The sequence below is a fragment of the Felis catus genome, chromosome B1 (assembly GCF_018350175.1).
Source record: "Felis catus isolate Fca126 chromosome B1, F.catus_Fca126_mat1.0, whole genome shotgun sequence".
NCBI lineage: Eukaryota > Metazoa > Chordata > Mammalia > Carnivora > Felidae > Felis > Felis catus.
In genome coordinates, this window is record NC_058371.1 from 48,395,942 (window position 1) to 48,467,251 (window position 71,310).

At 45.6% G+C, this 71,310-nt stretch overlaps 2 protein-coding genes across 5 annotated transcripts; both read left to right on the top strand.

Annotated features, from left to right (window-relative positions):
• The first annotated feature begins 738 nt into the window (after positions 1-738).
• DUSP26 (dual specificity phosphatase 26) lies at positions 739-11,369 on the top strand. Of its 3 annotated transcripts, XM_045055594.1 has the most exons (5): positions 739-744; positions 5,750-6,014; positions 8,042-8,339; positions 9,799-10,013; positions 10,515-11,369. In XM_045055594.1, exons 3-5 carry the CDS (start codon positions 8,119-8,121, stop codon positions 10,712-10,714), a joined length of 636 nt encoding a protein of 211 aa, XP_044911529.1. In that variant the 5' UTR covers positions 739-744; positions 5,750-6,014; positions 8,042-8,118; the 3' UTR covers positions 10,715-11,369. The 3 variants fall into 3 exon arrangements, with proteins under 3 accessions (XP_044911529.1, XP_006930789.1, XP_003984838.1); XM_006930727.5 differs by lacking the exon at positions 739-744 and having other exon boundaries at positions 5,699-6,014; positions 8,045-8,339; XM_003984789.6 differs by lacking the exon at positions 739-744 and having other exon boundaries at positions 5,700-6,014.
• Positions 11,370-23,811: 12,442 nt separating this feature from the next.
• Positions 23,812-37,655, top strand: RNF122 (ring finger protein 122). Of its 2 annotated transcripts, XM_019828585.3 has the most exons (7): positions 23,812-24,267; positions 25,090-25,163; positions 28,982-29,138; positions 34,349-34,394; positions 34,912-34,953; positions 36,161-36,243; positions 36,519-37,655. In XM_019828585.3, the coding sequence occupies exons 3-7, from the start codon at positions 29,029-29,031 to the stop codon at positions 36,631-36,633; spliced, it is 396 nt and encodes a 131-aa protein (XP_019684144.1). In that variant the 5' UTR covers positions 23,812-24,267; positions 25,090-25,163; positions 28,982-29,028; the 3' UTR covers positions 36,634-37,655. The 2 variants fall into 2 exon arrangements, with proteins under 2 accessions (XP_019684144.1, XP_003984839.1); XM_003984790.6 differs by lacking the exon at positions 25,090-25,163.
• Positions 37,656-71,310: the final 33,655 nt, after the last annotated feature.

Consider the following 71,310-nt stretch of genomic DNA (forward strand, 5'->3'; position numbering starts at 1 on the left):
CGAGGCTCAAACTCCCAAAACTGTGAGATCGATCCGGACCTGAGCCAAAACCCAGAGTAGGACGCTTAACTGACTGAGCCACCCAGGTGCCCTGAATCTGACTCTTGTTTTCAGCTCACAGTTTGTGCATTCAAGCCCTGCACTGGGCTCCTGCTGATAGCGCAGACCCTGCTGGGGTTTCTCTCCCTCTCCCTCTGCCCCTCCCTCCCCCAAAATAAATAAATTAATTAAAAAAAAAAAAAAAGACAAATGCAAAGAGAGGGATGTTTGTCTCTATTTTGGTGGGGGACGGAAGAAAGAGAAAAAAATCCTCAGTGTTCATAGTGAGAAATCAGTAGGGAATGTCTAAAACTGAAAACTCAAAAAACAGCAATATAAACATATTATTGAGAGAGATAAGATTAAAGAAATACCTGGCGTTTTTCAATATGTTTGCTTCCAGGCAGTAGGGAACCAGGATGAGAAGCAAGGGCGAAGGGGGAAGACCCAGATGGAGAGCTGTAAGCAGAGGGTTGCTATTGTTTTACAAGTATTGCAGAAAACATAGATTTTTTTTTTCTTTTAATTTTTTTAACGTTTATTTTATTTTTGAGAGACAGAGACAGAGCATGAGTGGGGGAGAGGCAGAGAAAGAGGGAGACACAGAATCTGAAGGAGGCTCCAGGCTCTGAGCTGGCAGCACAGAGCCCGAGGCAGGGCTTGAACCCACAAACCGTGAGATCATGACCTGAGCCAAAGTCCGATGTTCAACCGACTGAGCCCCCCAGGCGCCCCTGCAGAGAACATCAATCTTTATGCGTGTTATGGGACTGATGACCATGAAAACAGAATTTTTTTTTGAGAGAGAGAGCATGAACGGGGGAGAGGGTAAGTGGGGGAGAGAGAGAGAATCTTAAGCAGGTCTCCCAGGACCCCTAGGATCATGACCTGAGCCAAAATCAAAAGTCGGGTGTTCAACCAACCAAGCTACTGCCAAAGAAATGTTTCTAAGGCTGGACTCAAAGTACTGGATAATAATGACAAAAAAGATGGGAGAAAAAGTATTTCTGAAGGAAATTAAAATAAAAATCTTCACATAGAGAGTGAAAGTACCAATTAGACATAGACTTTGTTTAACTTAAAAATTGACAGAGAACAAAAAACCTAGGTAAACCCAACCAAAGAAAGGAGGGAAAAAAGTGAGAGAGAGAGAGAGAAAGCATGATAAATTGAAAAAGACACAAAATAAGATGGCAGAAATTACTTTCAATACATCAGTAATCACTATTAAAATAGCGATTTTTTAAACCTAGTTATAGTTTATACGAGTTACACTTAAAATAAAATGAAGTGTATATACATGTATTCCAAAGATTTTTTTTTTTAAAGTTTTAGACGACTCACCAACTAAAAAAAGTTATAGGGGAGCCTGGGTGGTTCAGTCGGTTAAGTGGACTGAGCAGACCTCGATTTCCACTCAGGTCATGATCTCACAGTTCATGAGATAGAGCCCCGAGTTGGGCTCTGCACGGACAGCACAGAGCCTTCTTGGGGATATCTCTCTCTCTCTCTCTCTCTCTCTGCCCCTCCCTGGCATGCTCTCTCTCTTTCTCTCTCAAAATAAACATTTTTTTTAAGTTATAAATAATCATTTTTTTGTAAACTTGTGAATGTTATGTATCTAGGACCACAAAAAAGGGCAGAATTAGACCAAGGGATTAACAAGTCCATAAACCTGGGAAAATTTTTTTTTTTAAATATTTACTTGTTTTTGAGAGACAGAGACAGAGCATGAGAGGGGCAGAGAGAGAGGGAGACAACAGAATCTGAAGCAGGCTCCAGACTCTGAGCTGTCAGCACCAAGTCCTACACAGGGCTTGAACCCACCACCAAGAGATCATGACCTGAGCCGAAGTCGGACGCTCAACCAACCGAGCCACCCAGGCGCCCCAAACCTGGGAGATTTTAATCCATCTCTCAAAAGCTGATAAATCAAGATTAAAGAAATAAGGATATAGACTATTTTAAAACGTTATATAGAATGAAAATAAAAATAGAAATTTCCATTCCAAAACAGAGATTAACTATTCTCTGCAAGCATGTGCAGGACATTTGCTAAAATTGGCCACACAGGAAGCCACTAAAAAGAAAATCTCAACCAATTTCATAGAACGGACATTGAAAATTAATTCATATGGACTGCTGAAAAATTGAGAAATGTAGATGTTTTTAAAGCACAAGATAAAAATTATCTGTCATTCCCCTCTGGCTAGAGATTACCTCTTTTAATATTCGGCGTATTTCCTCTCAGTCTTCTTCAAAATGTGTATTTATAGCTGCTCTTCTTTTTATTTTCTTCTTTTTTAAATAGGGACATTTGCTGCATTTTCCCTTTTGATTCTTGCTTTATTTGCGAATAATGTCCTGGTTCATTTCTGCTAGAAGAGCTCTAGCCTCTCTAGAGTTTATTTTCATTCCAAAGTCAGGCTAATTGCTGTAACGTGTGTCTCTTAGAAGAGAGTGAATATTCACAGTGGTCACATGTGCTCACCTTGAGGTAAACCAGAAGGAAAGGGGCTACCGAATGCATTGGATGGAGAGGTGGAGAAGGATGGCATTAGAGTTGAAGCAAAAACCAGACTGTCACTCTACCAAAAGGACTGCGTACCTCCCAGTACCTCCCAGACTGTTACCCCCAATTCAGACCCAGCAGGAGCCCAGCAGAGGAAATCCGGACACCCGGCTGGCTGACGCCGGAGAGGACAGGCCCACCTATCCCACGTGGGGGCCTGGGGGGAGAGAAAGTGCTAACTAGGGGCCCAGGAAGAAGCCAAAGGACGGGCACTGGGAGAATTGGGAGAATGGAGAACTAGAAGAGTAAGTCAGAATCAACACGGGGCGCCTCGAGTCTTCTGCCCCGCCTCCCCTCACCACACCACACGCCCACCGCTAAATAAAGTCGCCACTGTCTGTCCTCTGCTTGCTACCGCAGCCTTCGGGTGAAAAGGCCATCTAAACTGGCAGCACAGCCCGGTGGACGAGCCCAGGAGCGGTGGGCGTGGCGGCACTTTGGGCGTGGTTGGCGGGAAGCCAAGTGCCGCTTCTGCTTTGTCTTGTGTAGCCGAAAGCCATGCGGTGCAGCAGCCGGCGTCCCCAACCGCTCCAGCCTCAACGCGCACCTGGCGGATTCTGCGGGGGGGTGGGGGGGAGGAGCCACGCCCCCTAAGGGCCCAGGGCTCAAGGCTTGAGAATGCCTTCCTTCATGTAACTTACACTACGTGCCTGACACGCAGTAGGGCTTGGTACGTTTTAGCCATTGCTATTCTTTTTCTTTAGGTATGCGTTCTTGCTACAGTGATTTGAGGCACAGGCTTTGGTTTAAAACAGTCATGGGTTTAAATCCATGCTCAAATCCCACGTATTAGCTACTTGGCTGCTGCAGGGTAGATTTACCACAACTCTAAGCCCATTTCCTCAACCGTAAAATGGAATTAATAACATCCACTTCATGGGATTAAATTAGCTAATCTATGTAGAGCACTTAGCGTAGTGCCCAGCTCACAGTTAATGGTAGCAGTTGGAATTACCATTTAACACATGGTTGTTGGTCTTCCTTCCTTCCCCACCCCCCACTCTCCTTCTTCTCCCTCTCTCTTATTTAAATATTTTTGGGCGAGGGAGGCATTTCTTTTGAGACCGTTTGGAGACCTATTCCTATTTTTTAGTAGCCTCATTTTTCCATCTTAGTTCATCCCCATATAGTGTGTCCATTCATGACTTCTAGTACTGAGAGCAGAGATTTAAAGAAATATAGAAGTAAAATATAGTTCATAGGTCCTTTGATAGATGTCTGTATCAACACAAAGAAGGAAACAGACAAAAAGAGAGTGAATCTAGAAGGCTTTTTAAAGGAAGTGATTCGTCAGCTTCATCTTGAAATATACACGTTTGGAATCAGATAGCCTTGGGTTTCCACCTGTGCTCTGCCATTTACTAGCTGTGGATGAGTAAACTCATCTAGACAAGCGTCAGTCTCCTCATGTATTCAGTGAAGGTAATAACACCCACCTAAAAATTGGGTGGGATTAAATGAGCTGATAAATGTGAAAGCCCAAGGAATTGACAGATAATAAATTATCAATACATGCTGCGTCTATTAGTTTCGTCCCCTCTCCTGTCCTACCTTCTCCATTACCTTCTCCCCATTAACTCTTTCTTCCAGCCTCCCTCCCCCTCTTGTCCTTAGTTTGGTGTCACCTGGAAACATAATAAACCTCCTAGTTACAAAGAAAAACATAAAGCCCCTTGAGTTGTGGGTTGATTCCTAGTAATTTAATGGTTTTCATGAAGATGTTGATCCATGGACAATCTCTATAATAGCCCATAAACATCTGCCCATGAGGTCTATAGCATGCTTTAAAACATATTTTTCCAGCTTTTTGAGAAAAGTGAAATGCAGGGTTGAAATGAAGGCCTTGCCAAAGGTTGAGATCAAGTTCATCTACGACATCTTCTCAACCTACCAACCCTAAAGACTCTGTCATTTAAAATGAGATTTGTCCAGTAATATGTGGTCTTTCACAATTTGACTTATGGCAATTTTTTACTGATTTTTTCCTGGAACAACAGAGTACATTTTCAACGCTCCCAGGCCAAGCCTTTGTTTTAAATGATGAAGATTTCATTTCTTCATGTAAACTCCAGAGCCAAGAAGGCATGGAAAGGAGTTGAGTTTGCTTCTCCAGAAGGAAAAGGCCAAGAAGACTGAAATTGGTCTGCGCTGGAACTTCCCTTTTAGCACAGAACTGACCTCACCCAGAGATCAAAGCCTCATCTCCCACCCCCACAGGGAACACAGTCAATCTTGATTTCAGCTACAGTTGCTAATGTCTTCTCATCTGAAACCAGGTCCAGAGGAATCTTATCTACTTCCTGCCTCCCTCCTGCAGACAGCTCTCCTGGAGTCTGCCATCTACCTGGTTTTCAACAGCATCATCTGATGCCATTCATTACCTCCCCCACCTCCACCATCACACAGTGAACTAGAGACTGGGGACCCCAACACCGTCCTTGCCTTCCACGTGTTGACAATCTTGTAACTGATGAGGTGATTAGAGTAGAAAAGCAAGTCGAGGTAAACCTCACTAAAAGCACAAATGAAGCGGTTTGGGTGTCAATTTCTTCCAGAGTCAGGGGGAAAGTGGCGCCGGCCAGGAGCTGAGCTGGTGGGAGTGGCTAGCTGATAGAAATCCACCGTGCCCTTCTCCATGGTGTGGGGTCACTATCTAGAACAGTTAAGGACATGACCTTTGAGTGCCACTGCCAGGATTTGAAGCTCAGCTCAGCCCATAACTAGCATGTGGCCTGGGCAAATTACTTGGCCTCCCGGAGCCTCAGTCTCCTCTTCTCTAGCATGGGGACCCTGATAATACTCTGTATCTCACAGACCGGTGGTGAGGACAAACGGAGTTACGTGAAACACGAGGTCTATAGTAAATGCTAATAAGGGCTACGGATCGGTGTCATTTATGACATGGTGCTCTTGATACGAAATGGACGAGCGAGGTGCACCATCATGTCTGTGTAATTAGTTAATGCTGCCAGGGGAGGAGCGGGTGTGTTTCAGGCGCTGTCTGGGACGACTTGTATAATGTCATCTTCAAGCAAAATGCCTTGTAATTGGCGCAGCTCCGAAAATACACGTCTGCTGGGGCGTGCACACCGGGCGGGGCTGTGGTCCGTGTCTGGTCTGCAAACACCCGCGGGCGAGCCCACGCTGCGCGTCCACTCGGACCGCTGGGTGTGAGGCTGTGTCTCTGCGTGTCACCGACACACACACACACACGCTGATATGAGCCCTGCTTCGACGTGCGTGTCATGGCTTAAAAATAGAGGCTAATCCGTCAGCCGGTCTCGCAGCGGCGGCGGGGGCGGCGGCGGCGGCGGCGGCGGCGGCGGGAGAGTCATGGCCGTGGGGCTGGCTGCGCCTGCGATCTGCCTCCGGGACTGAGACCCCGCGCCGCGCTCGCACCGAGGTACCGGACTGCGGGGGGTGGTCGCCTCCCCGGCGCCCAGAGGCTAAAGGCTCGAGGCTGGGGGCGGGGTGCGGGGCAGGGAGCGCCCAGGCAGGGGACGCGGGAGCCGAGCTGGCTAAGCCCCCCCCCCCTCCCCCCCGAGCTGCCTCCCTGCTCCCTCAGCGCCTGGCTGTCTGGGCTGGCCGGGACTCGGGCGACAGCCATGAACCTGTTACAACCGCCACGGCGGACGTGGGGGGAGGGGTGCCGCGGGCGAGGGCCCCTGGAAGCGGCTGATGGGATTGGAGAAGGCCGAGGGGCGTCCCCCCCTCCCCGGGACTGAACGGGGCTTCTCCAGCCCCGGGGAGAATTCGAGTCCCACCGAGCTCTTGCCTACACCTGGTCTCCTTCCCGCTTCCTTTTTGCCATTCAGCATCACACAGGCAGCAGAACCTGTTTGGAGAAACCGAGAAACCGTGGTTTGGGAATAAATTGATGGGGTCTTTAGGCCTAAGGAGACAAGGCAGATGATGATGATGATGGTGGTGGCGGTGGTTGTGGCTATAGTCCCGTATTTCTGTGCTTCTTCAGCCCCAGCCATTGCAAAATTCTCTCTCCCTGAACACCCTAAGATCCAGGCTCCCCTCAGCGGTCGTGATCCTAATGCCCCTGCTTCCTAAGGCCTGTAGGTACATGGTCTCCCCTGGCCTGGGGGAAAGGAGAGCTGGGGGGTGGGGGGGGGGGGGGTGGGCCCTGGCTGGCCATGAAGGATGGGTTCCCAGAGTGTGTGCAGGTCAAAGATGGCCTCTCCCTACCAGACTTTTGGTTGAGGTGTAGGGGGCAGAAGATCAGGAAGGGGGACCCTTGGGACCAGCCCACCATCACAGTGGGAGAGAAGGAGGAGGAAGAGGAGACAGGGGGTTTTGCCAAGTGGTCTCTCTGCCTGAAGGGCCCAGGAAGAGTCTCCAAGGCTGGCTCTCTCCCCCACGCTGCGCAGGCTTCCCCTTTCAGAAGGGCCAGCTGGCCAGAAGGACCCTTTCAGAAGGGACAGAGCCCGAGGCACACATGCTAAGCCCCTCACTGCCAATCCCATGCCCTTCCTAGGGGTCACTTGACTCCAACAGCAACACAGATGGTCACTGCAGCCTCTGAGCTCCTGGGCCTGGCAGGATCCCTCACCCTTTCCCTGCCTCCCCCTTCTTCAACCCCCCAGCCTCCACCTCTCCCCAACACACCCAGACACACTACTCCAGCCTCGCTTGACTCAGAAATCCTCACATTAGAGATGAGGTTTAATCAATAATTTCTGTACGCCGATCGAAGGAGGGTGGTTTGTCTGTCGTGCACATAGATCGGCGCCTTCTTCCATTAGCGCATGCATCCAGCAAGTGTTTTTCAAAAATGTACACTTCCTCTTCTTTGCTAATCCCCACTCACCCCGTCCCCCAACAGACACTTCCCATAGCACGCTTACTTAGCTCTGAGGCAGTGATAGGGCAGCAGTGGGTTAAAGCAGCCCATCTCTCTGGCGCTGAGGAGACAGGCTTGGCATATGTCATGGCCCCAGCTGCTGCTGTCTTCCTGCTAATTCTCTCTGGGTGGGTCCAAAGCCACCCCTCATTCCCATCCCAGCTCCCTAAGCTCTCTGCCTGTGGCCCCAGGCAGATGAGACCCAGATTCAGGCTGGCAGGAGCTCCAGCAGTGGGCACGGCCACCCAAATATCAAATGTGTGTGTGTGTGTGTGTGTTTGTGTACGTGTGTCAGGCGTGGGGGTGGAGTGGCGGAGCAGAAAGCCAGCAGCTGGGCATCTCCCTTTCCCCGTAAACAAGGACATGTGACTCTCCCACCTCCTTGCGCGGCTGAGCCAAAGAGCAAAAAGGAGCTGCGGCAGCTTGAAGGAGAGAATAATTGTGGAGGTCCCCCTGCTAGGGCCGGGCTTCCCTTCCCTCCCTGAGGGTCCTCTCCCCGGGGCCCAGCCCAGTTGGCAAGAAGGGGAGCCTCTGCCCTAGGCTCACTCAGGTGTGCCTCCCATCCGTTCCTCCTCCAGCAGCAGCCACCTGGAGACGGACGCATCCTCACGGCAGCCGCCCCTGCAGCTGCCGCACGGTTTCCGCCACCTCTAAGATGTGCCCCGGTAACTGGCTCTGGGCGTCTATGACTTTTATGGCCCGCTTCTCCCGGAGTAGCTCAAGGTCTCCTGTTCGCACTAGAGGGGTCCTGGAAGAGATGCCGGCTGTTCAACATCCCTTCCTCAATGTCTTTGAGTTGGAGAGGCTCCTCTACACAGGCAAGACAGCCTGTAACCATGCCGATGAGGTCTGGCCAGGCCTCTACCTCGGAGACCAGTATGTACCTGGCAGCCCCGGGGTCACTGCCGAGCGTGTGTGTGTGTGTGTGTGTGTGTGTGTGTGTGTGCACGCGCGCACGCGCATATGCATGCAAGAAGGAAGGAGAAGGGTGGAGGGGAGGCGTTGACTCGTGTTGTGGGTTCCAGGTTGAGGACTGAGGGGTAGGGGTGCATGGACAGAGAGTGGAGGATTATGAAGATACCCAACTCTGGACAGAAAGTCTCTGTTCACGTAATAATGTCATTGATTTAGCAAAATTAATTATTGAGTGCCAGTGCTACAAACCGGACATAATAGATGACTTCTCTGACCTTCCATCTATTGTGCTGTGATTCTGGGGGAAAAAAAAAAAAAGGCAGGCAGTGGGAGCCAGGAAGTGGGTAGTAAGCTGAAGGGTTGACCAGGCAAAGCCACGATGTGTGCAGAGGTTCTGGAAGATGGGGGCCATGGAGAGAAGAGCATCACGGGAAGAGTAGTCCTCCCCTCTCTCTCTCAAGGGCGTTACAGTGTACAAGGAGTTTTTCACATGCATTTTCTCTCTTGATCTTCACAACAGCCTTGTGAGGTAGGTACCACTATCCCCAGGTTACAGATGAGGAAACTGAAGCTCAGAGAAGTGGTGACTGGCCCAAGGTCACACGGGGCGTAAGTAGCAGAGCCAGGACTTGCAGGTTCAAGTTCAGTGCTCTTTCTACTTGAGGAGTTTGCACTGGACAGGGCATTTGCCCTGAGATATGGCCATGGTGCCTGAGAGGTGTCTACCACTGAGCTGAGGGGTGTGGGCCAGACGGACACCTGAAGGTGACATCATAAAACGGTAAATGTGGGCGTGGAGTAACTGGTGAAACATGAGAAGGTTCTGGGTGTCAAAGAGAGCGTAAGGTAACAGGGGAGCTAGGTGTGGGAGCAAGGGCCAGAATCACAGCACCTCAAGGTTACCAGGGAGGTTAAATGTGAGCTGGCCCAACAGCCCACCTGATGTCCAAATTCCCTCTGCCACATCCATGCCTCCACACTGACCTCCTCCCTCTGCTTGAATACCCCAGTGGCAGGAAAATCATTCTCTGCCAATGACTGAAAACCATTCAATCTTTCTTCAGCGTGATTCCATGGCTGGGACAGACTTCCTTACACAAAGTACAGATCCGGTGAATTCTTCCCATAGATCAAGTCAAACCCCGCTGCCTCAGAGCGCTCAATATTTTATCATGTTTGTTGTTCACCCACCCCGTAGTCTTCTCTTCCCCAGGCAGAACCTCCCCAGTGCTCTCAACCCTTGCTCAAGGACGAGACTCCGGGTCATTGCCCATCTTGGGTCCCCGCTCTGGGTCATCAGTAAGTAAGGCAGACGCATGGAGCCAATGACATTAGCTAGGCAGCAGCCAGGGGGGAGACGAGGGCTCCTCGCCCCAGAGCCTCGCTTCTCCACCCTCCCTTTAACCTCTACCCAATGCAGGGACATAGCTAACAACCGCCGGGAGCTCCGCCGCCTGGGCATCACCCACGTCCTCAATGCCTCGCACAGCAGGTGGCGAGGGACGCCGGAGGCCTACGAGGGGCTGGGCATCCGCTACCTGGGTGTCGAGGCCCACGACTCGCCAGCCTTTGACATGAGCATCCACTTCCAGACGGCTGCCGATTTCATCCACCGGGCACTGAACCAGCCGGGAGGTAGGAGGGAAGAGAAGGGAGGAAAGAAACAATGGACATTAAGTTAGGGGAAAGCCCGAGGGTTCAAGTATGGAAGAGATTTTAATGATATGACCAAATGCTCTGCATGTAGTATCAAAGAAAGAAAAATGCCCTCAACTGTTCGCAAAAGGCAATGCATGAAAAGGAAGGAAGGAGATAATCCAAAATGTTAACAGAGTGGCGATGATAACGCACTCGGGAAATATCCCCTGGGTCCCCATTCTGGGCTAGACCCAGGCTTCTGTCAGTGATGAGTGTCTCCCTGTGAGTTGCTGAGCTGAGCTGCTGTGTTGTTCATCTTATTCTGTCTGGGCCTCCCGGGGGGTCTTCGTTCTTCCCACCGCTAGTCTGCACCCCATCCCGTCTCCCCGCACCCCTCCTTTCCTGTCTTCCTCCTCACCTGTCCCTACAGCTCTCTCCCTAGCCTTCTCCACCCCCCACCAACAGCCCCACAGCTGCCTCGTGTGTCTGTCCTCGCAGGGAGGATCCTGGTGCACTGTGCCGTGGGCGTGAGCCGGTCCGCCACACTGGTCCTGGCCTACCTCATGCTGTACCACCACCTGACCCTCGTGGAGGCCATCAAGAAAGTCAAGGACCACCGAGGCATCATCCCCAACCGGGGCTTCTTGAGGCAGCTCCTGGCCCTGGACCGCAGGCTGCGGCAGGGTCTGGAGGCATGAGGGGAGAGGAAAGGAAGTCAGGCCAGGTGCAAGGGTCCCTGGCTTCCGGCTGGAGGGAGGAGGCCCAGATGTCCCACCGTCTCCCGTAGGCGGGAGAGCGACAGGGCTGAGGCTGCCACCACTGCTGCTATTTGCTGGGAGGGGATGGGGAGTGAGGTCGGGTGATGTGCTGGGTGCCCAGGAGGGAGCTGACCAGAGAAGGAAGCAGCTATGGTGTAGGTAGACGGCAGTCCTGGGATTCAGACACCCTGGATTCCAGCCAGGCTGCTCGCAGTGACCCAGAGCCCCTTCCCCCCATTGTGCCCAAGTGTCCCCCCTCACTCCCTTATCGAAACGAAAGTGCCATCTCTGCCCCATGCCTGCGCAGGGAATCAGGGATGCCGCAGGCACGAACGTGATGGTGTCCCCTTGTGTGTAGATGGTGGTGTAGAGACAGACGGTGCAGAGAGGGTGTGAAAAGCTGTGAGACCAGAGGGAGAAACCCACAGACGTGTTACTCCAAGCACAGGAAGAGGAAGTGTGGGAGGATTGGCGCTGTGCCTGTGGGCGCTGGCTGCGGCCAGAAGCTGCAGAAGGGCATGGCTGGGAGTCTTTAGAGGGTCGCTCACTTGCTGGCTGCAGGTGTCTCCAGGAGAAATAAAGACGGTGGACAAGAGAAGAGCCTTGTGAAGTCATTGACAGCTCGTAGGTGTTCCCCACCTCCCTTCTGGGAACCCCCGTCTTGCTGGAGATAGCCACAGTTCCTGACTCCCTCACAGTGGTCATAAACCCCCAGTAGTTCTTAGGGATGGTTTCTTTTCTCTCAAGTCCCATTTTACTTGGGCCACAAGCGAAATCTTGAATTGTTATTTCCCTCCATGTCCACACAGGGGCAGCAGAGGACCAAAAACTTCAGGCTTGCAACCAGTTGGTGTAGCTGCTGGCCGGGCATGCCCTCCTCCGTCTGCCAAGCTTAACATAGGTCTCTATTCCCAAACTCAGGAGTGTAGGAAATAATACCTTCGTTTTCAAACATTTCTCATTTCTCTATCAAGTCCCCATCGTGATGGAATCGAATATCCATGTTAAATCAACCCCAGCCTTAAATCCTACATTCAGGGGTTCGGGTTTTGCCTGGTTACCAAGGAGTTGGAGGAGAGGGAAGGAGGCTTGATGTGATTGCTTCTTCTTGTAATCTTTCCAGGTTTGCCTCATTAGAGTGTAACAACGTCTCCTTAGTAAACTGATAAAAATTTAGACTCACCCACCAGAGAGAATAGTATGGTCTTTCTGTTCTCCCAGCTGCCAAACTGCCAGCTCCCACGTCCCTCCTTTTAAAAAAGACAAGGTCCCAGAGCAGAATATCTGCATGAGTAGAAGGAGACAGAAGAGAAAGTGAAAAATACAGGGAAGAGAAATCGCTCAATATGCCTGAAGAGCGTATCTTACCCCAAAGTATAGAAACAGAATCTCAGAGCTGGAAGGTACCTTCCTAAATACTCCATTTCCAGCCTCCAACAAGGCATAAATAAATCGCCTGTTTAAAGTCTTTCGTGATCATTATCAGGCACCTGCTTAGACACCTTGGACACCTTTGATAGCTTCCACCCCATTTTACTAGCTCTCGACATGAAAAGGCTCTGATACTGTGCCTGCATCACACAGTCCTGCTACAGTGGTAGTGAGATGAAGCCAAAAGATCTGGCAGCCTGGGCTCCGTGGCTCGTAGGGCTTTGGGCAAGTCGCTTTGTCTCTTCCCCACCTACTCACATGCCATAGTGCTGTCTGCTTCCACGGAGTTGCTCCGGGCATTTGATTAGATATGCAATACAAAGCTTGGAGCCCAGTCAGCATTTAATAAGTGTTCTTTCTCTTGCTCCGTCCCTCCCCGCGATTTGAAGCCAGCTCTCTGGCTCTCCTGTGTCCTCTTCCTTTCCGCCTAGCAGCTCTGATTGTTTCCAAGAGTGCATTTGTCATGAGTTTCCTCCCCAGCCTTGCCACCAGAGGCATCTGATTGTGGCAACCAGCACTGGTCTCTGTGCGTGAAGCTACACCTAGACGACAGGAGACCAGCAGGACCTAGTAGCTGGGACCTCAAATTTCTATTACCATTGAGGGTCAAATTATTCTAAGGGGCAGAGTGAGGTCTTCCTTAGGAATGTGGATTCTAATCCAAATGCATCGATTCCCTGTCAGAACTAGGGGCAGGAGGACTCAAGAGTAAGTACAAATAACCCAGAAGTAACGCAGGCTCTCAGAAGGACTGTCAGTGTGACCTGACCAGTACAAAGTATGGTAGAGCTGGGACCCCCCCCCCCGTTTTAGTCTAGTAGATAGATTACTCTTGAGGTAACCGCAGCCTCGGCTGTATTCCTGCAGGCTGAATCTGCCTCCCGTAAATCCCCTGGAATTTTTTCAAGCTGAACAACTTGAGAATTTATTTCTAACTTCTGGTAGAAAAGGATAGTTACTAAAGTGTATTTGACCAAAGATGATCCTCACAGAGGAGGTTGCATATTTTTATCATTTAACAAAGCCATGCTTTGCTTTGCTTAGGGAGTCTTCTGCCCTTGCAGATAATAAGACACCAGCTCATTTAATCCCCATAAAACCCCTGCGAAAGGTGTCATTGGCATTGCTGAAGAACAGGGAAATTGAGGTGAAATACTGTTCCCAAGGGCACACAAGTAGTAAATGTAAGCGTTAGGATTCAAACCTGGCACTCTGGCCCCAGAAGCTGTGTGTGTGATCATCCTGCTTCTACGCCTTTGGTCCCTAACTCCACCATTTAAGGTTGTGTGTGTGTGTGTGTGTGTGTGTGTGTGTGTGTGTGTGTGTGTTGTGGGCTTATATGGTTGCAGGGAGAGAAGAGGCTGGCTACAGCCTGGCTGTTACACAGATAGAATCAGTGCTGTCTTCCCAAGGGGCTGGCGATGTCTGCTGTCACAGCTGGGTCTTGTGCCACCTGCCGGAACCGACGTTGAACGTCCAGTCTCCCTAATCCTCTTCTTGGAAGAAGTTGACCATTTGAACCCAAGCAAAGGGGAAATGCACAGGAATAAGTGAGCCCTTGTTAGATTCAGCCTGTGCTTCCAGCCGGCTGGGCCTCGCCCCTCGGGAGCTGCGGCCCCAGTCAATCGTGTAATCCTGCTGCGCTCCTGCCCTTGCCGCCTCCAGCCTTGGCCTGTGTGATATTGACTCAAGCCCTTGTGGCGAGCCCCAGAGCCTGGGCTGCCTCTGGAGAGAAGGAGGAATGTTTGCCCAGTCCGTCACCCCTGTAACTAATCCCAGCTGAGAAGCTCCACAGGGAGAGGAGCTAAGAGAGAACGGCTGCTCTGAGCCCCGACGTAGCAGATGGATCTGCAACCAGACAGGCGGCTGAGAACTGTGTCTGCCGCATGGAGAGGGCTGGGCCCGGCTGGCTGCGCAGAAAGGCCTCCACCAGAACAGTGTCTTACATAGAAGGAAGCCTGGCCGGGGAGAACGAATCTGGTTGAGAAGAAAGACAAACCCAAGGCACCTGGGTGGCTCAGTCCCTTAGGCATCTGACTTCGGCTCAGGTCATGATCTCACAGCTTGTGCGTTCGAGCCCCGTGTTGGGCTCTGTGCTGACAGCTCAAAGCCTGGAGCCTGCATTGGATTCTGTGTTGTCCCTCTCTCTCTCTGCCCCTCTCCTGCTCATGCTCTGTCTCTCTCTCTCTCTCAAAACTGAATAAACGATAAAAAATAAATAAATAAATACATAAATAAATAAATAAATAAGCAAACATTAAAAAAAAAAGAAGAAGAAGAAAGATAAACCCTAACTGGTGGTTACCAGGGGGGAGGCAGGCGGGGGGGGGGGGGTCGGTGAGGGGGATTGGTGAAACAGGTGAAGGAGATTCAGAGTTAAGAGTACACTTGTGATGAGCACCGGGTGATGTTTGGAATTGCTGAATCACTATACTGCATACCTGAAACTAATACAACACTGTAAACTATACTGGAATTAAAAAAGATTGTTTTAGAAAAAAATAAATAAATAAACAAACAAATAAATAAATAAATAAAACAAAAGGGAAGGAAGGGAGAAAGAGAGAGGAAAGGAAGGAAGGAAGGAAGGAAGGAAGGAAGGAAGGAAGGAAGGATCCAGTTCATCATAGATTCCTCTCCCTAGAGCTTTTTTTGAAGATGGAGCAAAGATCCAAACGTTTAGGGAAGAGCCATGTTCATACCCTAATCCCTGGATCCTATGAAAATGTTACCTCATGTGGCAAAAGGGATTTTGCAGAGGTGATTAAAATACAACTTCGGGGGCGCCTGGCTCAGTTGATGGAGGACGCAACTCTTGCTCTTGGGGTGGTGAGTTTGATCCCCATGTCGGGTGTAGAAATTACTTAAATAAATTAAAAAAAAAAAACCCAAAACTTTAAACTATAACCTTGTATGGGGAAATAACACTGGACTGTCTGGTGGGCCCCATGAACCCTGAAAATCAGAGAACCTCTTCACACTGTGGTGAGAGATTTGACATGGGGGCTGAACCTTCATTGCTGGCTTAGAAGACAAGGAAGGAGGCTGTGAACAAAGGAAGGCAGCTGGCTTCTAGAAGTGGGAAAAGGCAAGAAAACAGATTCTCCCCTGATCCTCCAGAACACCGCCCTGCTGACAGGGCTTGATTTTAGCCCAGCGAGACCCATGTCAGACTTCTGATCTACAAAACTGTAAGATAATAAATTCGCATTGGTTAAGCCATTCACTTTGTGGTGATTTGTTACAACAGCAATGAGAAACGAATATCAGCCCCTCGATTCTCCATGAAGACCTTTCCACGTGAGCATCTAACCACTGGTTCCAAATGCTAAGACTAATCTCCAGCATGTTTTTTTGTTGTTGTTTTGTTTTGTTTCAACTGAGAGCTGGTGACACACTGTAGGGGGAGAAAGATTCATTTGGGAAGGGCTTTACATCAGGGGTAGCAAACTGGCTGCCTGACACCTAAATTTACCAGCAGAGGGTATCTCATGATCTGTGCAATGGTTCCACGCCTGGGAAATGTCCCACAAGATGTGGATTTCTAGTTCCTCCTAAACTTTTGAAAGGAACAGTGAGCCTACATTTTCACATGACAATGGTGAGTAGGGGCTGTCCCGTTGGGATGAAGTAATACCTGCTCTCCAGGTCCTCACTCCTCATCACTATGTTCTTACACTGAGCCTGCTTCATTCAAGATCATTTGCCTACACACATGCGCCCCCAATATTTAGAGCAGCGCTTTCAACAATAACCAAATTATGGAAAGAGCCCAAAGGTCCATCAACTGAGGAATGGATAAAGAAGAAGTGGTATATTACTCGGCAATCAAAAAGAATGAAATCTTGGCCATTTGCAACAACGTGGATGGAACTGGAGGATATTATGCCAAGCGAAATAAGTCAGAGAAACACAGATATCATATGTTTTCACTCATATGTGGAATTTGAGAAACTTAACAGAAGACCATGGGGGAAGGGAAGGGGAAAAAATAGTTTCAAACAGAGAGGGAGGCAAACCATAAGGGACTGTTATACAGAGAACAAACTGAGCGTTGATGGGGGCAGGTGGGGGAGAGACGAAAATGGGTGATGGGCATTGAGGAGGGCACTTGTTGGGATGGGCACCGGCTGTTGTGTGTAAGCGATGAATCATGGGAATCTACTCCTAAAGCCAAGAACACATATTAGCTAACTTGATAATAAATCATATTTTTTTTTTTAAAAAGATCATTTGCCTACAGTCCCTGTGGTAAATCAACCCTATCATGGTGTCTTAACATCTTACTAAGAAATGTGAGATATTCCTTATCCTAAGAAGCCCAGAGAAGTCCATTTTGCCTCATTTTTTCCCAATCTCGACCTCGACCCCTGCCATTCTTGGACTGTTCTGCTCGTGGGCAGTGGTCACTAGCCTGCGAAATGGCCTAAGATTGTTCCCTTGATTTGGCAGACATTTAAGTCCTCTGCCAAACTCTCATTTAAGCGTCTGGAAGCAGCCTGGGAGAACGTGGCTAGTACAGCCCATCCCTCAGGAAGATCCCTTGGAAGCCAGTGGGGAGAACTGGAAAGTGACCTCGGGAAGCAAGGAGAGGAATGTTTATCAGCCACGTTCTGATGGTCTGCAGACTAAAAGAAAAGGACTCTCGTCCTCCTAGGCAACTTTCCTGGAGGCGGTTTGTACAGTTGAGAATTGAGGGGAGAGGCCTCTCCCTGCTAGTCTCTGGAGTTCCCTCACAAACTCGGTCAGGGCTGGGCAAGTCCACATTCACCACCTATGACCTTGGCAGAGCCTGAGTTCTTAATCCCAGTTGAAGCCAAAAATAGCCCAAAAAAGGCCGAGGCCAGAAGGGTGGTAGAAATATTAACCTGGGAGGAAGACAGGGTCAGCTTCAAGAATTTCCACATCCCCACCTGTGGGACTGAACACAAGGGTAAGGTGTACTGGCAACTTAGAGCACTCCTTCCCAGCTGCACAGCACCTTGGCCCCCGGCCCAGGGATGGGAGGACGCTCACTCGCGTTAGGAGAAAGGAGAGATGCGCCACGAGATCAGGAAAGGGTTAAAAGGAAGTGAGGAGAGGCCAGACACCTGGAGCAAAGGCTCAGGTAACCTCTGCCAAAAACACATGCGTGTACAGCAAACTCCCAGCTGCCAAACAAGACAAGGCTGTGCGATCGGCCCAGCTCAGGACACACGGGTGAATGGTCACAACCTCAAAAATACCAGAAGTGGCGGGAATCCAGGAGAATCTCTCATTCAGTGACTTTTCTGACCCTGCCTCACAGAGCCCTGGCATTTCAAATAGCTTTCCATGGGGCCACCGATGGGGAGCAGGTACAGGAAGAGAAACCCTATGGTGATTCAAACAGAGCAGATCTGTCTTTATTTCCTTATGTATGCAGTTTCCATTTTTAAATATTATTTAATAGGGCTGTCTGGGTGGCTCGATCAGTTGAATGTCCGCCTCTTGATTTCTGCTTGGGTCATGATCCCAAGAAGACGGGATCTAGCCCTGCATGGGGCTCCATGCTGAGCATGAAGCCTGCTTAAGATTCTCTCTCTGCTCCTCTTCCCTGCTTTCATGATCTCTCTCTCTCTCTCTCTTGAAAAAAAAAAAAAAATATATATATATATATACACACACACATATATATGTAATAAAAAGATTCTGCTCAAAAAAAAGGTTTGTAATCCACCAATCACTTTATTTTGTGTTTTTATTTTTTGATGTCTAGTTATTTTTGAGAGACAGAGTGCAAGCAGGGGAGGGGCAGAGGGAGAGGGAGACACAGAATCCAAAGCAGGCTCCAGGCTCCAGGCTCCAGGCTCTGAGCTGTCAGCACAGAGCCTGACCCCAGGCTCAGATTCACAAACCAGGAGATCATGATCTGAGTCGAAGTCAGATGCTTAACCAACTGATTCTTCATTTTATAAAGGAGAAAGCAGCCCTGGAGAGGTAACTAACCGAAGTCTCAGAGAGGACACAAACACCAGGACTTGGGTAGGGAGAGACTATTCACAGACCATTCTCCACCTCTTCCTGTTATTAACAGAACCATCCTGAGCTTCAGCAGGACTCATGACTGTCCATCTAGAGACTCCATTTCCCAACATCCTTTGCAGATAGCTGGAACCATGTGACTAAGTTCTCACCAATGGAATGGGAACAAGAGTAATGCTCCATTTCTTACAGAGAAGACGCCGTCCCCCCACTCTTTCATACCTTCCCTTGGGGTTGAAACATAAGACACGTAGCTGGCAAGCCAGCCTCTAATGTATGAACAAGGAACACATCTCAGGATGAGCCAAGTAGCAAGAGAAAAGAGCCTGAGTCTCTGGATGGCTTTGTGAAGCAGAACTACCTACTTGCCTTGTACCTCCTTTTCTTGGAATATTTACAAGACAGAAATAAACTAGAGTCTTTTGAGGCTCTGCATTTTTATGTCTCATTGTTACAATAGCTGCCTGATTTATCTTTTGTTAAATAGCACGTTACCTCCCCCAAACTCAGTGGCTTCAAACAACAAACGTTTGTTGTCTCATCATTTCTGCGGGTCAGGAATTCAGGAGCAGTTTAACTGTGTGGTTTTGTCCCAGGGTCTCTCCTGCGGTTTGCAGCCAGGGTGCTGGCAAGCCCTGCAGTCACTTGACGTTTGACTAAAGCAAAAATATCTCCTTCCAAGTTCATTCCCATGGCTGTTATCAGAGACCTCCATTCCTTACCACACCGCTTTTGCATAGGTGACTGTCTTTTTGTTTGTTTTAGTTTATTTATTTTGAGAGAGAGTGTGGGGTGGGGGGAAAAGAGAGAGAATCCCAAGCAGACTCTGCGCTGTCAGACGCGGGGCTCAAACTCACAAACCGTGAGATCATGACCTGAGCCCAAGTGGGACACTTAACCGACCGGGCCACCCAGGCGCCCTGAGTGTCTTTGAAGGAAACTGCAGTACACTTTTACGACCCAATCTCCAAAGTCAAGGGTGGTCACTTGTGCTTCATTCTACTTGTTAGAAGCCCAGCGCCGTCTCAAGAGAGTGGTAACCAGGCCCCACCTCTTCCGGGGAGGAGCATGCAAGAATTTGGGGACATACTTTCGAAACCACCACAAAGACCCAGCGTGCGTCCTAATTAATACACGAGACGTACTGGCTGTTTGGTCCAATGCTGCTCCTCAGCCATGATACTTCATGATGTAGTTTGGTGGTGATAAGAATGAGCATTTACCCGGGGCTTGAGAATTGAGGGGAGAGGCCTCTCCCTGCTAGTCTCTGGAGTTATTTTGTTCTGTCATATGCCAAGCATTTATCGAATGTTGTTCCTCATGTGACCCTCTATGGTAGATTCTGCTACAAGGTGAGGAACTGAGGTGAGGAACTGAGGTGAGAGCTAAACCTGCTCTCTCTGTCTCTCTCTCCCTCTCTCTCTCTCAACAATAAATAAACATTAAATTTTTTTTTAATTTTTTTTAACGTTTATTATTGAGAGACAGAGAGAGACAGAGCATGAGCATGGGAAGGGCAGAGAGAGAGGGGGACACAGAATCCAAAGCAGGCTCCAGGCTCTGAGCTGTCAGCACAGAGCCCGACGTGGGGCTCGAACTCACAAACCTCGAGATCATGACCTGAGCTGAAGTTGGGCGCTTAACCAACTGAGCCACCCAGGCGCCCCAACATTAAACAACATTTTTTAAAAGAAATAAAAGTTTGGGGAAATGTGGGGTGCCTGGGTGGCTCAATCGGTTGAGCAACAAACTCTTAATTTTCACTCAGGTCATAATCTCACAGTTGTGGGATGGAGCCCTGCCTGGGGCCCTGAGTCAGGCTCTGAGCTAGGCATGGAGGCTGCTTAGGATTCTCTCTCTCCCTCTCCCTCTCTCTCGCACTCTCTCTCAAGAAAAGAAAAATTGGGGGAAATGTCTAAATTTGTCTAATTTTGAAGTATGTTATGTTCATTTGGGCTGAATTATCACTTTTTAAATTTTTATTTATGTATTTTGAGAGAGAGAGAGAGAGAGAGTGAGTGAGGGCACAGGGGAGGGGCAGAGAGAGACGGAGAGAGAAAATCTCAAGCAGGCTTTGCATCGTCAGTGCAGAGCCTGACACAGGGCTCAATCTCATGAACTGAGAGATCACGACCTGAGCCGAAATCAAGAGTCAGGTGCCCAACCCACCGAGCCACACAGGTGACCCAATGATCACTTTTTAATTATCAGCATGGTTAGTGTTCTCTTCCAGACCTCAGGGCTGGATCAGGAGGACCACAGAAGAGAGACTCCCTTACTGAAGGCGAAATGGGACGGTCAAGTTTTCTGGCCCCATGTTCCTCCACAGAATGAGCTGTCTCTCCCCGAAGTGGTTCTCTAATGCTTGCAAGGCCTTAAAATAGGGGCACATGGGGTGTCTAAGAGGATGCTGGGGTAGGGAGGTAGGGATGAAGAGAATCTCCGGCTCCTTAAACGTTTTCCTGGAGGCTTAGTACTACCTTTCCCTCTTTCCACGGGAGATTTAGAAACATAATTCTACTTCAGCTTTCTCAAGTAACTTTGAATATATAATCCATCATCTTCTTTACTGTTTCAGTGTCTTCCTCCATAAAGTAACCAGATATATCTTCCTGACTCACAAGAGGCTAGGGGTCTGAACGCTCTGGATGGGGAAGCGGGGGTAAGTTACCTAAATTGTATTCACATGATGTGGGAAATCAGCTTGTCTTTGGTAAGACCTTCAGTCTAGAAAATGCTGGGAGACTGAACTAATCTTTTCAAGGATGTGTAAGACCAAAGCCTTTCAACCTGTATCTCTCAATCTAAGCCATCATCCGAGGCACAGCCCTCCTGGCCATCCTCAGGAGGGGTGAGGGTGAGAGGAGACTGGGAAGGGATGCATTGGGCCTCCCAAATTAGAGTCCTTTAGTGCCTCGGGAGATCTTACTGAATGCTTAAAATATCAGGCTTAAAACATAAGTTGTTATAGAACATTCTGATGACTGTAATCATGGCCCTTATAGGTGTGACCTCAGATGGTCACTGTCCTGATAGACCAGGTCTTTCCCCATGAGAACTTGTGCTGTTCCTACCTTCAAGGTGTCTTCCCACTTTGGGGCTCTTTAAGAAGGGTGGGGAGAGGAGACATTCCTCACTTCTTGTCAATTTTTCCGTCAAAGTTGGAAAATCTATGCCCTACAGGGACCAACACATAGCAGGAACTTAATGCAATCAGGCTCACCTATTGACGCCTTCCCCTTGAGCCAATGTATAGAAAGAATTCTTGCATAATAATTATACACATTTTTAAATCATCAACACTGTCTGGAACATAGCTTAAATTGTATGGTAATTGATACACATGCTCGCACATACATCTATTCCAAAAGTACTTAGTGAACCAGACACTGGTCCTACAAAAGTGGTTCCTGCCCTTGAAAAATCTCTTTCGGGGCGCCTGGGTGGCTCAGTCGGTTAAGTGTCCGACTTCGGCTCAGGTCACGATCTCACAGTCCGTGAGTTTGAGCCCCGCGTCGGGCTCTGGGCTGATGGCTCAGAGCCTGGAGCCTGCTTCCGATTCTGTGTCTCCCTCTCTCTCTGCCCCTCCCCCGTTCATGCTCTGTCTCTCTCTGTCTCAAAAATAAATAAACGTTAAAAAAAAAATTAAAAAAAAAGAGAAAAATCTCTTTCAAGGAGGGCTCCTGTGAAGGGCTCAAATTTAGGAAATCACTGGAATTATCCCGATAATCCCACAGTAGACCACATTTTACATGAGGTGAAAGAAATGCAGAGAGGGACAATGACAGTGGTGAGCCACCGAAGAGATGTATTTTCAGCTGAATCTTACAAAATGTCAGGCACAGAAAGAAAAAGGGCATTCAAACATAAGTGATGCCGTGTACGAAATCACAGTCAAGAAAGAATGTCCTATGTTTAGGGGACAACAGCAATAGCTTTGTGGCTGATGAATAGCATGTGAGCAAGAGAGTATTTGGCATTAGGAAGACAGGCAAAGGCCGGACTGAAACCATCTGAATGCCATACTCTACAATTTGACTTTACCCAGCAAGTAATGGGAACCAATAAAGGTTATCAAGCAAGAGAAGTAAAGGAGCAGATTTACATTTTAGGAAGATAACTCTGGGCCCAGCAGAGAGGACAGATTCGAGAGTGAGATCAGAGCATTATTTCTTTCAGCATAATTGCTTGAGAATTTGGCTGAGGAGGGGTGGGGGAAGGTGGAGACAAAGCATTCTGGAGCCCACCCTTTAACTACTGAATCAGAATCTCTGGGCTCCAGGCCTGGGAGTCTGTATATGTAACATCTCTAACATAAGTGATTCCTGTGGGCTCTAAAGTCTGGGGTAGAGACTGGAGTCAAAGAGGTCAGTTAGGAAGCTTTTGCAATTGCCCAATTAAGAGATGAAATGAGTTGGATCGGTACATGATTCCAATCCCCCAGACCAGCTCTTAAAGAAAAAACAATTGTTATAAGACAATTACGTAATTAAGCGCTAAACTGTTTGTTGCATACTGCTGTGTGATCTCAGCCAAGTTATTTAATACCTTAACCATCATGCTTTTAAATGACAAAGCACTCATATGCATAATCTTATTTGAGTGTCACAAATTCCCAAGCGTTAGGGAAAGTGTTTATCACCTTCAATTAACAGATTAAGCTTAATTGGAAGATGAGATTGAGTCATTCTTATTTGTTTGCTTGCGTGTTTACTGTCTGTCTCCTCAGGCACTAAGAATCTCAGGAAGAGTAGAATCCTTCCGTCGCCAGGGACCTAGATGGGTCTCCAGTGTAAACAGCGCTGGGCACGAAGTAGGTTCACGGTGAACACATTCTGTATAAATGAAAGAATGACAGACGGAAAAAAACAAGCGATGCAATGTCAGATAAAAAGAAATTATTTTGGACGGGGAATTAAAACAGTCTCTCTTCCAAGTGCTATTCAACACCTAGGTGGTTCTAAATGCTGAAGATACTGCCCTTAAGGTATTGCCCACGTGGATTTCTGGATTTGATTCTGCTACTCTGGAGCATGGAGGCCTTGACAGATCTACCTTAAGCTTACTCTTTGGCTCCTTGTTTGTAAAATGAGGGGCTGACCAAACATGAGAGGACAACCTGACCTCTTTCCAGATCTCATTTTTGCAATTCATCTGCTTTACCCTCTTGCTTCAGTTCCCCCTTTAGCAGTGAGCGAAGGAACGTGCTGCTAGCCACCACCCAGGACCGAGTCCTGGACCTCGGAGCAGAAATGTAACCCCTCCCTAGAACTGGCTTCTCAAAGAGCTATAGAAATACTAAACAGTAACAGCTCTGGAGGCGGAAAACAATGCGGTACTAATCCTTCGGTTTCCTCCAGGTCCCGGCGGAGGAGGCTGGCCCCCGCCTGTGCCAAGCTTCGCACCGCGCAGCTTGCTTGTCTTTAGAGTTAAGTTTCCCGAGGACCGGGAAGGCGAAAGGGGAGGCGCCCACTGTGCGAAGATGCTCTCCCCTTGGAGGGGGGGCGGGCCTGCAAATAATACCCGGGGCCAGCAGGAAGACTCTCATTGGCCCGAGGGCGGGTGACGGGCGAGGGGCGGAGTTTGCGGGGTGGGGGGAGTAAAAGGGAGGGGGGTGTGCGCAGCCCGTGTCAGTTTCGGAGTCCTGGCGGCTCACCTTCGCGCCAAGGATCCTGAGCCGAGGCTCCCGGTGAAGCTTTTCCCTCCTCTGCGAACCGGGCCCCCCACCCTGTTCTGTAGCGCCCTGCATCTCCCCCAGCTCGGGGGCCCTTCCTGCATTTCCTCGGCGGTGCGTTGATCCTGGGGACTTTCTGTTTGTTTGTTTTCCCCTTTTCCCTCTTTGTTGCTCCGAAACCATTCAAGCCGAACCCCCCCACCACCACCCCGGAGGGCGTTCGACTTGTGAAGAAAGGCGGCTGCTGCGGACAGCACCGGCCCCTCCTGCGGACCCGAAAGCCGGTGCGCCCACCCCGTCTGCCCTACCCGCCGGCCGCCTGCGTTCGTTCGCCGGAGGAAGCCAGCCGAGAATTCATTGATGCACCCATTCCAGTGGTGTAACGGTGAGTTCCCGGGGCGGGAGGGCGAGCGGACGCCCGGCCGGCCGCAGACGCGGAGGGGCGCAAGGCTTAAGATCAGACGGAGGGCTCGTTCTTCCTCTTCAGCTAAGTTTGTCATGAAATGGGACGGGCGAGCAGGCGTCCTGGCGCCCAACGAGGCTCTGCACAGCGCGGAATTTGAAACAAAAAAATCAGGTTTAATTCCGGGGCCGGAACGTCTCTGAACGTGCGGGGGGCGTGGGAGCCGAGGGGTTCGCGGCCTTTGTGTGGCGCCTTCGCTCTTCTACCCCCTTCCCTTGCCTTTGTGCGCTCAAACTCTGGTCTTTGTTGTGGTTGTCGGAGGAGAATTAAATCCGCGCTCGGGCTGGGATCTCCTAGAGGGAGCTCAAGTTCCCGGCCTGGAACTTTGCAGGCTATTTTAAATATGTATACAATGCAGCGTGCGGGACGGGGCGCGGAGGCGGCTTCCTCTGTGCCTTTGTTGGCTTCTCACTGGCTGCTAGGGGGCTTTGTGCTTGAGGAAGATGCCGGATTAAAGAGCGTGCCTTTATTGGATTGATAAAGCCTTGCAGATGTCTCAGCGCCCGGGTACCTTTGGGTGCAGAGTTAGGCCAGCAGGAGTCCTGCTCTGTCCCCAAGGCCCCACTGTGGTACTAGCTTCTGAGCTGTGGTGGTGGCTGCACCCCCTTACCTAAATCACCCCTCCACCCCATTCCCTACCCACCCGCCCTGGAATGATGCTAAATTCATCTCACCTGAGGCTTTTTTTTCTTCTTCTTCTTTTTTTTTTTTTTTTTTTTTTTTTTTTTTTTTTTGGTATTTCAGGTGATACAGGTTGGTTCTGACTCCTCACCCAAGCTATCTTAAAGGAGGGTCTTTCTGAGCGACTCAGTTAAAAGGTATTGGTGTTAGATACTAACGTTCCAATGGTTTTGGTGTTTTGACTGCGAAGTCCCAAGGCTTGGAGTTTCTGGAGGAGGTGTGTGGGGGCCGGGGGCCTTATCTCTGAGTATGGTAGGCTGGGTAGTTACAAAAAGAAAAAAGAAAAATCCATTCTTGAGGGCAGACCCCAGCCAGATCTTGGATTAATTATTTCAAGCGGCTTTTGTTTTAAGGCAGGGTTTGGACAGCATGTGTATGAGCGTCCCCCAACCCCCTCTTCCTCTTGCTGGTAGGATCTAATTTCCTGAAAATGAACCAAGCTGTGTGTGATAGGCAGGCATTGAGGGACAGGGGGGTGGGGAAGGACGGTGCATCCCGGCATCTGGGAAAGATTCCCGGCGGCTGGGAGGGGGAAGCATTTCCCAGACCCACCGATCTTCCTTGGCCAGCCTTCTCTTGACGTCATTCCAACTCCCAGCCTGCACACCACCGAGATGAGACATTCTGATGTCAGGGCTTTCATAGGTCAGCTGAGACAATGGAACAGAGACTTCGCAAGAACCAAGGTGGCTGGCACTTTATTCTGGCGCTCCTATTTTCATATCGGGTTTTTAGACCAGCAGAAGACTTGCTCTTTTTCTTTTCACTTCTTAAAGTGGCTGATAGATCCTCTGTTTTGACTCCAGTGAGGAAGCAATCCCTTCCCCCAGCCCCTTTGTGGAAAAATATCTGGAGGCTCTCTTTTCTGGGGTTGGTATTCTGCCCTTACAAGTGTTTCTCACCTACAACTCTTTCTCACATAAAGTTCCAAGCTCACTGACTCCATCCTGGAAGCCCAGGGAAAGTCTGTTAGGAGAGGTAAGATGGTCAAGGTAAACTGATCAGAGGACCACTTGAGACCAGAGTGCAGATACGTATCTTCTATAATAGCCAGTGCTCTACAATTTCCCAGGACAGGAAACCAAATGGGGTTCTCTGGGACCCTAAAGGTAACCAGGATTCATCTCCTAAAAGGTGCATGGAGAGCCAAGACAGATCGGAGGTTAGACCTTCTTAGTGCATCAGTTGTTAGTGAGGTAGGGAGCCCAGAAGCAAGGGCTTCTTGTTGAGAATAATAAGGGTAGGAGCTAATTATTTAATCTTTTCAACAAAGTCTTTCAGGACAAGAACTACTTCTCCTTTTTGTTTTCCCACAATGTCTAGGTCAGTGCATAAATCAGCCCTCGATTAATACTTGTTGGTTGGCTGGCCATTCATTAGCTGAGGGCAGTTTCTGGGCAACTTTCCCAAATATCACTCTCCTTACTTTGGGATGGGAGCTTTTGCCAAGGGTACCAGGTTGTCTTGAAGAATCAGGAGTTACTTATCTGCTAACTAATTAAGTGAAAGCAAGCCAAACACCAGGCTAGGCACTGGAGGAGCTACAAAAGTCCAAGTTGCTGTCCTGAGACTTGGGAGTATTCGAGCTTATTAGGACTTTTTCATTTCTGATTCCAGTATTCTAGTTCTATCTCTATTGCCGTGCCTCCCTTTGTATGGCAGAAGCCTTTGTGTTCTCTTCATCCCTACACTGTAAAATCACCCCGTGATTCCTTTTTTAATTTTTTTTATCTTACGTGTCTATCATGGTACTTGTCATATAATCGATGTTCCAGTTAAATTAAGTTGATGCTTGGAATATTTGGGCAACATAACACAATACTAAGTATTCAAGAGCCAGAATGTGTGGTAGAGGCTGTGAGTACTGTAGAATTCAGGGAAGAGAGGGGTCACTGGAATATCATGAGGACCAGGCTTGGTGGGCGTCCAGAAGGGAGGGGGAGTTTCAGGCAGGGAAAGTTGCATGAACAAAGGTATGGAGGCAGGTGAGGACAGGTTGGACAAGAAATAGGAGACTGCTCTATGTTGGGGGATGCTGGAAAACTATGAGCAGTGGAGGTTGAGGCGACCCAGTGCGTGCATGTTTAGCAGGACTTAAAACCAGCCGTGAGCCTGGGAAATACATAATGGAAACTGAGTGGGAGGATATGTCACACACATGGGCTAAAGTAGAGGAAGGACTTGACATCAGTGAGGGTCTGGGGTGGGGACTTGGAATAGAACTGGTCCCGACATCTGAAAGAGGTTTGAAGGGAGGCTCATTATATGGTCACTAGATTGATCTAGGGGATGACTGAGGCATGAGATGTAGGATGTCAAAATCGACTTCCGGTCCTTTCAGCCGGTCTTCTGCTGAATTGTAGCACTGGTAATTTTAATCTAGAATTCTCAAGTATATTAATGGGTCCTGGCTTCTAACCAAGCTGTCAGGCAGGTACTTAAAACCCATGTTGAAGACTTGGGTACAGAGGTCTTTGGAAACAAGCCTTCTTAGCTGTTTGACGTTAGACAATTTATTTAATGATTGAGTCTTTTTTTTTTTTTTTTCCTGTAGAAAGGGTAAGTAAATTTCTCAGTGGCATTACAAAGATTAAATTGGTAGCGTGAGAATGTGCTTGGGGTATTGCAAGATTCTAGTTTTCTCGTCTCCTCACTTTCTGAAATCTAAGAATTTTATTCTTGCCTTTTGGATCACGATAATATTTTGTCTTGGTTGCAGGACTAAACACTCCACCAGCTTATTGTTTCTATCCTATATTTTTTTCTTACTGTTAAACAGTACAGAACATTTACTAATTCTCAGAACGAGTACTTCCAAAATAGAGAGTGGCCCCAGGACTGGTTAATCCAGCAATTTCACGGACATAAATCATTTCTTTCCCTCTCCCTTCCGCCACCCTCGGCCATTGGCTTTATATTGAACTGCTTTCTTTCCAGCTCTAACTTGGCTGCCACCATTCCAATCTTTCCTGCTCCGGCAGAACTTGTCTTTGTTTCCTTGGCCAGAACCCTGTCACATACTTACCTCAACACCAAACTCTGGCAAGAGGCAGGTGACAACGATGATTGATAAGCCAATCAGGATTTACCCTCTGAGGATGCTTGGTCAGCCAATCAGGATTTACCCTCTGAGTCACGTGCGAAGGGGAAGCATCTGGTGGCTGGTCAGTGCTTCCCCCGCTGCAGGTATGGGAATCTGATGAGGACCTTGTTAAAATGTAGATTCTGATTCATTCTGTCCAGGGTGGGCCGGAGATTTTGCATTTCTAACAAGCTCCAGGGGTTGCCAGTACTACTATGGCACTGCTTTGAGTAGGAAAGGGAAGGGTGCCCAAAGTAAGCTGCACCCCCCCCCCCCCCATCTCTTTCTGGAACACTGGCCCAGCCTCAGGGTGAACAGTTTCTATTCTGGTCCTGGTGCAGCCTGTCTCCTGGAGCAGGTGGCTTAATAATGACAGATGACCTTTGCAACTGCACCTCGGCAATTTACAAAGTACATGTCTCACACCAGTTTGGGTCCTCTCTGCATTTTGCTTGTTTTTAAATGACACAGTGAAGCTTAGATAAGTAAGTTCTTAAAGGTCACCTCTCTAGGGAGAGGCAGTGTTGGAACCCAAGTACCCATTTTCTCACCTACGGCTCTTCATTCTGCTACTGCACTAAATGAGCTTCTACACAATGGAGTCGAGTTTCCCATTTGCTGAATCCTTGATCCCCTGGATGGGGATGCAGTTTTAAGTACTGTGTGTAGTATCCCATTTCACGGATCGCTGAGTGACCCAAGATAATGTAGCTAGTCAGTATCAGAGCTGGGTTATAAACTTAAGTGTCGGCATCAGAGAGGTTTAGGACCCCGGAGCCTGCCATTTCTCTCTCCGTCCTGCCTGACCTGAGTACCATCAGCCCCAGTGGTCAATTTCCAACTATAATGCTTTCCCTCTCCCTTTCTTTTCAGGGTGTTTTTGTGGCCTGGGACTGGTTAGCACCAACAAGTCCTGCTCAATGCCACCCATCAGTTTCCAAGACCTTCCCCTCAACATCTACATGGTCATCTTTGGCACAGGCATCTTCGTCTTCATGCTCAGTCTCATCTTCTGCTGCTATTTTATCAGGTGGGTGGCACCCTGGGTGACCTGGGGCAGGGAGTCCAGGAGGAGGAGGCCGGGGGGTAGGGTGGGCCAAGTGAGATTCGCACAGCAGTCCCTAACTTCCCACTGGGGCCCCTGCTTTGAGGACAGGGCTCAGCCTGTCCTTCCTTGGGCCCCTGAGGCCTGGTGTTTCTATTTTCAGCAGCCTCTGGAGTTGTCCCAGAGCATATAAGGTCACCATTGGTTGGGCTACATCGCATCTCTTGGCCAGTTATTCTAGGGTGGCCTAGAATTACTATCTGACCAAGTGATATCATTGGTCATCCCTTAACCGTGTCTCCACTCCCCACGCGTAACCTCTGGGTGGCCGGGGATAGGTGGGCATCGGTTACACCAACGGCATGTTCCTCTGCCCTCCTGGGAAATCCTGCCGTCAGCCATCCAGATGCTAATATTAGCAAGCTGCTGGAGAGCTGCTTGGTCTGCCTCGTAAATTCTTCTTTTTTGATAGTGAGAAAAACCCTAAAAACGCCCCTTATTCTTACTGCGTGGAGATCCAGGGGAGGACTTGAGCATGGCAGGGCTAGCCAGGGAGGTGTTTCTTCACCTCCCGTTGAAAGACATGGGAATTGGTGGCTCGTTTTCTATCAAAAATTTAGGGCATGACTGGCATTTAGAGTGGAAATGAAAGTAGTGTTTCTGGCAAGGGCATGCTGTTGGGATCACCAGTTCCTCATTGTATGGGACTGTCCTGCACACTGGGGAATGTTGAGCATCCCTGAACATGCTAATGGTCTTTAGGGCCATTGTGATAACCACCCCCTACCCCCACCACACCTTACGAAATGCCTAGGTAGCCAGCAGCTGGAGTCTTAAATCGTTTAAATTAAAAGGAGGGACAGAGGAGTTCTGGCTTCCTCCTGAGATGTCTTGGTGGGTCTGAATGCTTTGCCCAGAGAAGGGGCAAGGGGGAGGCAGACACTCAGTCTCTATTCCTAAGGCTAGCAAGAGTTTCCTCCAAAAAAGGGGAAGGGCCCTCAGTGCCCCCAGTCAGCTACTTTAGGCCTCTTCTTTCTCAGAACTTTAAAAAAGTTCCTGGGACTGGAGTTTTCCACTTAAAAGTTGATGCAGAGAAGATCGTGGTGTTTTTTCCCTCTTGTACAACCGAGCCTAACATTTGCATAAGTGGGAGTGAGAGCAGTTTTCTAGCATCTCCCCACCCCTTCCCCTTTCCCCAAGCCTACGTTTTCTTCCTCAAACATTCTGCCTTCCTGACCACCAGCCACCTCCATCTCCCCATACTGAGCAATTCATGCAGTTCCCCAGGGACTAAAGATGGAGACATACCAAATACCAAAGGTTTATATATGATACTGGGGGAGGGGTCTGCAAAAGCATCTCTGGTGTACACACACACACACACACACACACACACACACACACACACACAAGCTGCAAAGGCAGTCAAGTGAAGAAAAATCTAGAAAATCACTCTGGGCCAGGATGTGGGTGACCAGGGTTCATTTCCTAACTCTGCCACTAATACGTGCGACCTTGGGTTTTAGTTCTTCTTTACCAAGTGCCTTCTTTTGCCACACTATAGTTGGCATTTTGTGAAACACCCCTCCAGTTTCTATATTAGCCCACGTTGTAAATGAGGAAATTCATGCTCTGGCAGTTAAGAATTTGCCCAAGGTCCTATATCGAGGAAGATCCAGGGGTGGGCTAGCCCAGTGGTCATTAGCTAGAGTCTTTCAGATTCCATATGTTCACCTTCCCTGTCGGGTTCCCATTCCTTGAATGGAAATAAAAGGAACAGCTGCAGCATCCCTTAGCACCCCCATACGGCCGGAGATGGGGGTCCTGCAGAAGGACAGGCTGGGGAGCTAGATAGGGCTGATTTATTTTTGTCTGGCTGGAGTGGAAGAACAGAGCCGTAACCACATGATACCAAAAGCTTTCCTGACTGCGGGCCGCTTGGCGCCACCTGTCCCTTCCGCAGTAATCTGCCCCTTCTGTCACCCCCACCTTCTGTCCTGCAGCCTGCCCAGAGTCAGCTGACCCCGGACTTTCATGGTTCCAGAGGCTCGCTGCTGTGTGGCAGCCTGTGGGTGTCTATATATAGAAAGACACACAGGCACAGAAGCCACTTCCTCTCCCCGCTTCTCAGTTTCCTCCATAGCCAAAATAGGCCCATGACCCCTACTCTCCACCTGGTGAGCTCATTGGCCAACGCCAGCCTCCTCTCCCCTGCTCCCCTCACCCGTTCTTCCCTGTTCCCCAGGAGCTGACCTCTGCCCTACACAGGATGGAGGGGCCAGTGAAGTACAAATAGGCAGGAAAGGAGCAATTATTTTCAGGACCTGGTGGCATTGTTTGCTCCAAAAGGGAAAAGCAGTGAGGGAGAGCCCGCTGGCAGTGGCTAGAAATGGTCTCATTGAAATCGGAGTATTTTTAGTAGCTTTGCTCACCCAACAGCTGAGAGGGCCACCTGTCCAAAGTAGCCGGCACTACCTCCTCTGCTGGGATGTCCCAGGGGCTTTGCTTTTCTGCTTTGTTTCCCTTGCGACCTTTTTGGGTCTCATCACAATGTATACCTTCCTGTTCTGGAAAGTCTGCATGCAGGGCGAAGGGGGTGGGTCTGCAGCCTTTCACTCTTCTGGTGGTACTGGGCTCTGAGACCCAGGCTGCTGGAGGATCCTTGACTGCGACCATCAAATGGAGCCAGGCAGACACAGGGGGTGAGGGTGGGCAGGGGGCGCCCTGCGCATCCCAGGACACAGCGAGCAGAAAGGCACGGCACACCCTACCTGCGTAGAGCCGTGTTGCAGGTGAGGTGGTTGAGACCCCAAGGATGTGTGGCATCCTCTCATTCTTGGGGTTAAAAAGCAGGCCCCTCACCACTTCCTTATTTACTCTTCGGCATCCCCGCGACAGCGACGGTGACTGCCTGAGAATGCGGCTGTGAGCGCTTTGACTGTGAGAACACTTTTTTGCTTCCCCAGCTTTATTCGGTGTAGCCAGGTGACAGTTGTTCATTGAAGCCTTGCATGCACCCTGCCTCGCCCGTCTTGTTTGGAAGCGGGCACAGAGATGCATGCATCTGAAAAGCTTACCCGGACAGAGGCGTTCTCTGAGTACAGGACGGAACAGTGGGAGTCCTGGCTAGGTCTTTGGCCCAACCCTCCAATGACCAGAGACCCTCCAGTGGATGTGCTGCCCTGAGACTTAGCCCTATGGTGCAGGAGTCAACCTGGACTGGAGTTCTTTTTTAAGATTTTGTTATTTTTTTTTTTAAGTTTATTTATTTTGAGGAAGACAGAGACAGCATGAGCAGGGGAGGGGCAGAGAGAGAGAGGGAGAGAGAGAATCCCAAGCAGGCTCCACACTGTCAGCACAGAGCCCAATGAGGGGCTCAAACTAACCAAACCGTGATCATGACCTGAGCTGAAACCAAGAGTCAGACGCTTAACGAACTGAGGCCCCTTAAGATTTTTTTCAAGTCCTCTCTACATCTAACATGGGGCTCAAACTCCCAATCCTGAGATCAAGAGTCACATGCTCCACCACTGAGCCAGCCAGGTGCCCCTGGACTGGAGTTCTTAAGAGTCTCCAGGCACCCGGCCTCCCAGGGCCCTGACTTGTGCTAGGAACTGTGGAGATAGCTGGGAGCCAGATCCAGATCTGCCCCCCGACTGTGCTTGGGGCGTGGCTCTGCTCTGCTCCTCATTCCCCACCTTCCGCTGTTCTGTTCAGCTTCTCCATAGTGCCTGTGGCACAGGCACCTTCTTACCTTCTCGTTGAGGCTCCTGATTTGAGATTTTCTTCCTCTGACTCCTGTCAGCCTTCTTGTTCTGCAAAAGGACAAACATTTGGGGCTTTGGAAGTCCCACAGTCTCTTTCTTAATTACCCCCACTCTACTGTGCAAAAGCCGCCACAGATAATATGTAATATTTAATTATTATCACGTGCACACATGCTCTCTCTCTCTCTCTCTCTCTCTCTCTCTCTCTCTCTCTCTCTCAAAAATAAACATTTAAAAAGTTAAGAATAAAAATCAGTCTTAGCTCATAGGCTCTATTGAACAAGTGGCCCTTAGGCCATCGTCCGCCACATCTATTCTAACTTGACGGGTTTCTGATGTTTCCTTCCAATAACGCAGATCTGGCAGAAGTGCTCAGTGGAGAGAAGGCCCCATGTGGCTCCCAAGTATAGGAGGACACAGAGCCACCTGCTTGATTTGGACGGTTTCTCTCCCTGCAAATAAAGAAGCAGCAATACTGCGTAATCGTGATCCTAGCCGTTCGCTGTAGGCTTGTTGATGAAGATCGGGTGTTTCCCAAGGGATCTGGTCTCCTTCTCAGGACGATGGTGTGTCCCACCTAATAGGCGAAAACAGGCCACACTGTTAAAGCACTCAGGCCCTATGCTCTGATAGACTGATTCAAATCCGCCTCTTGTTGCCGACTAGCCGGGAGGTTTGGGCGAGTTACTTCTTTGGACTCCATTTTCCTCATCTGTAAAAAGGAGGGTTTCTCGCAAAGTAGGTGAATATGGTAACACAGGGATGGGGGCAAGCAAGTCCTCGATACAGCCGCTGTGTTATTGCCGTGAGTAACAACACACTGGGTTTTGGCTATTGAGTTAGGTTGTGTGCAGGCCACCAGCTGGAAACTGAAGAGAAGAAAACAAAGAGGGCATCCTCGGTGTTTGCCTGGGTGCCGTGAAGGGGAGAGTGTGCTTTGGTTCAGAATATTAGTGTTCCCCTGGGTGGAAAATTCCCCAGAGTCAACAGAGACTCCCTTACACTGCTACCCTGGCTTAATGGCAAGATCCCTTGTGAGAATATCTAACTTCTGTATACTCAGGAAGCGGAGTGTTGACCTCTCGACTTGGGGGGCCTGAGGAGACTGACTTTCTGGGAAACAGCAGGGAGTACGAATGAATAATTCTGCCAGAATGTGCTCTGCCAGAATTCCCCGATCTGTGGGACCTGACGGTAAGTTTTGAGGCTGTTGCGGCTGAGTAAGAGTCTGAGTCCTTAATCAACTCTGGGCGACCTGCACAGGTCCAACCCCACCATACTCCATGGCTTCTCCGGGACAAGACGCCCCTCTGAGGAGCAGCCTCTCCGCCCCCAGAAGAGGGCCCACGCAGCCTGCCTGCCTCTCTCACTCTGAATGGCTCTAATTTGTACAAAGGCATGGTAACCTCTCCTTTCTCTCTCCCCTAGCAAACTCCGGAACCAGGCACAGAGTGAGCGATACGGCTATAAAGAGGTAAAGTGCTACGTCTTTCTTTCTTTTAAAAACCATTTTTTCAATGTTTATTTTTGAGAGACAGAGACAGAGGGTGAGTGGGGGAGGGAGACACAATCCGAAGCAGGCTCCAGGCTCCCAGCTGTCAGCATAGAGCCCAATGCGGGGCTTGAACCCACAGACCGTGAGATTATGACGTGAGATGAAGTCAGACGCTTAACCGACTGAGCCACCCAGGCGCCCCAAGTGCTACATCTTCCTGTGAGACTTCCTCTCTGCTACCTGCCCTGCTAGAGAGAGGATAGGCAGCAAGCAAGCTGAACCCCCTCGGCCTCCCTGCTGGCTCCCCCTGGCCAGTGCTTTGTACCGTCCTCAAGTCTGGCCTGGCCCGGCCCAGGCAGTGGCCAAGCCCTCCCCCTTCACCAGAGGAAGAGGAAGACACGCCTGTGCGGGGCTGGGGACTCCCTTGGCTGGATGATAGCACCTGGCCCCTGTGCTTGGCTTCTTCTGACGCCATGCCTCCTTCTCTCCTTTTCAGGTGGTGCTTAAAGGTGATGCCAAGAAGTTGCAGTTATATGGGGTAAGTGTCCTCGGCCAGGGTGCAGGAGGGCCCTGGCTGGCAAGGCAGACAGCACCCTCTCCAGCTCTCAGCCAGGGCCTTTCAGGAACTTATCTCCTTGGGCCAAATAAATGTGACTCATTCCAGTAGGTAATCCGTGTACGGAATTCATTATGTCTGGAACCGGCGCAGGCAGAAAACATAACGGGATCGCGGAAGGGTTGGAATGAGCGAGGACACGTGGCCCCGGAAAGGCTGCTGTGCATCATGTTTAAGGGGAGGATGGGTCTACCTCTCCACGCCAGATCCCAGCTACCCTTCCCTGCTTCTAGGTCTCCCGTCTTGGTTTTTCACTAAAGAAGGCCCTTTTTACCCTTACACATATACTCTGTCCTGGCAGACTGTGGACCTGACCAGTGCATCTAGCCCTGCCATTCCCGCCTGTTTGCTCTCCAGTCCCCTCCCCCAAGCAATACTGCCACTCCTTGGGTCCCATCAACACAGACTCTTTAGGAGTGGGCTGTTGCCTCTTCCTTCCCTACTTGTGCCCATGAGATCATCTAACTTTCTCAAGACTTCTGTCCATAACCACAGACACTTGTGCACAGGGTGTTTGTGGTGGTTGGGCACCAGGCGGACTCACGGGGATCGCGAGACATGAGACAGCCTAGGAATGCTTCATTTTATCCCTCTTTGATGTGTGCTATCACATCTCAGCAAATTCAGTGTTCCCTGAGCCCTCCTTGAGAGGGAGAATTCAGCTGTGATCAAGAAGTTAGTCCAGAATTACAGAAAGCTAGAGTCCAAGAATATGAACTGAACATTACCCCCATTTTTACCTTTAGATATAGATGCATGCCTCCTTGCAAAATGTACTAGGCTAGAAAGGATTAAAAAATACTCCTCTAGAACACTTACGGTCAATGGAAATTTCTGTGATGGTAGAAATGTTCTATATCTGCCCTGTCCAGTATGGGAGCCACCATGGCCACATTGTGGTTACCGAGCCGCTGAAATGTACCTAGTGCAACTGAGGAACTAAACCTTTAATTTCATCTTCCTTTGGTCTTGTGAACAGTCTGGTGTGGTTAGTGGCTAGCCTATGACTCAAGTTTCCGTGGCTAATCAGGAAACTGGGCTAGAGCTTTGTTTTCTTGGATGGGGATGAGCTGATGGGTGAATGCGTTCTTCCCCAGTCTCCTCTCACACCTTCCCTTTCTTCCCACAGCAGACCTGTGCAGTCTGTCTGGAAGACTTCAAGGGGAAGGACGAGCTAGGTGTGCTCCCATGCCAACATGCCTTTCACCGGAAGTAAGTATCCACCGTGGGGGACGTGTGTCCAGGGGATACCTTTTGAAAGGAATAAGTAGGGAGCATCTTCGAGAACCTGTAATCCCTACCCCCTCCTATCTGCCCCTTGCCAGCGATGCCTGACATCCTGTCTGGACACCAGGCAAGCCAGAGGGGTTGGACTGGGGCAAGGATGGAGGTGTTGCTGTTCGGAGAAGCAGCTGGGCTCTCTGAGTGAGAGACACGTGGAACAGGTTGGGGGTCTTAGGGGAAAACTGGTCTTCTTCCACCCACAGGTGTCTGGTGAAGTGGCTAGAAGTACGCTGTGTCTGCCCTATGTGTAACAAGCCCATTGCTGGGCCCTCAGAGGCCACTCAGAGCATTGGAATCCTATTGGACGAGCTGGTGTGAATGCTGCCTCTACACCAAGGCCTGGAGAAGACCGCTTGCCTCATGGGTGCCTGGCCCCTCCACACAGCTACGGGTGAACAAGACTGGTGGGTGGTGACTGACGTGCTTACCTGAAGGGGCAGTAATGCAGGGCTGGGCTCCCACCATCAGGGGGAGGCCTGAGTCGCCCCACCTTTCTGCCTCCTGAAGCCTTCTTCAGCTACTCAGCACCTGCTACTCAGCACTGGCGGTGTCACCCATCAAGAACGCTGTATCCTGGTACCGGACTGTCTACCTGCCTGTCCCTGTGGGGGAAGCTGGGGAAGGCAATCCACCCCTATCTGGCTGAGAACTTGGAGCTCACCCCTTAGGAGGACTGGCTGCCCTGACCTAGAAGAAGGGAGGAGATGGGCCCTGCCCCACCTGTAACCTGCCTCCCCTCTTCGCTCCTTCCACAGGAAGGGGAGAAGGGGAGGAAGGAACCATCAAGGAACCAAGTGCCTCCAGTGCAAGCGAGGGAGGCTCTGTAGGAAATCAGGAAGAACAGGGACACGGAAAAAGGAAAGTCAATGTTTACATGGGGCCTATGGAAATAAAGGCTTGGCCTGTAGGCCTGCTGACCACAGGGTAATGGGGGGCGGATGCCTTCCCTCTGCTAGGATCTGAGGTGCTATCCATTCACTGTCTTCCTCAGCTGATCTCAAGAGCGTCCTATTCCGTTTTGGGGTTATAGTACCCCTCCAGAGGAAGGGCTTATTTTACACTCAAATGAATTCCCAGGGGCTTTTTCTAAAGGAGCAAAAGGGGCCTGGGGATGGGGGTGTCTGAAGGTTAAGGTGGCAACAGATACCTTCTTCCCCTTTGTAAATAGTATTTTTATACTTCATCCTCACCATCTCAGGCTTTATACATGGAATCCCCTGAATGGAGGGGGTGGGGTTTCCTCTCTCCTCCTCCCCCCCCCCCAGAATAGGTGAGGGTGGGAGAAAGGTCTGTATTTAAAGAAAATTAAATTTAATAACAAGTTTCTCTTTTTGCCTGTGGTTGTGGCCTGTGTCTCTTTTTCTGCCAGCAGAGAAAACAAGTTCTCTACCCGCCTCTCGCTTCTCCATACTCAGGGCACACTATGCGCACAAAGGTTCCTAATTCTTAAAAAAAAAAAAAAAAAAAAAACTGATATCAGGTTATTACCCATATAACATAGGGCTCACATCAGTGTTACTTTAAGACCAGACTAAAAATATTCTAAAGGCGGGCTTAAAGAAGGTTGATGTATGTCACCCAAGTGTGTGACAGGACACTGAAATTCCGAAGACTTGAAATGAATAGCGTCCCATGTTTAATTCAAGCAATTGTGCTCTTAGCACAACTAAAGGTCAAGGTTGCTACCATAGAGGCTTGATCTCTTTCCCTTATTAAGCTTTTCTCTTGCCTACTTGCTGACCATCATGGACACATGCTACCCCCTGAACCCACATCTAGAAGTGTTGGCATTAACGAACGTATGCCCCTCTGTGCGCTCAGATCTTGTACCCATACCCTCCAGCTTTGCTCTCAGTGTCTCAAGGGAGCGTGGAACCAATAACGGATATGCAAAATGGATTATGAGGGCCGGGAACAATGTTCTTGGGCATCACAGCATGGAGCCGGTGGGCCGCGGTTGACCCTTGTCGGTGGAACATGGCAGGCAGTGGCCAATGGTCGTCCCAGGGGAGCAGGCCCTGGGCACAGTAGGAATATTTGTTGAGTGAAGTCTAACGTACCGTGGGTCATGGATGTGCAAGAGCTGCCCGTGCACCCAGAGGAGCCAGGCCTAAAGGGCAGGCATGACCCCCTCCCTCCCCCACAGTTGTGCCATGGAGGCTGTCGGCACACCGGGTGCTCGTGCTTGACAGACCCGAGGCGGTCCTTGTGAGGTTGTCAGCACCTCCCCTTTGCCCAAGGACCTCCTCCACACTGGGCATAACCCCTGCTCCCTGCCTCTGCCCCCTCCTTGCTGTTGCCAACCCTACAAAGTCTGGTCTTTTCCTCACCGGGCACCCATTCGAGTCCTGCCAGTTTCAGTGTGCAGAATAAATGTATTTCCTTAGCAAAAGAGACCCTCCCTCTAGCTCCTGCTGCAGCCTTATGGTGGAGGCAGGTCTGGGACGAGGGGGGAAAGGTGGTCTAACAGGTTGGCTTCACCATCTACATGCTCCTACCTTGCCGTCTCCCCTCCTCTTAGGGAGAATTTACCAGTGCTGGCATATTCTGATTAGAATGTTGGGACTAAAATGTGTTTACAAACTTGAATGGCATTGTCCTGACGTCAAAATGACGGGGTAAAAATGCCTCGGAGCTAGGTAGGTGGTACTACAGTGCGCAGCGGCGAACACGCACTATGTTCTCACGGATCAGATGGGAATGGCAGTAACGAGTCACAGTCCCAGCCCCAAATTCATGGTCATTAGTGTGGTCTTGTTTCTCAGCGCAATGTGTCCAGATCACCTGGGCTAGACACTGCCACGTGCTGGAAGGCAAGACATTCCTTGCGTTGGGAAAGCAACAGTGTGTTTTGGGTGAGCAAGCTCACCCATGGGGAGGGGATACCTGAACTGAATCCTGAGGGAGTATCCTGGATAAAAGCACCCCAGGGATTAACCAGCCTCGTGGGGGTCAGAGAGTGCACGCGAGTCAGTGTGAAGCTGAGGTGGGGAAAGGCTGGGAGAGAGACAGTCCCAGGTGGCACTGGAACCTGAGACTTGATAGAGTAAGAATCCCGAAGTTCCTTGGATCAGGCTTTTAAAAGATCAGAGCACCATTTGGAAGCTAAGCCAATGCTTTTCTTCCTTGCACAAAATGTTCACAGGCAACTACAGTGTAGATAGCACTGCTCCCACTGCTGAAAAAGAATTTGAATCTTAAATGTGTTTCAAAGAGCAAAAAGGGGTTCCTGGGTGGCTCAGTCGGTTGAGCATCTGACTCTTGATTTTAGCAGGCTTGTGCTCTCTAAGGAAAGGAAGGAAGGAAGAGAAAGAAAGTAAAAACCATGGGTTTTTAAAAACCTGGCTGACTCAGTTGATAGAGCATGCAACTCTTGATTTTGGGGTTATAAATTCGAGCCCCACGTTGGGCATAGGGATTACTTAAACCCAAACAAACAAAAAACAAAGTAAAAAACTGAAGGAAGCTGAGTGATAATCATATATACCAGGATCCCAACTCCAATGATCTGTGGCAAAGCAAACACCAATCAATCGAAAGATAATGAGCACTTACCCCTCAGTGTGTTCTTTTATAAAATACATTTTGCTTTCCTTTCTGTATATACCCCTCTGAGTTTGGGATTAGGAACAGAGTGTTGAGAAAAGCACCTAAGTAGCCTAGTCATACTTACACAGATTGTGCACAGCTAAATTCAATGTTGGATTTGCTGACCAAAAACAGCTTTGGAGGCAGACTGCTCTCCATGAAGATTCTGAAAGTAGCAGGTGCTATGAGCTCCTGGGCGGACGCCCTCATGGAAGACACAAACCCCAGATTACTGTCAAGTGATTTGTGTGATTACCATTATCTAGGACTGGATTTTTTTTTTTAACTCCACGGTAGATTACTTCTTTTAAGGAATCATACGTCGATCCACCGTTCACAAAATGGGTAATTGAAATAGGAAAGAGAAACTCAGAGCAGAATTTGAATATCCCAGACTTTGACAAATTGGGACAATGGCTGCCTTGAAGAATGGAGGCTTACTGTTCCTGTTTCTCTCCCTTCACGTCTTCTATTCCAATTCAAAGTCACCCTCTACCCACTGGGGCTTTGCCCATTCTCATTAGGGCCTTTTCTGCCTCCCCATTTTTGCCATCCCCCCCCCCCCACCAACAGCCTGTATCTTCCATTCTACCCTCTTCTTCTGTCTCTGGGTGTCAGAATAACATCATGGATGCCCTTGACCACACCACTTACTCACTACAGGTGAATCTTCTGTCAAAGCCATATGGACAGATCCAGAGCAACTGATGTGACCAAATTAGAGACAGGAAGGTCAAATGATGACCAGTCGTGTGGGCTGATATATAGCCAATGTCCTCCAGACCCAAGACCATCAACAGCACTGGATTCCTACTGGTCCTACTCTAAGAAATTACGCCCATTTAATTCTTCCTTTGATAAACTGACAGTACTATGTAAACAGGGGGATATGGCCAATGTCACCTTTGTGCTTTGAAGTAGCTTCTGTTCTTATCTCTATGTGACAGCCTCAACAACGATCCAGGGCATGTGCTCTGTAGACAAAAGGGAAGCTGCCAGCACCAGGAACACAAGAAGACGTTTTTGGTGGCTCCTGGTGTTCTCAGTCTTTGTCGCTCTCCACCACTGCTATCCATCAGCCCATTTTTCTTATCCTTCTTCTCTCCTCTCTCATTCCTTTTTTCTCCCTCTTCCTTTTTTTCTTCATCCCAGCCTATTCTCTGATATTACTGAGCACACCAAAGCCACTGCAGACCCCTCCTGATGGCCCATGATTGTCATGAATGGTTCAAAAGATACCACCAATTACTAAAGATTTATACCAAGATGATGGTGTGAGGCCCCCCAGGGACCAGCTCTGAATTTCTAAATGTTTAATATTTATATATGCTCATTAAGTCCCAGGAAGGTAGTTGATATCTTTGTATAAAAACTGAAATCAGAGGCACCTGGGGTAGTTCAGTTGGTTAAGCATCTGACTCTTGATTTTGGCTCAGGTCGTGATCCCAGGGTCATGCGATTGAGCCCCGCATTGGGCGCCACGCCGACGGCATGGAGCCTGCTTGAGATTTTCTCTCCCTCTCTCCCTCTTTCTGTCCCTCCCCAGCCATTCTCTCTCTCTCTCTCTCTTTCAAAATAAATAAATAAACAACAACAAAAAACCCCTGAAATCATCCTGTTTACTTAATCGTGTGTTTTCGTGTCCCTATAGGGATCAACCAGGAAATTCAAAAGCGCCTTTTTTGTACCTTTTCCTTCTTTGAGTTCCCCATTCTAATTAATAGGTAAAACAGTGTTATTTGCTTGTACCTGGAGTCTTTGCTTTTGGTGCTCTGGTGCCGAGGCAAGAAATGGGCACTCAGGTGGTCCTGGTGGTAGTTGCACACTGTATATACAGAGGGCATGTATCTCACCTGCACTCCACTGGGTTATAGGATCTCTGGAGACATTTGTATCCACCTGATGAATGTCATTAATTACTTTTCATTTAAAAGACAGTATCTTTTCTTGCCACAGTTAATTTACCAGAGAGGCAATTCATAAGGCCAAGTTATGTTCTTAGTAGGAATTGCTCTTTTCAATTCCCCTGCATTTTTAGTAACTCCCTTGTCTATTTGGTGTCTCAAAAGAAGAACCTAGCAATGGTGACTTTTTAAAAACTACAGTCATAAGTTATCATCTCTTTCCACAAATAACTGATCTAGTCTGGTTTCTAGATGAAAAGTTGCAAGACCCAGATGCAGAAAACCATGAAGCCATATTTCAACTCTGAAGAAAAATCTACTTCCTGCATCTGTTGAGAAATACTATAATTACAATTGCTCATAAATGCCATACTTTATCTTTCTTTTGACAAATTGCAGAATTCTTGCCGAAATAAATGCCATTATCTGTATGCTTCAGGAAATTCTCCCAATTTGATGAGTGTGTGTGTGTGTGTGTGTGTGTCTGTTTGTCTATGTGTCTGTGTGTTGGGAGTAGGTGGGGGATGGAGAGATGGTGAAACATTTCCAAAAGAATGAGAGCCCTTGGATGGCATGGATATGCATTCCTTCCTGGTAATAATTAGGCATTCAAGGAAATACAGTGTCATCATGGAAATAAAATTTCCTGTTTTAAAACTTTTCCAAGGAGCAATCCTTGAGATTCTCCCTAGAGTTGATGTGGGTCTATTTCCATTTCATAAAACCTTTCTTCGTTTCAAAGCTTTGGTTGTAAGTCAGACATATACTGGGGTGCCTGGGTGTCTCAGTTGGTTGAGCATCTGACCCTTGATTTGGGCTCAGGTCATGATCCTGGGGTTGTGGGACTGAGTCCCAAGTTGGGCTCTGTGCTGAGCATGAAGCCTGCTTGGGATTGGGATCCTCTCTCTCACTCCCTCTGCCCCCTCCCCTGCTCTCCCTCTTAAAAAAAAAAAATGTACTAAATAAAAACAAACTGTTTTGTATTTAATTTATTCTTTTTTTTTAATTTTTTAAATGTTTATTTATTTTTGAGAGAGAGACAGAGTGTGAACAGGGGAGGGGCAGAGAGAGAGAGAGACACAGAATCCGAAACAGGCTCCAGGCTCTGAGCTGTCAGCACAGAGCCTGACGTGGGGCTTGAACTCATGAACTGCGAGATCATGACCTGAGCCACCCAGGTGCCCCTTGCTTTTTATTTTTTTGAAGATTTTTTTTAAGTTTACCTATTAAAAAAAATTTTTTTTAACATTTATTTATTACTGAGAGACAGAGCATGAGCAGGGGAGAGGCCAAGAGACAGGGAGACACAGAATCTGAAGCAGGCTCCAGGCTCTGAGCTGTCAGCACAGAGCCCAACATGGGGCTTGAACTCACAAACTGCAAGATCATGACCTGAGCTGAAGTCGGACACTTAACCGAAGGAGCCACGCAGGCGCCCCATAAGCTTACTTATTGTTAGAGTGTGTGAGTGGGGGAGGGGCAGAGAAAGGAAAAGGAAGAGAGAATCCTAAGCAGGCTCCACACTGTCAGTGGAGAACCAGACGCGGGCTCAAACCCACAAACCATGAGATCATGATCTGAGCTGAAATCAACAGCTGGATACTTAACTGACTTAGCCGCCCAGGTGCCCCTGTTTTGTATTTAATTTAGGCAAGAGTAAAGGGAAGGAAAAAAAAAAAAAAAACAGTCTTTATGTAATCTCCAAAGTGTTAGGGCTTAGAGGGTTTTTCTAGTTTTATGAGAATTTGTAGTACTGATTTTCATATATCCCTGTTTTATTATTTTTTTTTAATTTTCTTTTAAGTTTATTAATTTATTTTTGAGGGAGAGAACAAGTGGAGGAGGGGCAGGGAGAGAGGGGAACAGAGGATCTGAAGTGGGCTCTCAGCAGAGATCCTGATGCGGAGCTCAAACTCACAAGGTGTGAGACCATGACCTGAGCCAAAGTCGGATGCTTAACCAACTGAGCTACCCAGATGCCCCATATATACCCCTGTTTTAGAGATGAACAGATCTCTGGGGACACTGGTGCATTACAATGATGTTTCACTGTGACCCCTTTCATCTTCAAAGCTGTTCTCTAAGCAAGTGACAGTTTGTCGCTTTGGTTTGCTGTCCTGCGAAAAGTCAGCTTCAGTTTCCCAGAAGTTGTGTGTTCATGATGAATCACTGCTTCTCCTCAGTGCAAAAGTTGTCAGCCCTCTTGATTTGGTTATACATGCTTAATGCAAAGTATCTAAATCTGTAGTCTAATCTGTACATGCTCTCCTGTTCATTGTTATGGACTGTTTTGATTATCTTGCTTGAAGAATGTTTCCTACTTTTTAAATTGATAGAAATGAAGGGGTTTTTCTCTGCTTTAAAAAAAAAAAAAGAAGAAGAAGGTGGCTGAGTGGCTGATATTCTCTAAGACACAAAGAGAATCTATGACGACTTTAAATGTACGATACAGGGGTGTGTGTGTGGCTCAGTCTGTTGAGCATCTGACTCTTGATTTTGGCTCAGGTCATAATCCCAGGGTCATGAGATCGAGCCCCACATCAGGGGGCTTAAGACTCTCTTAAGATTCTCTCTCCCCCTCTCCCCTGCTCATGCCCTCTCTCTCTCTTTCTCTCTCTCTCTCAAATAAAAAAGATAAATTTAAAAAATGAATTAAAAAAATAAAGGCATGATGCAACATGAGAGGGGCCACTACACCCAAAACCAAAAGAAGGAAACACAGGTTTACTTCAGCTGATAGAAACTAATCTGGAAGCACAGTGGATGTCAAGTTGGGCATAAGTTAGTAAAAATCCCAGTAAATCCAAAGTGCAATAGCATGTCTATACTCAGCATCCTCTCCACTTTCTTCAATGTTCTTCAGTATTGACCAAATTTCTGTTGAATAATTTTATTCAGATTTTTATGTCTGCGGAAAAACAGAGAGGCTATAAAAAGTCCCATGAGGAAGAAACTGGCGTATTTTAAATCTGCATGGGTAAAGACATAGGGGCAAGCAACTTAATGGTGGTCTTCCAAATTATGTTGTAAGCATGAATCTCCATGACAAACTCAGTCACTCCGGAAATACATTGTTTTCTCCCCTTCAAATTGCCTTCGACCCTGAGCCACCAACTTTCTCCTCATCTTTCCGTACACACCGTGCTTGTCTTCCTCCCCGAATTATTCGGGAGTCTTAGAGTCTTATGCAGATCAACCCTCTAACCCCATCCTCTGTACACCCTATGAAACCACTGATCCGTCTGTTTTCTGGGCTCTGAGACTCCATATCTATCATTCCCGGTGCCCAGTTTGCAGTCTGAGAGGCCTCTGCTGAGGCGTTAAGGGTCCAACCCACAAAGTTTCCTCCACTGACACCATCTCAGGCTAAGGTGCCAGCCCCCATTAACCTCGGGACCTGCCACCATTTTCCTTTTCAGGTTGAAGAATTACAGCGTGAACCACCTGTATTCCACAATCAACATTTGGTTATATTTGTTTTTATCCCGTATCTATCCATTTATCCACAATCCATGTATTGTTTTCAATGCAGTTGAAAGCAAACTTCAGATTCCAGTACACTTCTTATATTACACTTGACAGTTAGCTTCTCTGTTTCCAACTGAATGGAGAATGACCAGCAATCTGCCTTGAATATGAAGAGATGCACTTTCTGATAAGTTGCAGATAAATTTTGAAGGGAAGCTCTGACTTCAGGGTGGTTTTAGAAACGACTCAGGTCATTTTATATTTAAAATGGGGTGAGTAAAGAATTTTTCACTGCCCCTGGTAACTTTTAACCCTGCTCAACGTTATGCTGGTGTCGAGGAAAAAAGAAGGGGCAGGGGAGGGGAGAAATACATCCAGAGTGTAGGACATCCTCCTCTTACTGCACATACTAACATTTCTTGCACAATTACCCCCGGAATATTCTCATTTTGGACTTTTTCCACACCCTAAATTTAGCAAGCTAGAATTATCTTTTAAGTACCACTTTAAGCAACCTTTTTGAAAAGAAAAATGCCAAAGAGGGGGAAATCTGCATTTCTTTGTGGTTAGAATTAGAATATAATGTCCTCAAACTATTCTGCAAAGCAGCAGATTATTCCTTTATTATATGCTGAAGAGAGAGTAAAGACAGTAACCCCAGCAAATTCATTACAGGTCTGTAAGAGCAGAAGCTTCTACATTCAGACTCAGAACAAGGCAATGCCTGACAGGCATCTTGTATGTTCTGGTGAGGGTGCCCATGGGATTGAATAGTTGCCTTGAATGTGTCAAGCCTGTTTCATTACTTAAGGGAATTCTACCTTTGAGTCTACTGAGGACTAAAAAAAGTCTTTAAAAAGATGTTTAAGGACTTTTTCACTTTTTAATTCCTGAAATTTGAAACACTAAAATCTTCATGTAAAATCAGGTTTTCTTAAAGCAAGGGATACCCATAGAATGCAACAGAATTTCCTTAAGTCTGGTTTGCAAAGAGAAATGCATGAAGTCAGCACAAATGAAGAGAGCAAAGTTTTGAATGAATGCTTTTTGTTCATTATAGTTTTACAGTGGGGGAAGGGCTCAGTATTGGAGAAGCAAAAGGTTTACAGCGATGAACTGTGGCTTTTTAGGAGATCAGGGGCACCTTCTGTGCTGCTTCTCATTAGGAGGCTACATACATTGTGTAGTGGAACAAAAAATGGGTTTTAAACTCAGCTCTGTCTCTAATTAGCTGGGAGACCTGGCTAATCTAAGTAATCTAAGCGTTACTTTTCTCCTCTGTAAGATGGAGATAATCATACCGCCTCCAGACTGTGGTTAAGAAGAATACATAAAAGAATGTATAACACAGGCTCAAAGTCAGATTCAAATATAAGCTATTTTTGTTTCTAAAGTAATAGGGATTTAGACCCCCAAGTAAGGGGACTAAATGAAAAGTCTGCAAGAAATGAGAAAGCTTGTGTATTTCCTCCAACAGTCCAGTAGTCCTTCATCAAGCGTTTACGATGTCACAGGTGCCGCACCCAGGATTTGCTTTACTTGACTGGGCATAGCTGATAGACGATGAATATGCTGTTTGTAGAGAAGTCTGATATGGGTCCTTGTACTTAGAGCCAAATATTGAGGAATGTGTATTCGAAACTCTTAAATTCATTCATCGGCCAACATATATTAACTGATAAACAAAAACCAAATGGCCCCTACTCCCAAGATGTTTATGGTCTTATGGGAGAGACAGATACTAAATAAATATAACGTATACATGTGCCAAACGTGATAAAGTATGCAGCGCCCACATAAATTAAACGTGGGGTGGGTGTTAGCGCAGGCAGGAAAGACCTCTCGGAGCAAGAGGTATTTAAGCAGAAACCGGAAGAATGACAAGAACTGAGGAAAGACCAGACAGGAGAGCATACGTGAGAACGTGGCGGCAAGACAGAGCCCGGATGATTGGGGAACGAATCCAGTGTGGTTGGAGCTCAGCAAGAGAAGAAGAGAGGTACGAGATGAGCTTGAAGGGACACTGGGGCACATCATGTAGGTCCAAGCAGCGACAGTAAGGGGTTTTAAGTTATGATAACAGGGTTTAAAGAGAAGTGACATTATTTCAGTTGAGTTTTTAAAGGAGATGGGATAGGGGCACCTGGGTGGTGCAGTCGGTTGGGCGTCCGACTTCAGCCAGGTCACGATCTCGCGGTCCGGGAGTTCGAGCCCCGCGTCAGGCTCTGGGCTGATGGCTCAGAGCCTGGAGCCTGTTTCCGATTCTGTGTCTCCCTCTCTCTCTGCCCCTCCCCCGTTCATGCTCTGTCTCTCTCTGTCCCAAAAATAAATAAATGTTGAAAAAAAAAATTTTTAAAGGAGATGGGATAGTGGACAAGAATGGAAGCAAGAGGCCAACTGGAAGGCTACCAAAATGGATCAGGTGAGGTAAACCTGGACGGAGATGGGGCTAGCTGCAGCAAAGAAAAATTGACGAATTCAACGTACATTTTTGGAGATAAAATCAACAGAATTGCCAACAGATTGCGTGTGGGGAGGGAGGGAATAGGAAGGGTGACAGGTTTCTGGCTAAACGACTTGGTGAATGGAAGGGTCATTCAATCAGAATGAGAATATAGAAAGAAAAGTTTTCGAGGGGAAGATTCTAATTTCGGTTTATAAATATTAAATTTATTCATGAGACATACCAATGGAAATGCTAGATAGGAATCTGAATGCATGATTTTGTTTGTTTATGTTTTTTTTTAATTTTTATTTTTTTGAGAGAGAGAGTGAGCAGGGGCAGAGAGGCAAAGAGACACAGAATCTCAAGCAGGCTCCAGGCTCTGAGCTGTCAGCACAGAGCCCAACACAGAGCCCGACACGGGGCTCGAACTCACAAACCGTGAGATCATGACCTGAGTTGAAGTCGGAAGCTTAACTGACTGAGCCACTGAGGAGCTCCTGTTTGTTTTTTAAAGTTTATTTATTTATTTTGAGAGAGGGAAAGAGAGAGAGAGAGAAGCCCAAGCAGGCCCCACTCGGGACTTGATCTCACAACTGTGAGATCATGACGTGAGCCGAAATCAGTCGGACACTTAACTGACTGAGCCCCCCAGGTGTCCCCTGAATGCACAATTCCGAAGCTCAGTGGCGAGAGTGGGCTTCATGTTCACAGTGGGGATTGAACTTACAGGTGGGACTGAAGGCTGCAGGAAGCATGGGCTCACCTCAGGAGAGAAGGCTGGCAATGAGGAAGGGGTCTGTGACAAGCCCTGAGGCACTACAGCCTTTCAAGACCAGGAGGAGGCAGAGGATCCAGGAAAGGAGGAGTGACAGAAGGGGAAGGAGAACCAGGAGAGGTGAGCTCTGCACAAGCTGGAGAAGAGAAGGCTTTAAAGAGAGAAAGATCAAGAGTCGAATGTTCCTTAGCCATCAAACAAGAGATGTATGAAAGCGGCCGCTGGCTTTGGCAACGAGGGGACCATCGGTGGCCCGAGAGCAGTTTTGCTAGATTCGGGGTGGGTGGGTAGTGAAGGTGGAGTTGAGGGTGTGGAAAAGTCAGTGAGGAGAAAGAAGCCATTCCTACAAAACTGAAAAGAAACAAAAGTAAGTGAATCGAGTACATGTATATCAGGTTGGTCCCAGAGCCATAAAGACAGGAAAAACATTTTTCAGGTGGCTTGACACACATTTGATTGTGATTATTCACTGGCATATCCTAAACACAAAAAAGAACAGCAAAGAAATCTTAAGTCATGTTCAATAACCTTATGTTTAGTGATAACACTTTTTAAATATCTTTATGTGTATATTTAGGATAAAGCAAATAATTGTTAATGTTTTTAGAAAATAAGATTTTCAGTGAAAGAGAAATATGTCTTCTACTTCGAAAGTATAAACCTAATACTTTAATTTGAATTGGGGGGAATATCAGTATGAATTCATGATTTATTTTCTTTTTCTGAGAAGAAATATTTCAGACGTGCTGAAATATTTCCTAGATGTGTCTGCTGAGGCTGGAAACCTAAAGTCAATGTTTATCTCTTTATTTTGAGAAAGAGAGAGAGAGAGTGAGCAGGGGAGGGAAAGAGAGAGAGGGAGAGAAAATCCCAAGCAGGCTCTGCACTGTTGGCACAGAGCCTGACGTGGGGCTGGAACTCACTAACCGTGAGATCATAACCTGAGTTGAAATAAGTGTCAGACACTTAGCTGACTGAGCCACCCAGGCATCCCCTGGAAACCTAAAATCAATAAAAACTCAGGAGGAATGGTATCCCACTGTTTGGATTATAGCCTTTATTTATTTTAAAGCTTATTTATTTCGAGGGAGAAAGAGAGTGTGCAAGCGGGAGAGGGGCAGAGAGAGAGAGGGGGAGAGAGAGAATCCCAAGCAGGTTCCGTGCTGTCAGCGCAGAGCCTGATGCAGGGCTCGATCTCACAAACCGGGAGATATGACCTGAGCTGAAATCAAGAGTCAGACACTCAACTGACTAAGCCACGCAGGAGACCCTGGATTATAGCCTTTAAATAACATTTCCTTTTAGAAGGAGCCCGGGCTCCTGAATGGTTAATTCAATCTCTAGAAAGCAAGGAAGAAATCCAAGATTTCTGGTCATGTCAAAAAGACACAGGAGCCAACATGAAAAGACTCCCATTGGCCTTAAAAGTGTGTGTGTGTGTGGGGGGGAAGTATACAGGAAATCTGTACATTTCCCTCCGTTTTGGTGTGAATCTAAAACTGCTTGAAAAATTACTGTATTTTTAAAGATATTTTCAAGACTCCCTTTGGCAAGAGATAGGATAATGTGAGTATGAAAAGAATAATGACAATGGAATAAAACTCATCAAATATATAAAATTCCTTGAGATCATATGAAACTAACAACAGCAAAATATCAGGTATTCACTGAAGGCTGGTAGGACGCTGGACTCATACTTAAACTTGGTAAGTAAAGGAGAAGAACCAAGCATTTACCATGCTTTTCCTGTACAAACTGTATTGAAATATCAAGGGAAAGGTTGATGGGGAACTTTATACCAGATAGATCTCTCATCAATGTAAAGGGGAAGTCACGTGCCTCCAGTGATACAATCAGAAGTACACAACCCTGCCCCTGAGGCTGACCCTGCATTTAATTGTGCCTCTAGATCTAACGATCACTCTATAGGAAATGGGGGAGATAAAGGGGAAAAGTCAATGACACCAAGAAGCAGCAATCTGCTAAATCCAGAGTTTCAGTCCTTTTACAAGACAAATAGCCTTGTTTCTTCCATGGCATTTTTTTTTTAAATTATTTATTTTGAGAGAGAGAGAAAGCACTCTCTCAGAGAGAAGGGCAGAGAGGAGAGACAGAATCCCAAGCAGGCCGGACACCATCAGCACAGAGCCCGATTTGGGGCTCGAACTCATGTACTGCGACATCATGACCTGAGCTAGGACCAAGAGTCTGACACTAACCCAACGGTGCCACCCAGGCGTCCCTTCGATGGCACTTTTTAAAAAATAGGGAAGCTATTATACAGATTTCAAAACTCAAGAGAGATAACCAGGAGGAAATTTTCCATGATAAAAAAAATTCTAGGGGCGCCTGGGTAGCTCAGTCCGTTGGTCATCTGACTCTTGGTTTCAGCTCAGGTTTGTGGGTTCAAGCCCCACATCAGGCTCTGCACTGACAATGTGGGGCCTGCTTGGGATTCTCTCTCCCTCTCTCTCTGCCCCTCCCCTGCTCTGGCTCTAAATCTCTCCCTCTCTCTTTCTCTCTCTCAGAATAAATAAACATTCGAAAAAAATTTTTCTAAGCGAATGACAGAGATGGGGAGTGGGTTTGCTATTTTGTTTTCTGTTTTGAGACGTTTTGCTGAGCAGACAAATAGGGTGGTGGCCGCAGAGGGGCTTGGCATCAGGAAGAACGTTTGAACGGTGGAATGGAGGGAGCCCTTTGGGGCACTAAGGGGAATGATTAGAACACAGGAAGGGAATGCCATTGGAATGAAGTCCTCAAGGAAACACAAGTGAGCAGGATCCCAGCCCCCGTAGAAGGAGCAGCCCCTGGGTAAGGTGTTCTTAGAGCCTACGCTACCTTAATAAGAAACGCGGGTAGAAATATTAAGCTGATGGCACAGATCTGAAAAAGGAGCTAAGCAAACCTAGCGTTTAGCGGGGAGAAAGGCATAGTGGAGATGCAGTGGATTTATAGCACAGCGAAAGCGGGCTCATGTAGTCAAATTTTCAACACAGGTATGGCTTTTGTTATTCTGGTGGATATTCGGTGTTTACGGGATTCTTTTGTTTTATAGCTCTCTTGACACTGTTTCAAAGAATTCTGGCTCATTAAAAGCCATTTGGTGCTTACCCTACAAATCTTATGCACGTGTGAACCTTCCAGATAATTCGTATACTCTTTTCGCCCAAACCAGCCTTCATTAGGTTAAAAATTTTGTAGCCTCATACGCAAAACGATATAGTGGCCGCCTCGCTCTCCACAGGCATTCAAGGGCTGTAAATTGTCCTCTCCTTTTCCCATTTGGCCGGCAATCAGAAAAGTGGCTCTGCCACGAGCAGTAATGACCTTCAGTGTGTTCCAAACCCTATTATTAACCACGCTGAGACCGCGGGAACGCTGAGAGGCGTAGCTGCAATGCTGTCACGCTCTGAACACATCAGCTTTTACTCTTCCTAGCATGCAGGGGAGCGGACCCTTGTCTGTTTGACTTTCTCTCATATTTGTTTCTCCTTAGGAAGAAGTCTTCTCCTCAAATCGTTAATTATATGGCCTTGGAGAAACTGAGAGGCACTGCTAAATGTTCAGCCACCAAATCTCTGGAATTTATTGCATTCTTCCATGTCTCCTTAAAGGAAATATTTAACAATTTAATCCCTTTACATATAACCACATCCATACGTAATTTTCCAGAAGTCACCTATATGCTTTGTGAAGCGGTGTGGCCAGTCTTTCCTTTCCGTGTTTTTGGTTTGCTGTTCCTCTAGCAGCTTCCTCTCTTCCTCCTTTGCTCTACCAGAACGTCCAAGGCCATCTGTGCTGAGAACCTGGGATGTATCCTTCCGTGTTTTCTCCTCACCCGGGTATTCTTTGACCCTGACACATATTCATGTATCTTACTTACAGAAGCATGCATTTTTTTTTTAGGTTATACTCAGTTTTATTTTTTTATTTTTTATTTTTTTAATACATGAAATTTATTGTCAAATTGGTTTCCATACAACACCCAGTGTTCATCCCAAAAGATGCCCTCTTCAATACCCATCACCTACCCTCCCCTCCCTCCCTCCCACCCCCCATCAACCCTCAGTTTGTTCTCAGTTTTTTTTAAAAATTTTTTTTTTCAACGTTTATTTATTTTTGGGACAGAGAGAGACAGAGCATGAACGGGCGAGGGGCAGAGAGAGAGGGAGACACAGAATTGGAAACAGGCTCCAGGCTCTGAGCCATCAGCCCAGAGCCCGACGCGGGGCTCGAACTCACAGACCGCGAGATCGTGACCTGGCTGAAGTCGGACGCTTAACCGACTGCGCCACCCAGGCGCCCCTGTTCTCAGTTTTTAAGAGTCTCTTATGCTTTGGCTCTCTCCCACTCTAACCTCTTTTTTTTTTTTCCTTCCCCTCCCCCATGGGTTTCTGTTAAGTTTCTCAGGATCCACATAAAAGTGAAAACATAGTATCTGTCTTTCTCTGTATGGCTTATTTCACTTAGCATCACACTCTCCAGTTCCATCCATGTTGTTACAAAGGGCCATATTTCATTCTTTCTCATTGCCATGTAGTACTCCATTGTGTATATAAACCACAATTTCCTTATCCATTCATCAGTTGATGGACATTTAGGCTCTTTCCACAATTTGGCTATTGTTGAATAGCTATAAACATTGGGGTACAAGTGCCCCTATGCATCAGTACTCCTGTATCCCTTGGGTAAATTCCTAGCAGTGCTATTGCTGGGTCATAGGGTAGGTCTATTTTTAATTTTTTGAGGAACCTCCACACTGTTTTCCAGAGTGGCTGCACCAGTTTGCATTCCCACCAACAGTGCAAGAGGGCTCCCATTTCTCCACATCCTCTCCTGATTTGTTCATTTTGGCCACTCTGACTGGCGTGAGGTGATATCTGAGTGTGGTTTTGATTTGTATTTCCCTAATGAGGAGCGACGTTGAGCATCTTTTCATGTGCCTGTTGGCCATCTGCATGTCTTCTTTAGAGAAGTGTCTATTCATGTTTTCTGCCCATTTCTTCACTGGGTTATTTGTTTTTTGGGTGTGGAGTTTGGTGAGCTCTTTATAGATTTTGGATACTAGCCCTTTGTCCGATATGTCATTTGCAAATATCTTTTCCCATTACATCAGTTGCCTTTTAGTTTTGTTGATTGTTTCCTTTGCTGTGCAGAAGCTTTTTATCTTCACGAGGTCCCAATAGTTCATTTTTGCTTTTAATTCCCTTGCCTTTGGGGATGTGTCAAGTAAGAAATTGCTGCACCTGAGGTCAGAGAGGTCTTTTCCTGCAGAAGCATGCATTTTTAAAAGCACTGTTTTATAAAACGGTGGTCATAGCATCTCTCTTGCATCCTGTGATCACCACTGCACAACACCTTACGGAGAACCCTCCCAGTAGTCTGGTTGAGCTCCACTTCATTCTTTTAGTAAATGGTGGAAGAATTCCCCAGTGCAGAGGTGCCACTGATGAGCCTTCACTTTGTGTTCAGCTTTTTGCCCTGTGAAGTCACACAATGAACCTACTTGTTTACCCTTGTGGTCTTGAACCCATATCCTTACATATGGATGTCTGTACCTGACAGGGTCTCAGGAGTCCAGCTACCAGTGAATTCATTCATTCTTTTTTTTAAATTTCTTTTAATGTTTATTTATTTTTGAGAGAGAGAGAGAGAAAACATAAGCAAAGGAGGGGCAGAGAGAGAGGGGGGACACAGAATCTGAAGCAGGCCCCAGGCTCCAAGCTGTCAGCACAGAGTCCGACGTGGGGCTCGAACCCACAAAACGTGAGATGATGACCTAAGCCAAAGTCGGATGCTTAATTGAGCCACCCAGATTCCCCTACTCATTCATTCTTTTAAGAGGTGTTGCCAGATTGCTTTCCAAAAAACTGGAAGAGGAAGGAAGAGTCAAGGAGAGGACAGCAAGTGTGGACAAGATGCTTACCCTGTGAATTTAAATTATGTGGATTGTTGGGACCTCATCAAAACAAAAAGCTTCTGCACAGTGAAGGAAACAATCAGCAAAACTAAAAGGCAACTGATGGAATGGGAGAAGATATTTGCAAACGACATATCAGATAAAGGGCTAGTATCCAAAATCTATAAAGAACTTATCAAACTCAACACCCAAAAAACCAAATAATCCAGTGAGGAAATGGGCAAAAGACATGAATAGACACTTCTCCAAAGAAGACATCCAGATGGCCAACTGACACATGAAAAAAAATGCTCAACATCACTCATCATCAGGGAAATACAAATCAAGACCACAATAAGATATCATGTCACACCTGTCAGAATGGCTAACATTAACAACTCAAGCAACAACTGATGTTGGTGAGGATGCAGAGAAAGAGGATCTCTTTTGCCCTGCTGTTGGGAATGCAAACTGGTACAGCCATTCTGGAAAACAGTATGGAGGTTCCTCAAAAAATTAAAAATAGAACTACCCTATGACCCAGCAATTACACTACTAGGCATTTATCCACGGGATACAGGTGTGCTGTTTCAAAGGGACTCATGCACCCCAATGTTTATAGCAGCACTATCAACAATAGCCAAAGTATGGAAAGAGCCCAAATGTCCATCGATGGATGAATGGATAAAGAAGATGTAGAATACACACACAATGGAGTATTACTCGGCAATCAAAAAGAATGAAATCTTGCCATTGGCAACTACATGGATGGAACTAGAGGGTATTATGCTAAGTGAAATTAGTCAGAGACAGACAAATATCATATGACTTCACTCACATGAGGACTTTAAGACACAGAACAGATGAACACAAGGGAGGGGAAGCAAAAATAATATACAAACAGGGAGGGGGACAAAACAGGAGACTCTTAAATATGGAGAACAAACACAGGGTTACTGGAGGGGTTGTGGGAGGGGGGATGGGCTAAATGGGGAAGGGGCATTAAGGAATCTACCCCTGAAATCATTGTTGCACTATCTGCTAACTAACTTGGATGTAAAATAAAATAAAATAAAATAAAATAAAATAAAATAAATTGTGTGGATTGAATGAGGGCACAGGTACAGGGTAATGACCAACCCAGTTTATATTATTATTACTTCTTCTAAAGACTGGAGGCACCCCAGGTGACTGTCTAGGCCTCTGTGGAGGGACTCTATTCACAAGGTGTGCAAAGTGATCCTCCATGATTGTGCACCTGGGGGTTTAGAAAGGAAGGTCAGAGCCGTGAAGAGTACAGGCTTGGGGGTCAAACCGACCTCACCTCAAGTCCCCACTTTACCCCTTTCCACTGTGGGATCTTGAGCAAGTTACCCGACTTCTCAGCTTTAGTTCCCTCATCTGCAGAATGGAGATAATGGTGTCAGCCTCGGAGGGTGGCTGTGGGGAGGAAACATCTAGAAGGCCCCGAGCAGAGTGCCTGATGCTCGGTATAGGTGACACTGTTTCTCAAATGCCTTCCCCGCAGCCCCCTCTCCATGTGTGCCCCCGCGGATGAAAGCCTGCTAAAGCAGGGATTGTATCGGACTCACCTTTGCATCTTTACATATCTAACCCCTACTTTGGTTTTCCTTCCTACCAATGACCACAAGGCCTTTTGCACAGTTAAACCAGCACTGATGAAAAGTAAGAGCAACGACAATTTGTTGCTATGGAGAATTATGGGCTCACGCCAAAGTAGAAAGACTAACAGAACGAATGTCCGTGGTCCACCACCAAAATTCAGCGTTGTCACCACGGCCACGATAACCTTTGGCCGTCCATCTCTCAATCACTCATTCTCTCCACCCCCTCCAGGGAGTGAATGTTAAAGTGAATCCCAGATATCGTATCGTGTCAACTGCGAATATTTGTGTACCCTCCCAATAGCAGTTCTCCAAGTGTGATCTGGAGACCCCTGAGGGTTTTCTTATCAGGAGGGTTTTCTGACCAGGTCAAAACTATTATTATAATAATATTAATACACCATTCGTCTTTTCATTCTCATTTCCTCACGAAGGTACATTGGAGTTTTCTGACACAGACTGAACGCAGTGGCAGATCTGACAAGCCAGCTGTCTTGAACTAAACCCACATGAAAGAGAGTTGCAAATTTTGATGAATCTGCTCATAAAAATATAAGACAATGCCACTCTATTTTTTTTGTTTTCGAATATATACTTCTTTTCTATAAAAATAAGTTTGGAAACATATTTATTTAAACATGTATGCTTATGTTGTTGCTTTCTTAAAAGAATCAAATGGATATTTTAAAAATTTGTCAGTTTGGGGGCACCTGGGTGGCTCAGTCAGTTAAGTGTCTGACTTTGGCTCGGGTCATGATCTCACGGTTTGTGAGTTTGAGCCCCACATCGGGCTCTCTGCTGTCAGCGCGGAGCCCGTTTTGGATCCTCTAACCTCTCTCTGCCTCTCCCTGCTCATGTGCTCTCTCTCTCTCTCTCTCTCTCTCAAAAATAAGTAAACATAAAAAAGTGATTTAAAAATCTTTTCAGTTTTAATTTCTACTATAGAGAAACATCTATTTCACATAAAGAAAAGCTCTGGGGGGGTCCTCAATACTTTTTTAATGTTTTAATTGAGATTTAATCCACATACCAAAAGATTCACCTTTTTAAAGTATATAATTCAGTAGGTTTTAGTGTATTTATGAGGTTAGGCAATGGTCACCACTAGCTAATTCTAGGACATTCTTACCATGCTGTAAAGAAACTCCATTAACTGTTACCAGTGAGCCTCCATTCTCCCCTCTCCTCATCATCCCCTTTCTGACTCCAACTTGTTTCTTCTAGACATTTGATATAAATGGACTCTTTTGTGTCTGGCTAATTTCACTTAGCATGTCTTCAAGGTTCATCCATATTGTAGCGTGGGTGAGAACCTCATTCCTTTTTATACCTGAATAATATTCCACTGCACGTATATACCACATTTTGTTCATTTATTTATCAGTTTATGGACTTTGGGGTTGTTTCCTCTTCTGGCTATCAGGAATAATAATGCCACCGTGAACATCTGTGTCCAAGTTCTTGTAAGAATCCTTGTTGTTAGTTCTCCGGGCTCTACACCCAGGAACAGGATTGCTGAGTCATGTGTTGAACTCTGTGTTAACTCTACACTTAACTTTCTGAAAAACTGTCAAACTGCTTTCCACAGCAGCTGCATCATTTTACGTTTCAACCACCAATGTATAGGAGTTCCAATTCTCCACAGGTTTCCCCAAATTTGTTATTTCCAGCGTTCTTGATTCTAGACATCTTTGTGAGTATGACTCTCATTTTTAGAAGTGTGAAGAGTCCTGAGACTGAAATTTTTTTTAATTTTTTAATGTTTTTTATTTATTTTTGAGACAGAGAGAGAAAGAGCATAAGCAGGGGTGGGACAGAGAGAGAGAGCAAGACACGGAATCCAAAGAAGGCTCCAGGCTCCAAGCCATCAGCATAGAGCCCAACACGGGGCTCAAACCCACAAACTGTGAGATCATGACCTGAGCCAAAGTCGGACGCTTAACCGACTGAGCCACCCAGGTGCCCCGAGACTGAAGGTTTTAAGAATTGCTTTTCTAGCTGGGAATGCAAGCTGGTGCAGCCACTCTGGAAAACAGTATGGAGGTTCCTCAAAAAACTAAAAATAGAACTGCCCTGCAACCCAGCAATTGCACTACTAGGCATTTATCCAAGAGATACAGGGGTGCTGTTTCGAAGAGACACATGCACCCCCATGTTTATAGCAGCAGCACTATCCACAATAGCCAAAGTATGGAAAGAGCCCAAATGTCCATTGACGGATGAATGGATAAAGAAGACGTGATACACACACACACACACACACACACACACACACACACACACACACAAAATGGAGTATTACTCGGCCATCAAAAAGAATGAAATTTTGCGATTTGCAACTATGTGGATGGAACTGGAGGGTATTATGCTAAGTGAAATTAGTCAGAGAAAGACAAAAATCATATGACTTCACTCATATGAGGACTTTAAGAGACAAAACAGATGAACATAAGGGAAGGGAAGCAAAAAATATATAAAAACGGGGAGGGGGACAAAACAGAAGAGACTCATAAATATGGAGACCAAACTGAGGGCTACTGGAGAGGTTGTGGGAGGGGAGATGTGCTAAATGGGGGAGGGGCACTAAGGAATCTACTCCTGAAATCATTGTTGCACTATATGCTAATTAATTTGGATGTAAATTTTTAAAAATAAAAAATAAAACAAGTTTAAAAAAAAGAACTGCTTTTCTAGCACAGAGCTTAAAAAAATAAATAGAATAACATGATCAGCCTAAAAATTACCAACAATTCCACACAAATGAGTAATACCAGGGCAACCAAGTCTGCCAGACAGACCCAGTTTATACCTTCGGACCCTTTCATTTTCAACACGCCCTGTTCATATGACAACTTATATGAACACCCTAATAACGAGTCTATGTTCAAATTTCCCCAATTTCATATTATATACAATATTTCATATTATACATGATATTTCATATTATACATGATATTTCATATTATACATGATATTTCATATCATATACAATATTTCACATTATATACAATATTTCACATTATATACAATATTTCATATTGTATATAATATTTCATATTCAAAAATGAAGGCTGTCTTTTGGCTCACTGGAAGCTTGGTAGGATTATAATTTTTAGGGTAATGTTTTATAATTGTAGATGATTTAAATGTCAGTCTTATAAATTGCTTTCTTTTGATTCTATTTGTAAGTATGCTCTTGTTTTAATGTTTTTGTTACTGTTAACAAACCCATTTGAATAATCCAGAATGACCAAAGAATTTTTTTTGTCTTTCTTCTTGGACTTGGTACAATAATTTTGATTTCTTTTTCCCCTTTGGTTTTATTGGTATTTTCAAAGTGACTCTACAATAGCTCTAATGGTAGTCTGAAAGAATTCTAAATCTTAGGATAGTGTTTTATAAATGTACATTTATATAAATGTGAATCCTGCTACTAAATTATATCCTCCTAATTTGATTTCTAGGGAGTCTAGACGTGTCATTGCTACTTCACAAATCTCTTCTGTTGTTCCAGAAACACTGCCAATTTTTTGTTTCTCCTCTAAAGTAATTTTGAATTGTCTTTCATTTGGTTTCACTGCTACAGTCAAGTGATCATACTCAGATGGAAATTGGATAGAATTCTAATTCTTAAGATAGTGTTTTAGAAGTGTAATTTATTTGATAGTAAATTTCATGAGTAAACTGTTTCCTTTTCTTTACTTTCTAGGTAGTATAAGACTTGTATTTCATTTGTTGCCATGGAAAAACACCCATAACGTGAATTTGAGTAAGGGTTTTACTATGAAGTCCCACAATTGGAGATAATTGGAACTCAACATTAATCTCTGATACCAAGGGTTGAATTTACTCTGTGTATAAGACCAATGTGTTTGACTAAATAAATCTTGATTAAAAAATACTAAGCTAACCCCACATGCAGACACTTTTGGAGGGGAAAAAAAGAAAGCAGACCTATCTAGGTGGTCAATTTGCAGGGTTAGTCTCTATCCAAGAAAAAGGATGAAGATTGTAAAACCCGCTGCCAACAGAGAGAGGTTTGAGTGTAAAGGGCAGGAAACAGATATAGAATAATTCCCAAACAGAGCAGAGCGGATGCTTTAGAAATATGTCATGGGGACCAGCAAGGGCTAGGAAGGGTCAGAAGAGGGGTCCCGTGAGGTTACTCCCTAACATAGGTAAGCCATTTAGGACTGGCCCAGCCCTTTCTTATTGCTGAGGACATCCATGGAATAGTTTAAATGTTAACTGGCATTTGAAAACATGGCTTCAAACACCCCACTCTCTGTGCCTCTTGTTTTGCTTTGCTTGGTATTAAATAATTCAGTTTCTGAATTCTTAACTATGTGACTTCAATTTTAATACTTAGCTTTGATGTCACTGAACTTGGTACATTTGACTCTCCTACATCCTCTTCTGCTCTCTGTGATGTTAAGCTAAACATACTGTTTTGGGGGCACCTGGGTGTTTCTGTCGGTTGAGCACCCGACTTCGAGTCAGGTCGTGATCTCATGGTTTGGTTCAGGAGTTCAAGCCCTGCATCACGATCTCTATCAGCACAGAGCCTGCTTCAGATCCACTGTCCCCCTCTCTGTGCCCCTCCCCTGCTCTCACTCTCTCTCTCTGTCTCAAACATAAATAAATATCAAAAAATTTTAAACATACTGTTTTTGACTCCAACAAGACAAATCTTTGTTAGGTTCTTCCTGGGGAAGCCTACTTTTTTCTGACTGCCCACTTCCTTACTCAATACCCTTAATCCAGACTAAACACTCATTATGTCCTTTATTCTTTTCAGGTTAGGAGGGCTCCTCATGAAATAAAACATCCTATTATGACTACTGCCTTTATCATTTTCATGCATGGTTAATTCTTAGGATTTCATGATGACAAAGATTGTAGGACTACCATCAATGTAATATATTTTTTTTCATGGTAGAAAAAACACTACTTCATATAATACACAATATTTCATACCATATATAATATTACATATCATATATAATATTTCATATCATCTGTAATATTTCACTATATGTAATATTAATAGTATCTATAATATTTCATATTATAAGTAATATTTCATATTATCTGTAATATTTCATATTATACATAATATATCATGTTATATGTAATATTTCATATTATATATAATGTTTAATATTGTATGTAATATTTCATATATAATATTTCACATTATATGTAATATTTCATATGATATATAATATTTCATGATATATAATATTTCATATCCTGGCATTGGTTCAGGACCTCTGGCATCAGGAGTACATGCAGGTCATAGGATACAGAGAGGGGCATTAAAAGCTCTCCATGAAGCTTTGGGCTTTAATCTCATTGTTGTCTCTTTCTGTGAGAGCTACAGAGAAATCAGGAGGAAAGCAAAGGGCCACCAGCCTTGGGCACTGGTTTGAGGATACGTCTAGGATGCGGTGTCCAGTAAGATCTAAGTAAGAGTGACAGTGTCCATCTAGAGTCTGTAGCTCAGGGGAGTTAGAAAGACCCGATATAGATGATTCAGAAGACATGCAACTAAATATGGTTTTTAAACTGTGGGATTAGATGAAAACAGAACACAGGGTAGATAAAGAGAGGAAGAAAAATGCGTGAAAATCTAGCTTTGGGCAAAACACCCTGTCTGAGAAAACATACATCTACATTGTCCCTCTTATTTTGTGGTCGCTGTTGTTTGTATACTTAAGGACGTATACAACTGAAATATAACTGAATAACTTATGTGTTACATCTTCATATATAATATTTCATATCATCTGTAATATTTCATATTATATGTAATATCTCATATCATCTACAATATTTCATATAATCCGCAATATTTCATATCATCTATATTGTTTCATGTCATCTCTAATATTTCATATCATCTATAATATTTCATAACCTCTGTAATATTTTCTATCACCTATAATATTTCATATGATATATAATATTTTTCATAGTATATATACGATTTCTTTTCCTGTCATTGGTTCAGGACCTCCGGCATCGGGAGCACATGCAGGTCATAGGATATAGAGAAGGGCGCAGAAGGCTTTCCATGAAGACTTGGGCTTTAATCTCATTGTTATCTCTTTCTGTGAGAGCTACAGAGATATCAGGAGAAAAGAAAAGGGCCACCGGCCTTGGGGATTGGTGTGAGGATATGTCTAGGATGCACTGTCCAGTAAGATCTAAGTAAGAGTGACAGTGTCCGTCTAGAGTCTGTAGCTCAGGGGAGTTAGAAGGACCTGATATAGAAAATTCAGAAGACATGCAACTAAATACGGTGGGATTAGATGAAAACCGAACACAGGGTAGGTAAAGAGAGGAAGAGAAAATGCATGAGAATCTAACTTTGGGCAAACCACTCTGTGAAAACATGCATCTACATTGTCTCCTCGTATTTTGTGGTCGCTGTTGTTTGTATACCTAAGGATAGGTATACAACAGAAATATAACTGAATAACTTATGTGTTATGTCTTCATATATAATATTTCATATCATGTGTAATATTTCATATCATGTGTAATATTTCATATCTTATATAATATTTCATATCATCTGTAATATTTCATATCATCTATATTATTTCATATCATCTGTAATATTTCATATCATCTATAATATTTCATATCATATGTATTATTTAATATCATATGTCATATTTTATATGATTTGTAATATTTCATATTTTATATAATGTTTCATACCATATGTAATATTTCATATCCTGGCATTGGTTCAGGACCTCTGGCATCGGGAGCACACGCAGATCATAGGACACAGAGAAGGGCGTGGAAGGCTTTCCATGAAGACTTGGGCTTTAATCTCATTGTTGTGTCTTTCTGTGAGAGCTACAGAGAAATCAGGAGGAAAGCAAAGGGCCACCGGCCTTGGGAACTGGTTTGAGGATACGTCTAGGATGTGGTGTCCAGTAAGATCTAAGTAAGAGCGACAGTGTCCGTCTAGAGTCTGTAGCTCAGGGGAGTTAGAAAGACCCGATATAGATGATTCAGAAGACATCCAACTAAACACGGTTTTTAAACCGTGGGATTAGATGAAATCAGAACACAGGGTAGGTCAAGAGAGGAAGAGAAAATGCGTGAGACTCGAGCTTTGGGCAAACCACTCTGTGAAAACATGCATCTACATTGTCTCCTCTTATTGTGTGGTCGCTGTTGGGTGTATACCTAAGGAGGTATACAACTGAAATATAACTGAATAACTTAGATCTTATGTCTCCATGTATATAATATTTCATATTATACATAATATTTCATTTTCGTAATATTTCATATTATTCATACATTTCATATTACACATAATATTTCATATTCATAATATTTCATGTTATACATAATATATCTTATCTATAATATTTCATGTTACATATATTTCATGTTATATATAATATTTATGTTTGTTATATATACTATTTCATGTTATATATAATATTTCATATATATATTTCGTGTTATATATAATATTTCATATTATATATATTTCATGTTATATATAATATTTCATAGTATACATAATATTTCATGTTATATATAATATTTCATAGTATACATAATATTCATATACATAATATTTCATATACATATATCTTATACATAATTCATTTTATATATAATAGTTCATATTATACATAATATATCTTATACATAATTCATATTATACATAATATATCTTCTACATAATATTTCATATTATACATATTTCTTATATATAATATTTCATATTATACATATTATTTCTCATACATATTTCATATTATACATAATATGTCATCTTATAGATAATATTTCATATTATACATAATATATCATATTCATATTTCATATTATATGTAATATTTCATATAGATAATATTTCATATATATTTCATATTATATGTAAAATTTCTTATACATAAGATTTCATATTATACATAATATTTTTATACATAATTCATATTATACATATTTCTTTTACAAAATATTTCATATTATACACAATATTTCATGTTTATAATATTTCATATAATACATATTTCATATAATATTTCATATTATACATAATGTTTTATACACATAATATTTCATGTTCATAATATTTCATATGGGTAGATCCATCCATATTGTGTAAATGGCAAGATCTCATTCTTTTTTATGCCTGAGTAATATTACTCATAATACATTACATATGCATATATGTGTGTGTGTATGTGTGTGTACACCACATCTTCTTCATCCATTCATCTATCGATGAACACTTGGGCTGCTTCCATAATTTGGCTATTGTAATTAATGCTGCTATAAACTTACAGGTGCATATATCTTTTCAAATTAGTGTTTTTTTATTCTTTGGGTAAATATCCAGTAGTGTGATTACTGGCTCATAAGGTAGTTCGGGGCGCCTGGGTTGCTTAGTCGGTTAAGTGTCCGTCTCTCGATTTTGGCTCAGGTCATGACCTCATGGTTTGTGAGATTGAGTCCCAAGTCGGGCTCTGTGATAAGCATGGAACCCGCTTGATTCTCTCTCTCTCTCCCTCTGCCCCTCCCTGGCTCGAACTCTGTCTCTCTAAAAAGAAAAAAAAAAGAAGAACATATATATATATATAAAATCATCTAAACATGCCAGTTGAAAGGTAAAAATAGTTTGAGTAGAAAAACAGAACTCAGTTATATGCTGCCTATGAGAAAGCCAGACCAACTTTGTTTGGATTAGCGTTAGCATGTCTGTTTTTATTGTTTTTACTTTAAACTTCTTTATCTCTTTATATTTAAAATGTCTTGCTTCTAGGGGCGCCTAGGTGGCTCAGTCGGTTGAGTGTCTGACTTCAGCTCAGGTCATGATCTCGCGGTTTGTGGGTTCGAGCCCCGTGTCGGGGTCTGTACTGCCAGCTCAGAGCCTGGAGCCTGCTTCAGATTCTGTGTCTCCTCCTCCCTCTGCCCTTTCCCTGCTCACGCTCTGTCTCTCTCTGTCTCTCAATAATAAATAAGCATTAAGAAAAAAAAAGTAAAGTGTCTGGCTTTTAGGCAGTATACACGATTAAGAAATAATAATTGAAACTTTTCCAAAACTAATCAAGAAAAGTCAGGTAATCCCAGGTGTGAGGAAGCACAGGCATGTAAAGGAAGCTAATGATAAGATCTAATGTTTTATTAAGTGTTTATTATATTTCCTGTATCACAGTAAAGCCTCAGACACTGCATCTGTGACTTGCCACAACTATATTACCACCATCCCACAGATGAGCTATAGGCATCGCGATCACTGTCAGTCCCTCAGGGAAGCAGAGAGCTGCACGTTCTGGTATTTCTGAGACCAACAGAGCGCACCAGGTCTGTGGGCCAGACAACAGCAGAAAGCCAGCATCAAGAATCCTGAGGATCTGAAAGATGAGCATCAGAGGACAACGGTGGGCAATGTGTGAGCAAACAGAAGACTCTCAGGAAGTAGAGTGAGAAACACCAGGAATAAAAAAAGGTGGAGAACAGAGCTGGGTCCCTGGGAGGTTTTGAGAGTGGAGCTGTACTTCCATTACCCGCCAGGCAGCGGAAAGGAGGGTTCCCCCAGGGGTGTGCCACCTGTCAGTTCTCCACAAGCATTTCCTAAGCAGCCCACTGAGTGCTGGCTAGGTTCTCAAATAATTTAATCAGAGGCAAATAAATAGATGAAGGAGAAGCGCGAGGGAAGGAAAAAGGAGGTAGGAGGGAAGGCACAGAGTTGGAAATACGTATTTCATGATGGGCACGATGCCCGGAGGCCAGAGGGCTTTGCAAAAAAGAAACATTAATAGCTAGGATTGGAAAGAGAAATGCCAGAATGTGTGAACTCTTGACGTCTGGTCTTTAGGGCAATACAAGGTGCTTGTATGTCTTCGACCATTTCCTGTCTCTGCATCAGGGTCCCACAGTCTGAAGACAGAGCTTTCGACCCATAAGACCATATTTCTACCTCCACATGTATGGCAATTCCATGAAATCACCATGGAGGAAAGGAAGTAAGGAAACTAAATGCACATTACCATGAGTGTTCGAATACCTCTCTTGAATTTTAGAAGTTAAAATAGATTAATATCCTGTTTGATTTTTGAGACATTCAAGACTTCTGAAGCAAACGGACTAAAAACAGCACATAACAAGGCATCCCCGTGTTCTTGAAGCTTCCCATATGAATCAAGAGCCTTATAGTCCTCACCTTTCAAAGAAGCATATGGTTTATATGTGAAGAGATTAGGTAATTTAAGGTGGTTTAGGATTGTTCAGCTATCTCCCCTGTTTCACTGAGGCCAGAGCATTACAAGTGGCTTTAGAAGTCTTTTCTGCATAGATTCAAGGGACCCAAATAAAACTGCCCACAAGAAAAAATGGATGAGTGCTCTATTTCCTTCCCATGAGAAAATTAACCTGGAATCACTAGTGTGCCTCATTTCAAGGTACCCAGAGGTATCTCCTTTGGGAATTCAGAGCATAACTTAGTTCACCTCATTACAGCTGTATGACAAAGCCCTAATTCTCTCAGCCTGTGAAAGGCAGAGCCAGAATGTTCTTTGTGTTTCAAAAGAACATAGGTTTTACAGTCAAGCTGATTAGATTTCAAATCCTGTGGGGTTGGAGGGGGGTGCTGGGTGGCTCAGTGGATTAAGCATCCAACTCTTGGTTTCAGCTCAGGTCATGATCTCAGTCGTGAGGTCAACCCCACCCTGGGTCGTGAGGTCAAACCCCATCCTGTCGGGTTCCATGCTAAGCAAGGAACCTCCTTAAGATTCTCTCTCTCCCTCCCTCTGCCCCTCCCCCCTCCTCCTCTCTCTCCCTGTCTCTATCTCAAAAAAAAAAAAAAAAAAAAAAAAGAATTCAAATCCTGGTTCTTCCACTTAGAAAGAACCTGGGCACTATCCTCAATTTTTGAGACCATCGGCAACCTCTGTGAAATGGGTGCAATAATGTCTACCTCATAGGGTTATGGTGATGAGTAAACCAAATGAAGTGAGATTGTCTAAGGGCCATAGTGCATACAGGAGACATCTCATGTCTGTTTTCTTCTCTGGTTCCCAGTGCAGAATTTAATTTTAAAATTATAAAATTTCCCTTGGGTATTTATAAAAAAAATAAACCTGAAATTCAATAAATACCACATATAACATTTCTAGAAACCAAACTAAACAGACATTTAACCTCTATTACCATTCACCTGCAAAGAAGCCACAAAAATAGACCAAGGAAGAAAGTGTGAAGATCTCATTACGAATAAATTTAGACACAGCTTTCTCCATCCCTAAGGCAAAAATCTCCCATGATCTTAATTAAACTTTTCAAAATTTGTCTTGATCCTTCCTTCCATTCCTTGGAAATCTTTTCTTATTCAGGCTTCAGGCTTTCTTCTCTCCCTTATCTACCATCTGGAGCATCTATTAAATATGTCCAACGTACACATTCTGTGTGTGTGTGTGTGTGTGTGTGTGTGTGTCCCTCCCTCCCTCCTTTCCTTCTCCGAACTCCCACTTCTTGCCCAAAAAATTATTTGAGTCTCTGAAAAGAAGTCGTAATTATATTGTTATTTCCACAGGAAGTCCCTTCGCTACTTGGCTGCCAACAGATTGATGTTCTGAAAATGGAATTGTGTGATCATTGCCCTGGCAGGCTGGGACTAGACTTCTTATCTTTGCAGATTATTAGATGGCTCTTAACTACCTGTAGATTAGGTGTGAATTAGTTTGACATTTGGGGCCCTTCCCTGGCTCATCTTCTGCCAGTCCCATTGCAAATGTCATTCTGGCTATTCTGGATAACACACTGTTCCCTAAACATACTAGTCTTCCAGAGAACGTTCCTAGAAGTTGCACATAGCCATTGCCTTTACCCATGCTGTATGATCCTCGAAATGTCCTCTCCCCACACTCCTTCCATACCTGGTGACTGCCTCCTTACCCTGAGGATTCAGCTTAAATGTCATTCTCATTCAGCCTGAGCTAATGACCCCCTCTTCTGTGCCTCCAGCACATAACAGCAACGGAACAGATCACCTGTGGCTGTGTGGTTGGTGGTGGGTGATTCTTCCCCAAGAGAACGCAAGTTTTATAGTCCTTTTATTCATGTCCATGACCCCAGTGCTCCCACAGCATTATTACAATGTCAGGGCACTGGGAAGACAACAATTTTATATTAATGTTACTAATGAAAACAGAAATTAAATTCAATATGATTAGATCCAATTGTTACACACACACACACACACACACACACACACACTCACAAAAGGATTTATTTCTCTTTCAAATGTCTGAAGTATATTTGGTGCCTGTGCTGTTAGGGATCCAGGCTTCTGCCCCCATGTATACTTCTTTTCCTATTTTCACCTCAGGATCCAAGATGGTTGACCCAGCTCCAGCCATCCCACCAATGGTCAATCCAGCAGGAGATAGGAAATGGAAGAAAAAGGGCACACTTCTCCAATTAAAAACACTTCCGGGAGGGGCACCTGGGCGGCTCAGTCAGTGAAGTGGCCGACTCTTGATTTCAGCTCAGGTCATGATCTCATGGTTCCTGAGTTTGAGCCCCGAATTGGTCTCTGCCCTCACAGTGTGGAGCCTGCTTCAGATCTTCTGTCTCCCTCTCTCTGCCCTTCCCCCCTGCCAAATAAATAAATGTGAAAAAAATTAATTAAAAAAAACCCCTACTTCCTGGAAATCGTATTGTCCTAATTCCATTTCCTGGTCAAAAATTGGTAAACTGACACCTAGCAGTAAGGGAGTTTGGGAAGTGAGGAGTCTTTATCCAAAGTTTCAGGATGCAAACTAAACACGTACTTATGAAACAGACTCCCTGCGGCCGCAATGACTTATGATAATTTGAAGTTATGCTCAAGGCAAGTTAAAATGTGCACCACACTTAGCATTAATTAGTTACTCTACATTCAAGCATATATTTTCTCATGTATTTATAGCTAGGGCTGAAACTTCACTCAACCATGTGAATATTGGGATATTACTGCGGTTCCTGCTTCTGAGATTGCTTATGTCTACTTGTTCCCCAGCTTTGGTTGTTAAGCACAGCACCCCACTACTCCCTAATGGTGTTAGTGAGAAACGGCTCATCAGCAAATTACGTAACTTAATTGTAATCAAGAAATCAGCTTAATTATATTACTTAAAGAAATCACATCTCAAATTTCTCACACCCCAAACCGAATCTTTCTTCACGGAACCTTCCCCTCCTCCCATACTCTCATCTTGATGATGGCAGCACCATCTGCCCATCTGCTCAAGCCAGAAACGTGGAAATCTCTCTATTCGGTCACCAAATTCTGTTGATTCCTCCTGTTTCAATCCCTCCCTCCACTCCCTCACCATCACATTATTTTTGTTTATTTTGAGAGAGAGAGAGTGCAAGCAGGGGAGGCACAGAGAGAGGGACAGAGAATCCTGAGCAGGCTCGGCCCTGGTGGCATGGAGCCCAACGTGGGGCTCGAACTGATGAATTGTGAGATCATGACCTGAGTCAAAATCCAGAGTGGGACGCTTAACTGACTGAGCCACCCAGTGTCCCTTCTCACCATCACATTCTTAGTGCAGGCTCCTACCCTGCCTGGTCTTCTTCTGTATCCTCCCCACCAGACTCCTGCTTCTGGTCACAGCCCTTTCCTCGCTGCTAATGGCCTTCCAAATTACAAGTGTGTTGTTCTCTTGCCTGAAACGCCCCATAAGACTCACAGGACCACGCCCACACTGGTTAGCTCCCACCCCTCCAGGCCATGTGAAGAATCCTGCCAGTCCTTCCAGCTCCAGCTCTTGGCAATTCCACATATTAACATAAATCCTTGCTTTGGGGAGCCACTTGTCACTTCCAGAATGCCATGTGACATTCTCACTTTTGCACCTGCTCTTCTCTTGGTCTGGAAGCCTCTCCACTTCTGTCCCCCATTCTTTTCTTTCCATCCTCTGCTGGCCTTACCTTTTCCCAGTTATCCTCCAAAAGTTAGCTTAGACATGATTCCTCTGTGTACCCTTCTTGCCCCCGCCTCCTCCCCCTCCCCTGAAGAGTAAGGCCTGCGCTCTGCTCGTGAAGCATATACTTTCATTATGGGACTTATTACAATATTTTAAAACTCTGTCTTAGCTAGATTGCAAGACATTTCAGAATAGGAATTTCAATCGTGTTTATATGTGTGTCCTCAGAACCTTGCACAAGACCTAACCCATAATAGGATCTTAGTAAAATGAAAGACTTAACGCATAAATTAGCATGTCGCTGTGTTTATGCCCATATAATTTTGTATGGTTGAGAATTATCTTGCTTTTTCTACTTAATATTATATAATTTTTTTATTTCATAGGGACTGCTGAATCACACTCCCTATAACATTAAAATTTTTAATAAATATTTATTATATAACTGTTCCCTACTTGTTTTGAGAGAGAGAGAGAGAGCAAGTGTGAGCAGAAGAGAGGGGCGGGTGGGTGGGAGGAGACAGAGAGAGAGAGAGAATCTCAAGCAGACTCTACACTCAGCACAGAGCCTGATATGGGGACAGATCCTACTATCCTGGTATCATGACCTGAGCCGAAAAAGAGACGCTCAACCAACTGAGCCACCCAGGTGCCCCTTTTTTGTCTACTTTTTAAATTATTTCCCTATTGCTAAACATTTACATTATTTGCATGTTTATATTTAACACTTTGATGAACATTAGTGTTGATGCAGCTTTGTATTTCAGAATATTTCTTTAGATTTTTAGAAGAAATATACCTAAATAAATGGGTATGGGCATTTTTAAGAGTCATGTTAAATATTGCCAAATGGCTTGCTAAAATGGCCCAACCTATTTGGGTTTAGAAAAGCAGTACATGAGGGTGAGCATCACATTTTAAGAGATACAGGCCAACTAGAAAGCACCTATAGCAGAATGAAACAAATTTGAGGAATTTGTAAACATCACATGCAAGTAATTATTGGAGATACATGGAATAGAAGTAAGGGTGGAAATGATATTTTCAAATCATGAAGACAACATTATGATAACACTATCATTAGGAAGAGGAACCAGACTTTGGTGTCATTTATAGAAAACAACAATAGAATAGCACTAGCTACTATTTATTGAACATTAGTCGTGTGCCAGGCACTGTGTTAAGCGTTGTAGCTATAGTACTTACTGAATCTTCGTTTTACAGAGAGATAAAAAAGGCTTCCAAAGTTTAGTCACTTACCAAGATTCACAGAGGTAATTAATAAGAGATCGGTATGCGTAAATCCAGGTTGCGCTGGTTGTAAAGACCGTG

Coding starts and splice junctions, on each gene's coding strand:
- DUSP26 (XM_045055594.1), top strand. CDS start 8,119: ATGTGCCCCGGTAACTGGCTCTGGGCGTCTATGACTTTTATGGCCCGC. Junction 8,340..9,798: donor GGCCTCTACCTCGGAGACCA/GTATGTACCTGG, acceptor TACCCAATGCAG/GGACATAGCTAACAACCGCC. Junction 10,014..10,514: donor GGCACTGAACCAGCCGGGAG/GTAGGAGGGAAG, acceptor CTGTCCTCGCAG/GGAGGATCCTGGTGCACTGT.
- RNF122 (XM_003984790.6), top strand. CDS start 24,243: ATGCACCCATTCCAGTGGTGTAACG. Junction 24,268..28,981: donor CCCATTCCAGTGGTGTAACG/GTGAGTTCCCGG, acceptor CTTTCTTTTCAG/GGTGTTTTTGTGGCCTGGGA. Junction 29,139..34,348: donor TTCTGCTGCTATTTTATCAG/GTGGGTGGCACC, acceptor TCTCTCCCCTAG/CAAACTCCGGAACCAGGCAC.